We start from the raw sequence: 68,709 nt of genomic DNA on the forward strand, positions 1-68,709 counted from the left end.
GCTTCAAAGTGTCGTGTCCATCAGCAGCTGTCACTCAAGACAAGTGTGATTCTCCTCTCTGTAGGGTCATCTATTTAGCGTGGCAAAGAAAAGGCAGCGAGTGCTTTTGTTGTAGCTTTGTCTCTGCAGCATGATGGAGTTCTGATTCACGATGTGCTTTGTTCTGCACTGCTTCTTTTTTTTTTTCAAGCGGTGCCTGTTCAAAGAAATATCCTCCCAGTTGTAGGAAATGAAACCTTTTCAGACTTGTTTCGACAATGTCCTTGAAGAGTTTTTTTTGCCCACCAGGGGCTCGTTGTTGGACATGACTTGCCCTGTCCGTCAGAGTCGGTGCAGCATTATTATGGTCGTGATGCTGGGCATGGTTGCTTCCTGAAAAATGCTGCTATAGAAATCCTCACATAAGCTTCATACCAATGTAGTTCATGATATATTGCCCTCACTTCATTAACATATTTGCAATGCACAGAGTTGATTTACATGACATTGTCTGTGTATTCAAAGATGAAATGACAGCATTTTAAATCAGATGTTCTGCACTCTGACATATATAGGGATTAAACGCATGACCACACTGCCCCTCTGTGTTTTCATGGTGAACTGTAGGCTCAAATTTCCCACTGTCTTTTCTCATTTAGTTCTCCTATAATTGTCTTGCCCTGAGGTTCACGCTCGTCTGTCATCTTGATAAATTGTGATCTTCATGGTGTTGGCAAACAGATGATCCCACACATTGTCTAATTTGCATCGACACAGTTGTCGCGACACACATTGTCTTGTTTTTGAAATGGAGAGTTTCCATGACTGAGGCTGATTGTAGAATTTGTTCCACAAAAGATTATATTCTATTGAATAGTGTTTAAATTATTACATTATATAAGCTATTTAAAAATGAATAGTTGCATATCTTGCTACAAAACGATTTTCATCAGAAACTATATTCCCTGAAAAGCACATTGATGCCAAGATAATTGTTTAATAAAATACATGCCTGATTTCTAGAAGTTGTGATGCTGTCAAATATACAGTAGCGAGAGTTCCACAACTTTTCTAAACAATTCTTATTCCAACTAGAAAAGCACTCAGGGGCAGACCTCCTCCAAGGCAGCCCCCCCCCCCCCCTTTGAAAAATCTACTCTTAGCATTGATATGTTGGCAACATATAAAAAAAAAAGCTGTGACAAAGTTGTAGGCACAGTGCCAACAAAATACACCCGGCGCGCCTGGGTCACACAGCAAGTGTTGTAACCAATGATGGCGTCTACGGATCGTGGCCAAAATTTAATCACTAATTCCTGGTCCCATTGTGGTCAATTCCTGAAAATGTCATCCAAATCCGTCTGTGACTTTTCGAGTCACAGACAGACGAACTCCGGCGAAAACATAACCTCCTTGGAGGAGGTAATAAAACTGGTGGCTTTCTGTATCTTTATCAACCATAACCAAAATGTGGTTGACAGTGTTTGTGTTTAGTATATTATAATAAACACAAACACTGTCCTCTGTGCTGCTGTTTCATAGTTTCTGATTAATTGTTTCTGCTTTACTGGCCAGCTGACAGCAGAGGGAGCCAGAAATGTAAGAAATAATGGAGACAAAGACGACAATGGCACAGCAAAGGTATGTGGTCATACATTCACGAGCCTCTAACACATCATTGTATAAGTAGCAGAAGAACACCATCCATCAGCTAGAATTGATTCAGAACTGAATGCTGCACAAGGTCTTGCATCAGCATGAGACTGAGCTCCTAAAGCCTATTGTGACACTTGTTAACTGTTAGTCTATGATGCACAATATGGATTTGCAACAGATTGGATGCTTGTGACCTCTGAGCCATGAAAGTACCACAAAAACTATAATATATAACTAATATTATGCCTATTGAAATAACCTTCCAGAGGATCTAAGAGAAAGTGAATGTTCTGACATTTTAAACATTAAATTAAAAGCCTACCTTGTAGTTTGTCTTTATGGAGAATTTTTAAATGTTATTCCTTACTCAAATCTAACTAGGTGCTTGCTAACATGTATAAGTAGCATACTAACCATTAAGCATGTATTAACACCTTATTCTACATAACCTTATTCTACCTCTATTGAATTAAGATTTTTCCTACATAAGGTGTTAATATGTGCTTAATATTTACTCATAAAGGGCTAGTATGCTACTTGTATGCATGTTAGTAAGCATATTGAATATGTGTTCCCTAATTAAAAGTGTCAACAAATCTTTTTGATTCATTACACATTTAGCATCAAGTTATCCTTGTACAAATGTGTGTAGTAGGTACTACATCATTACATTGTGATATTTCTTTCTTTTATCTGTTTTTTTTTATTTTGGGTATGTATTAATCTCTTAATCTAAACATGTATCTTAATCTTGTCCTGTCAATCACATGTGCAGCACTTTGAATTGTATCTGATTTGTCTGAAAAGGGCTATATAAAGGAACAATCTGCCTCATCTACCGCAGCTCTTCTTCTGCGCCTCTATACTTAATACCCCAACTGAGACCACCCCGTCCCGCATACACCCACCCACCCCTCCGCGTGATTTCCCCTCACAGAAATCGTTGCTCTAGTGGAACATTTAATGCACAGGGGCTCAAATTTCGGCTTCTCCAGTGCACAGCACAGTGTTCCAGCTTGCAGCAGTCTGCACACAAACCACTTCCTTTGTCAAAGTGAAGAAGGAGAAGAGGCAAACGGAGTGAGAAAGAAATGAATAGAGGAGAACAAAGCAGCTGATGAAAGTTGACAGATGCAGGAAGTGTGGCAAGTGAGCGTCCGAGTGATTGAGGTTGTAGGCAATCAGTTTTGTGTGCATTTTGTAGAAGTGCTCATGGCCAATTTCTCACGAGTGTGTGCCTCTTCGTGTAGGTAATGCATAACTTGACCATGAGTAGACAATTCCACAGTTCAGTCAACTCACAAATGTATTGGGTCCAGTCTCTCCTTCTCTTTAAGTCATTTTCCACTGGTTTTAAATTCATTCAAGTCTCTTCTCTAGCTACGTTTCCCTTCCCAGAGCCTCTCATTTGTTCTATTTTTTCATGCGCCGGTCATTGGGGCAGAAAGTCTGATGGAAAAAAAAGGCCCCTTCCTTCCGACAATTCACCAATATTTAATTTTGTCAGCATTAAGGAGAGATGCTTCTGAACTTAATGCTGATGTTGTAATTTTAGAACACTGCATAAACCACATTCCTGCTTTTTTAATTGCTTTATAGAACTGGGAATACGGGAGTATACAATATCAGTGATACAGGATTTAAGGACCCACACTGAATAAGCAGACATGCATACATTTTTTCTTTATTTATCTGTGTGTCATTTCCTTTCTCAAACACATTCACCACACTCCGAGTCTGGAAAACAACACACTCGCATTAAGTCACTGACGGCAGTACAAGGACCCGACATGTGGTAGCAGTTAAAGCAGACCTTTGCAAATCTATAGACCTCAAATAATAGGAAAAAATGCAATGCACATAACTTGCCGTCAAATAAAGTCATGCCAGGAGAGAGAAAGGGATAACTTTTGGTGCAAATGCTTTGTCCAGGTCTGATCCCACTGTTCCGTCATTATACAGGGGGCAGCTACTATATAATTGTGCTTATAAAAGTAAATAATCAAGAGAAATGAGCTGGTTGATGGGGTCAGTCTGGTGTCCATGTGGGGTCCAACTGAACCACCTGATTGGACAGACTGGAGGTTGTTTGACGACTCTAAATTACCAAAGGTGTGATTATGAGTGGTACTGTGCCTCTGTGTTGGTCCTGTGATAGACTGGTGACATATCCAGGGTGTACCTGCTTTGTTTTCATCACATTCCTGTTCAAATACACTCAGTCTTGTCTTCTATTTGTTAAAAACATGAAGAATATGGAACATTTAGAACACGTTTTTTTTTTTTTTAATGAGTTGCGGTTGTCCTCCGTTTCCATGATATTTTGACGAAAAACAAAAATGGCATTGATGTGGTTGTGTGGTCTCCGTATCTAAAAATCAACAGAAGTAGACACGCTAGGTCCTAGTCCAGGACTAAGTCCAATGCTCTTTCTTCAGTTAGTGCAGCTCCTGTCATTGCTTACACAGCTTGCTAGGCAGCCTACAGTTTTCATTCCCAGGCTTTGCACTAACTGGCTATGGCTTATCATAAAAGCAGTGGAATGCTATTGAACCGTCTGCAGACGTTTGCAAACCTTCCAGCAGCCATATACACTCAAAGGGTTGGGTCAGTTATTGGAAAATCCAATGTCCTGAGAAATGTATGACATGTATGAGATCTACTTTTGGGTGGTTGAAGAATTTAAAATCTCTGATCTTTAAAACTGAGGGATTTGTTACCACTTTTTAAAATCTATTGTTGCCTTGTTTATATCCAACAAACGGCCTGAATCCTAAATTCTTTGAGACTGATTGTGCTCTTAAAGCTATAAAGTCTGATTAGTAGCAGCTGCCTGAAATCCAGTGACATATCTGCCACGAGGAATAAGTGACACTGTGTTGCTCAATCTGGGCATTTGCATTGATGCAATATGTATGATGTACAATACTCAAGGACTTCACAGATACTGTATTTTACAAGCTCTTGCTGCAGGTGGTATCAATACATTCATGTAACACACAGGAGCTTTTTATTTTACAGAAATTGAGTACACTATTCTACAGGTATGTTTCAGTGTAAAATTTCTTTAGACTCGGTCTCCTTGACTGGGGAATATAAACAAATGTCTGTTATGTTTAAGCCATTGTCTAATTAGTTAACACAATGCTGATTAAGGTCTACACAACTCTCTTTATTTGTCAGAATAGCAGTGTTTAGATCTCATGTTGCCCAGTGACATTCCTACACTCCACACAGGAAGTGATTTGTTTTATGTCCAGACCGATGGAGGAAAGAGCAACATTGTGCAAGTGAGATGGCTGCAAACAAAGAACAAAGACGTGCCCACAAAACGTTTCAGGAGTAAATTCTACTGCTCCGAAAACAGGGTTATTCAGCAATTTGCCAGGATAAACGCTTGTTGCACTCGCGCTCCCCTGTGATGCTGGTGAGTACACACAAATGCTCCCTCAGTCAGGTCTGAAAGTATTATTTAACAGAGGCTGTTTTCAGATGAGGGCCCCACTGTTGGTGTAGTGTTTAGCACACTTTCCTTTGCAGCAAGAAGATCTGGGTTTGTGACCTGGTTGGAACAAGGGCTTTTTTATGGAGTTTGCATGTTCTCCCCATGTGGGCATGGGTTTTCTCTGGTTTCCGCCCACAGTCCAAAAACATGCTGATTTGGGGATTAGCCAAATTGGGCAAAAGAGTAGATTGTTTTTTCTTCTCTGTGGCCCTGTAAATGACTGGCAACCTATTCGCCCTGTGTTAAATGGGATTGCCACCACTGCCCCTCAGGATCCTCATGTGGAGGATAAAGTGGTAGACAATGGATGATTCAGATGAAAGATGCAGCAGGTGACTAATGTTGCATCATTTCTGTTCATGAAAACCACACAGAGGCAGAATAACACAATCACCAAAAGTCATAAACTGCAGCTTGTAGATAAAAAAAGGGTGTCATTTTCTTTACATTAGGAAAGAACATTCTTTACTGAGGCAACCTCCTTATGCCGCTGTGCTTCCAAAGCAGCCCAAATCAACAAACCAGTCAAAAGCTGTGACTCAATTCGTGGTGGCCATGGTCTCTTAATAAATTCTGGCAGGCTGTTGACTGAAGTTAAATGCCACCTATCTAATAATATGTGATATCATTAAATATATATTTAATTGTTGATGTAGTTGTAGAACTACTAGTGTTTTTAGTTGGTGTTCCCAGTCAGTTCTAGTTTTGTTATTTATTTGTTTTTATCAACCCTTAAGTTATGTTTTTATATATGTAATCAGAGGCAATGGAGATGCATCAACTAAATGTTACTAACCTGGAATATGATTTACAAGCATAATGTATCTACGCAAAGATTTCTGATTTGCAACAATATTGTATTCAACCAATGCCAGTTATTATTCATTATTCACAGAACATGATTTTTTGATATTAAGTGGTCGAATAAACAAGGGTTTGACCAGGTAAAATAAATCTGCTCAAAATATATTTTTATTGAATTTTCACACAAATATAAAATTGTAAAATGTTGACGGGAGCTTATAAAGTGGAATTATCATAAACATCCATAAAAGCGAGAGAAAATAACAGTACAAGACAAAAGCACACAGTGAGAGAACTTATCTAGCCCTAACCCCACCCCAAAACATATCCTTACCTAGCCAGACACATTCACAAACAAATAAACAGAAAAAGTAAACAAATTGTGCTTAATTCCTGGAGTAATACAGCTAGCAGCTGGAAGTCGGGTTCTAGTCTGATAAAGTATAATAAAGTAAAACAAGATGGAGAAGTAAATATACACACATCATGAACCCACAGGTGGGCCAAAAGCAAGCATTGGACACATTTTTACACTTGGTGTTGTTGATAAAAATAAATAAATAAATAAAAAAACAGAAAAGCAAAATGTGAGGTATCCAACCCCTAGCAAGTTTTTGAAACTTTTCTTTGGAGTTACAGATTGAAAAATTTATTTTTTCAAGGTTTTTCAAGGTTTAAACACGACATTTTGAATGAGGATCCAGACATAGGAATTGAGACACACCTAGACACACCACATTTCACATTTTGAGGCAGAAACAAAGAATGGCATCCTTTCTGGTATGCGAAGGCTACCAAAGTTCCATGATTCTTTCTCAGTTTGTTACAATCTGCTATGTCGCCTGAAGATGTCACAAAATCTTACAATGTGGACCTCTAAATAAGCATTTGTGATGATTCTAATGTGATATTTACAGTATTACAGTACTCTACTTTTTTTATACCCCTCGCGACCCTCCAGTGGAGGATAAAGCGGTAGATAATGGATGGATGGAAACTGATTATGTGAGCTCATGGCTAAAACATTCTTAAATGTGACTTAAACGTATAACGGATTAAACAGTCTTCCTATATAGTGCTTTACTATGTAGCAGCTAATGCCTCATGCACACTCACATCTGGGTGGAAACAGCTGGTCTTTAGAAACATGTTTTTGAAGCTGTGAGAAGGAATATAGCCACACTAATTATGGCCTGCATTTCTTTCTGGCTTGAATTCCAAAAACAGTCATTGTCGAAATTGTATGGTCTATGTAGGATTTGATGCGTTTCTCTGATCAGCCAGACGTAGAGGATCCAAGTGATAAAGATTAGCAGTATACAGTATATAAAATGACCAGAAACAGAAAAGCAGGAGCACTTTATTAACCCGGGGAAATGTTTGCAACAAGAGTCTTCAGGTACAGCATGGACTGGTGCTCACAAACTGAAAGGGGTTCCAGCTGGTGACAGCCACAGGGGGTATTATTTACCTGTACTTGGCAGAGGAGAGATATTCAGCATCCAGGGACCCTGGTCGGTCTTGGACCCTGCTTCTGGTCTCATGCTGTCCTCTTACAGTAAATCACAGCACAGTGGGGGTTACTGAAAAGGTATGAAAAAGTCTGCCTTGGTATTTCCAGCTAAACATCTCATTCCTGGACACCAGCTGTTTGGCAGAGCAAAAATGGGGCACTGGCCAGCTATATATCCCAGTGACATTTGGTAAAGGTAGCTGTACATTTCCCCTTGTCTCATTTTTCAGACTTTGTTTTTCTTAGTTTTTGATGCTCATTATACTTTTTATGGCATGATTACTGTGTCGTGTATGTGTATATGCATTTCTGTGGTTGTGTGATCAAATTATGGTTCAAACCCGTTTAAATATGTAGGCTATATCTTTGATGCCTTTATAGGTCTTTTTATGATTAAAACTTGGTTGCAGGGTTATTACTTAGGACAAGAGTTTGGCTTCTGAGGTTATGTCAACAGTAGTCCTCAGAACTACAGGAAAATATTTTGTGTGCGCTTGAGTGTTTTACATTTAGTCATATAACTCAAGTCTGAAAAAATGTCACTAAAGGTAATAACATTTATGAAATGCTACCTTTTCATTGCTTAAAAATACGTATAGGACTGTTTGTTTTTTTACTCAATGCATCGAAAATCCCACAAATGATTGTGGAGTGATTACTGATTATTTATTAACTGCACCTTTTTATGCTTGAATATTTCCATTATTTGTCCAAATGTGTTATAAAGTGCAAGAAGTCATTTGAATTTTGACAAGCTGAAATGGTTGAGGTGAGACAATTGTCATGCGTTTAATCTCCACGGCACCTTATGTGTCAATGATAAAAAGAGAATATAGGTTTAGCAGAAATGTTTATTTGCCTTTTTGAATCTGTTTTGTAACACTCATTAGCTCATTAAAACTCCAGTCCTATGTAGTCTGGACTTTGTGCACATACAAAGTTTTAAGAGTTAACACCTTGTAAATGGAGTTTGTTGCATAGATCATGTGGTCACCAGAGACACCAAAAACATTCCTGATTTATTTCACAATCTGTTATTGTGTATTCCAATTAAATGTGTATTCGATTTGTAAGAATCTGTGGTCACAAGGTCCCTCCACAAATCTTTGGGTCATTACTGTCCTGTCACATAGTCATATTTACGTTTACAAAACATGCTTCAGTGTCCGAGGGCCTCTCTGACTATGGGGGCTTAATCCAACCTCAGGTCATGTCCCCTGATGGTGAGAGCCCTCTGTTCCTAGAAGTCACTTGTCCATCCAAAATGGCATTTACCACAAATGTCTACCTACTGATGTATTCAACCATAAGTTATAAATACTAACAGACAAAAAAAGTATCTTTATATAGCTTTTACTTTTCAAAATCTTAGGCAACTGCTGTTCCCGGACAGGCCCTTTCTCAAATATTGCCAGTTGCTTTTAAACACCGTGTACTGCACAAACTTAAATCGATTATCAACCATTTAGAGCAGGCATCGTCTGCTTGCCAAATACAATAGTTCTTTAGAAGGGAAAACATAATTACAGAAACTGAATCTGTCTTATGAACAAATGAACAACCAAGGCTTTTGCAAAAATAAACAGTTTAAACCTCTCTCTGGAACGGTAGCTGTCGGGGTGTAAAACAACAGAGAATACATCACATTGTACGCAGACCATCCCTTTGGAAACATTGAACCGCAAGTTGTGTTGCATCAACACTGATGTGACGGCACAAAGCTCACACGTCTATGTGAGAAACTCGACTTGGTGCTTGAGTGGTCAACCTGCAACAAATAATTCCATATAAGCTTTGTGAAACCTAATAATTACAAGCAGAAAATTGGAGACAGTTTGGTTTTCCGTTGAGATCCAAGAGGGGGGAAAAAAGCAGAGTACAATATTTTTCCATCTCCCAATGAATGTAAATGCAAACGCAATAAAACAGGAGCGTGTTTCCTCCCATGATGAAGACATGATGGAGGCAGAAGTTTATTTTACCTCAGGACGGTATGACCTAAATCTCTGCATGACAACTTGAGCTGATTATATACATCTGACTGTCTCAGTGTCAGCACTATATCGTTATTAGGGGATACAATTACTGAGGGGAAAATCGTTACTGACGTGTAGCACATGACTACATTCATGGAAGAAGTTGCGTCAGGGCAGCAAGACGTGTTTAAGCTGGGTGTCGAGAGACATGGCTTTGCCCTCAATCTGTAAGTGTGAGCTTTGCAGCGTTCCATTGTCGTCCATCTTGTGGCGTGTGGCTTTAGTTTCCACATTAGTCTATTTCCCACTATTGCTACTGGCACAACTCAACCTGCACAATGCTCCGCCAGAGATCTGGAAAAGTTAGAATGACTCACTCAAGCTCAGACAGAAACATTTACTTTTCTCTGTATGAGGCTCTTTAATATTTACTTTTTTACTACGTATTGGGATATTCCACAGGCACCCAGCTGCTAATGAGATTGTAATGGTTACCAAATAATATATAATAATTTTTGTCGCTGGGAAATTCACACTGTAGGACAATGCAAAAAAAAAAAACTGTGATCGGGATGTAAGATGAATGTTGGTGAAGAACCGTTTATTTGAATCACTGGTACATTCTGTGATTGTACCAGTGACTGTGAACTCTTTGTCTTTGTTGCCCCTCCATCGTGGCCAAATCACTCTCCGCCAAATGAATATTCACCCCATCAGTTTCCGACTTTTTGTGTCGAGCAAGCAGAACAGTATTCACTTTACAACAAAGTACATCAAATTTAATTGAGGTTTCTTCATTTTTTGACATGTTTTTTTTGTCCAGTGGCTGCCTTCAGTAATTGAGGTAATGGGATTGAAGCTTTGACTAAATTTGAGTGCTGTTATTGTAAATCAAAAGAGACGCAAGGGGCCATTTAACAATAATTAATATAGTACATTTCAAAATTTTGCAGTAGTGCTTTGAACCTCAAACATTTAAAGCTGGGGTTCAATAATGGATAGATTTCTCAACATGTTCTCAACAATTGGTAAAATACACTCAGCCTTTACAAAGTCTGTACATGGCATGAGATAATATTTCCAAAAATAAATTGTTGTGTTGAGACCCAAGCTAAAAATTCTATTGTTTCAGATCCAAAAGCAGGAAGTTAAAGAAGTCCAACAATAGACTTCTTTAAGGCAACTTCCTGCTTTCTGATCTCAGGACTGGCATCAGCCCTCCATGACCCTACGGTTAGAAAATAAAATGACTGATGGAAATACTGACCGCATTTCAATCGAACAAAAACAAAATAAACCCAGCACATTACTCTCTATTTCTGATATGCAGTTTCTAAAGATGCTGCCGTGACTTGCACATAATGATACATGGGATGTGTTATGCATTTTCACATGAGCCATGTGTGGGTGGACAGTGTTTGTAGCTTTAAGCCATAGATTTTAGGTTATGTCTATCTATGATGCACTGCTTATTCCAAATACCGTCTTTAGAAAGCAGTCTCCGAGCAAATAAAGAACAACCCAAGCAAACTCGATTTTAACACATGCAGAGAGAGACCAAGACGGAGACTCTCCTATGTGTATTCACTCTTTACAGTGTAGTCTTAGTTATCTGTGATGTATACACATCACTTTCCTACCATGGAGGAATGTGTGTGTAGTCATGACATACAGCAAGAAAGTCTTCATGATACACTGTAACCCCAGAGGAAAAAAAAAGTCTCTTCTGTGGAGTAACAAGAGTTTCGCATTGCGGCCTAAAAACCACTGAATTCCTCCAACGCTACATTCTGTCACTTCAGTTCTCCAGAACCAAATCCACTCGCATTGCTTCTTTGCATTGCCTCAGCACTGTTGACCATCTCCTTTCATACCAGAAGGATGATTTAATACATTTGGTGAGATGACACACGTGGCTCTTAAAACTTTAAACCATAATTAATATCATCATCGACACTGTTTTGACACAGTATACTTAAGTGTAACATTTGTATTAGAGGAAATTAACAGCGTGGTTTGACTGAAATGTGAAATGCAAATGTAAGATTCTTGAGTATGTCCGCTTTGCACATTTCAAGATTTTAAAGGGAACAATCATTCTTCTTTATTTTTCCTCCTCCTTTTTTGTTTTTATTTCACCATAATTATCAGAAAAAAACTTGCTACCAGTTAGCTACCTTAGCTAAATTTAGTAAAGGTTGGTGAATATGCATGCACATCCTTTTCTATGTTGGACCGTTTTCTGTGTAGATAACAGTCGTTCTCTTTTTTTGGTTCATTACAGCTCATAATGCTTGACAGGGGGCTCTGCAATAGTTTCCTGCAGGTGACCTCCCATCACTTTCTGCAGGTTAATGCTTTATGCAGGAATACTTGCTGGATCTGTGCAGTGATCACTCCCTGCTGTCCTCACAGCAAATGCTACTCAGCCAAAAATGAGCTGCTGGAATAGTAACAAAAAGTCTTTGGTGGGCTTTAAATGTGTTCTTTAGCTATAAAAATCATTCCGTTTCATCCTGCCCCTGACTTACTTGGCTGTGATCTGTGGAAAGTTACATCTCCATGGGCAAAAAAGCGTCAGCGTACAGTTCAGTGTTTGAAAAGCCATTTCCAAGAATTGAACTATATCAGACATTAACAGCGAACTGGAGACGATGCAATACAATGGACATGAAGACTCCATATTAAACACTCACAACCAGATGTGAGGCTCTGTATCTTCCCACTTGGTTCACTGTTTTAAGAGAAGCACTCCCTTGCAAATACTGTATTGCTTTAGATCTCATGTACTTTAAACCTCTGAGAGAGAAAATTATGAGGAGCAGAATACTGAGAAATGTTGTTTTTCTTGATTCACAACAGAAATGAAGGCCCTCTGTGCCTGTCTTCTTTAGATGTTCCACATAAAAGCGATTATGGGCAGGTCTGGGGTTAGGGAAGAGTACTGTAATTGTCTCTAATGGGATGTTCATTGACATCCATGTTTGAATTTGTGTCTAAGAGAAAGTGTGATTATATTTATCCATCTTTGGATTAAACGGAGTGAAACTGCATGTTTTACGTACCACTATGTTTGCTATAAAAGTTTTGATTTGGTCAAATCCACTGATAGGCTGTCAAATCATCTTTATGATACAAATGAAAAGCTTGTAATGTGATGCTGGTAGTTTTTTGTTGTTGTTTTTTTTTTTACCTCATTCACATTACCTAGAAGAATTGTATGTCCTCGAACCCCATGCAATCTAATGGAGAGAAGTGTCAGAAAATAGTCAGATTTAAATGTAATTTAAAAACCTGCATCATACAGTATGAATCATACTTTGGCTGTTGAATTAATGCGTAAACGAAGAAGCAGTTGAATAAAAGCCCCAGAGACTAGGCAGGCTCGGCGGTCTCCGACTTGACAACATTATGATGATGGTGGTTGATGGTAGGTCTGAACATGAGGCATGCACCCCAGTCTGGACTCTGATGGGGGGTTTGCTATTTGCTTCTCTACATTTGATCCCTGAAGACTTGTCCTGTAGCCAATGCTGCTGTTGTAGCCTAAGAGACGACGGCCTTATATCGCACACAAACAGATAATCTTGGGGTGATTGAGGTAATTGCTTGCAGTTGTGGTTGGGTGTTTAATGATGAAGGCCCTGAAAAGGTGATGTATGTGCAGCTCCTGTTCAGTATTGATTTCAGGCTGTACTTCACAGTGGGCCTCTGTTGGCTTATATGGTCTGGTGGAGGGGAAAAGATTAGAATTTCAAAACCTAATTCTTCACACACCGTTTAATCTCCCTCTGGGACTTTGCCCCGTTTTCAACAGTGAGCAAAATATCTACACGCGCATTTTCGTTAGCAGCAAAGCACTGGTATCAACACATCAACAAGATGAGACTAACTCTTTAACTGCTCTGGCACACTGCCTTCATTCAGAGCACCAGACCTTAATCTTAATGGTAGGTTCCTCTCTGATCTATCATCTTACAAGCTGACAGCGGGAGATTCTTAGGCTGTGAGTATGTGCCCACAATACTGGATGAAACAATTATTCTTCAGAAACTTCATGTTTATGGAGAACTTGCATGCTATGAGGAATGCCAAACCCTTATGTCTTGATTTCCCCTGCAATTTGAGAGGGTTTCATTCAGATGGAGTTTGATGGGCAAGAAATGTTGGTTTTTAATTAAATATTTTTTTAGTTCTATTATCGTGCTCGAGGAAATCACTGTTTGCTCATGATGTAACCTTGTGGACCATATTAGATCCGCTTTTTGCTTTCGAGTGATATCATGTCAGCAGGATGCACAACGTAATGCCGGTGTTATGTTAATGTTTTTTGTCGTTAAAAGTAATACTTCAAAAAATTTAAATCATACGGTTTGTGGAGTCTTGGTAATAAGCCTTTTATACAGGACCTTGCTTTATGGAGGCTGCCGCCTTGTGCCACCATGAGCCAACAGCAGCCCAAATGCGACCACAAACTCAATGCATAAATCAATGAAGAATGAAATGGCAGAGAGATTTGGAGAGTGGCGACAGTTGTGACAGAGTGTTTACATCCTTTCTGGCATGCAAAGGTCACCAAAATTCCCTGCAGCATTTGGAAGAAAGTGGGATGAGCAAAAGAGTTTGTTGCAAACATTTGTAGTGTATCCACCATGGAATTCCATGCCATCCTTCACTAAATACAGTAACTCGTTTCAAGAACTTACCCACTGATATTTGCATCAGCAGTGCTATATGTGGATATTTTCAGACGCTGGCAGAAGGCTTTGGGTGGAATTTCCTGAAACGGTGAGGGTGAGCAGTTTACTGATGAGAAGTGATGAGGAGAAATCCACATTTTTAAGCAGCCTGAATAAAGGCAAGTCTTGAGTCTTGGTTTTTATTACAGTGCTGGGTACATGTAGTTAATTGAGCACAAACACTGGCTGGCTTTGTGAGCTCTGTGATTATTCTGCAAAGAAAATAAGAGACTGAATGGCTGCAAATAAGAGGAAGTGTCCACTTGAGCCAAGGATGTATGCTTGACAGTTTGACTGATTTTTCAGATAGACAGCTGCTCACAGGATGTAGATCAGATCTGAATATGTGACCAACTCGTTGTGGATGACCTCTGTGATTAGTTCCACAGGCTCTTCAGTCTCACATGAGCTGTTAAACCCTCTGTATGTGTGCTACGTGAGGATGGATAAACAGGATACCTATTTTTTTAAGACTACATTCCTCCACCTTACAGCTCATCCCTTCCTTTCTGTCTATGAGTCTCACCTCTTGACCTAGATGGTATATTTTTCAGTGAATCTGCAGTTTTCTGTTGCAGTTATTATACTTTAATGCCTTTTGTAGCTAATTTGTGAATGTCAGCCACTTCACCCAGCTACCCACACAGTAGCAATCACCAGTAAATCAGCACACCGTATTAAATGAGCAACTCCTCCAAAATTGAGACCAAATTACATTTCATTTCAGAACAATCTGGATTGTTTTGTTTTTATAATTGGTGTTTATTTGTGATCAGTAAATACTGCAAAATGAACATTGGCCAAGTTTATTATTTTTTTAATGATATCTCTATCTCTATAAAAAAAAATATTAGTTATGGCTTGTCGCTTCTCTGCATTTTCCTATTCTGTACACACAGGTGTTGATGTATTTCAACGTAGTCCACGTTTACTGCCAGTATAAAAATCATTCATCAAACCTCACCGAAGTAAAGTGAAGACTTTGTTTCAGTGCGGTACTGTGGTTAAGTGGTACACTGGAGATGTACCAGGTGACCACAAATGGATTTTAGGAAAGTACACAAACTCTGTCTTATTACGTGAGTGCGATCATTATACATCATATAGTTGGGACTGGATGGTTCAACTCCATTGGTATGAGGTAACATACAAATCCCACATTTGCCTTCCACTGTTAATACTCTGGTTAGTTTGTGGCTGTGCCATGATGATAGCATTTGTGGTACATAGCTATAGTCTGAGAGAAAATGTTTTAGGTCTGTTATTAGAAAATTATTGTTAGTGCTACTGTGATTCTTTCTCGATGTGTACATTTATCGTGAAACACTTTCAGATACAGTATCTTTCTGGAAACATGGTGATTGTAGTAATTTTATGTTTTGGAGACATATGCAAAATCAATTTAATAACTTTAATATTTATATTTGAGACTCTGGAGGCCCTATGAGTAGGCAATGTGAGAAAAAAGATGACTCGCTCATGTTTTTGAGGTCCGCCTCAGTCTAAGTACAGGAGATAAAACACGCGATGTTGACTTCTGCACTCATTGCTACGTCACAATGAGACATTCCTGGAACTGTTGTCTCGCGGAGCTCCGCTTTGTCCCTAAAAAAACGAGAGTGCAGGCGAGGGCAATAGTATCCGGAATAGTGGAAGTCTGCAAAGTGTTCTATTCTTGTATGCACAGTGCAGCACAGAGTCCTAAACAAACCCAGCCACAGAGAATGTACGTGTCCAGTGGATACATTTTATATATGATGGCAATGTGCCGACTAGAGTCGACAAATGATGGCTTTTCCAAATGCTAACTGCTGTTAGCTGCCGGAGCCTCAGTGACGCTGACGTAGTTTCCTCTGTCTAATTTGCATTTAAAGAGACAGGCACTTAAAACCGAGCGTTCTGAAAAGGGCTGTTTTGGCAGGGTGATTGAACTGCTGTGGTGCTTCATCCTTAAGGTATTTTGACAAAGCATGTCACAGCTATGTTCATTAGGACACCAGGGGACTAGGTTAACTTTGAGAAATAGGGTATAATATGTCTTTTTTGTTTATTTCAGTATTCACTTCTCAATGAAGAGATTCTATCCTGTCACCTGGGCTGTAATTAATGAAATATCAAAGGTTTGAGGTCCAACCAAAGTTTGCACATGAATGAAAATTTGTGTTAACTCGATTTCTTCCACTTGAACAAACATGAGCCATTTGAGAGTAGTGAACCAGTCAAATTGAGCTGACTGAGTGTGAGAGAGACATGAGTATTCTGGGCTGCTGTGTAAGAGTGGACCTCCTTCTTCTTCTTCTACAGTCCCCTCCTACTTCTCCAGGATATAGGCAGCACTTAAACTTAGTCCTACAGTCAATCAGAGTGGGATCTTTAACTGCGCCCGCCACTGGGTCTCTCCGCTTCAGCCCACCACATACACACTCCCAGCATTTCACACTCACACACTTTCTCACACACACGCATGCATATTTGCACCGGCAAACATATGGAGTACTTCTGCATCCTCCTGTTCTGGATCTGTAGCCAGCAGTTGGGTGAGTGAAAGGTGTTAATGCATGCTTGTTACTATGTATGTATGTATGTGTGTAAATCTTTACACTTTAACGTTGTGCTGATCTATGAATCGTTGTCTTTCTTTCTTTTTTTTGAATATCTCAGCAGTACGGTAATTGCACCCCTAATTGTTAGTTTGCCCAGATACAGACAGGAAACTTTGACTCTTGCTTTGGTTTTGCAGAAATAGCAAGATGGCAAAACCTTTTTAAAAAGTGACTCAGAATGACTTTTAAAGAATTCATTTAAGTACATGTTTACTTGAAGATGCATCAATAACTGAAGTTAATTGATGTGTGTGAGTGACATCTTTCAACCTGACATCTTGACACATTGTTATGACAAGCTGCAGGGAGACAAAGTTCTGTGGTTGTACTTGAAGGATGTGTTGTCATCCCTCAGCTCGACTGTGGTGCTCTGTCTCGCGCTGGGAGCAGACTCGTTCTCTTAAATGAAAGTTAACTCTTTTTAACTCTTTTCTCCCACAAGTTTCCAGTGACTGTGGAGTTATTGATGCTGAGCCAGAACTGTGTTCAATTACCAGTGAAATCACTGTAACAGTAACACATCAATGAAGGATGAAGGGGAGGATTGAGCTGTGAAACTGTTGAGTGTAGCCATATTATTTAAAGACCTGTCCTCATTATATCCTTACCAACATTTCTGTAAAATGTGCATGTGCGTGGTGTCACCAACGCTTTATTAGGATCATGATATTGTACCATTGCTTCCCCCTAAGAAGAAGAAGGCTCCAGAAATGAAGTAGTTCATTAATTTTCAATTTTGTTTACTAAATGGAACAAAACTATAGCGCGGGTGAGAGGAAATCTCTATTCTAAATATTTAGTTGGTTTTGGAATTTGTTGCAACTAAGGTTTGGACAGATGCCACAGTGAGGGAGACACTGACCTTGTAGCTGGAGTCTGTGGGGAGAAGACTTGATTCTGGCTGTGGTGGGAGATGTTTTGGCAGGCACTTAAGAGGGAGGTTGCATTTTTGACTGCTGTTTGTGTTGTTTGAGTGAAATCCTAGAACATTTGGATCAATGATACCATCCAGATAACTGTGAACAGAAGCATTTCATGTAGCCTGTTATATGGGACAGAAACACCTGGAGTCACTTGACTAAGACCCACATTTTTTTCCTCGATAAAGCAATGTCCCTTTTTCTACATTCACCTGATTTGTCCTCGTATAACAAGTGCTTTTGTGAACATTGACTTCACTTATTCAGATTGAGCATGTTATAAGTTGCCAATAAGAGTTCACACTACAATGTACGTTTGGAGCAGACCTATATCTGTCTGTGATAATTGCCAACGCCAAAACATAGAAGAAAATGTGTATTATTGGTATCTTTCTTCTGAGATCTTCTGACAATAAATGTCATGGGCAAGTCTATTTTTTTTCAAAGAGTTAACATTAAAAGTAACTCTATTCACTTTTCATTGTTCGTACCCCATATGGAGAACTGAGGTCTTCAGAGGAGGTACTATTATGTCCCAATGTCCTGGCTTAAGTACAAAGGTGTCTGAGCTTTTTGCAGTTGCTGCCCCTGATGCTATAGAACAGCTTAGCTCTACACATTACTGTAGGTCATTTCATGTTTGAAAAAGACACAGTTGAAGACTCATTTTGTTTCCTTTGGCTTTTGAGGCTTGTTTAGGTCATAGGTTGTGACAATTAGTTTGTCTATTGTATTGCATTGACTAATATTTTTGTTATATTTTTACTTATCTTATCTCTGTTCTGTAAAGCACTTTGGTACAACATTGGTTGGTTTTAAATGTGCTATATAAATAAAGGTGACCTTTGACCTTTTTAAAGTGCATTGACACGGTTACATCAGGCAGTCTGTGTTCCATCATCCACAAATGTGGATTTCATAGATGTCTTTGTTGACCAAATAGATCACAAAGGATAAACTTAAATGGTCTGGTCTGCTGTATGAGGAATTACCCATTTATGTAACCAGCCTGTCCTGCTCTTTCATCATTATCAGTTGCTTTGAGCCACTGCACCTACTAAAGCTTGGCCATTTGTGTAGTTCGCTAGCGAGCTTAGTCAACCCTATGTGCATTGAATATGGTGTTTATTGACACTCTGAAGAGGCTCCAATCACTGGATTCTTTGTTGCTCAGAACAGAAGGACATATTTCCAGCGGCGTGTTTGGAGTACTCTTCAAAAAAGCAATAAGCCTGCAGATGCTGTGGATGCTGCTGTAACAATTCAGGCTCCAAAAGATGTTGCTCCTGAAATTGTATGTTCGCTATCACTGATGTAATAACACCATGGTGCAAATCATATATGAGCCACAGTATAACTAGTATAGCTAGCTGCCTTGCCTTATTATTGCCAACTGTACCCATGGCTTTCAGGTTTTGAATATTTACCTATCCTCATTTAAAATGAGTGTGAGTGAGAAAGGACTTGTTGCTACCATAATTGAGTTTAGAGTAGCCAGTGGCAGCACTGCAGCTACACCACAGCATGACAACATGGGTAAACAAAGAGCCCTCATCATTGTTGTGGGGGACTTCTCACCACTGCAGTGTTAACCAAAGAGGAGGCTGCTGGAAGTGACATCTTGAAGGATGAAGATGATGAAGGGGGAATTTGAGGCTGTATATGTTTGAACCGATGGAGAATAGAATCAGCCCTGAAATGGACTTGATGCATGGATGAATGGTACATTGTGTTGGGGTGGCACAGTACTTACTTGAAGACACATCTTGTGATTCAATGTAGTCCTCCATTACAAGATGAGTCATCATCATCATATGTAACGGTATACCACTCTCAGAACCATGTGTCATGGGCTCTTAAATATATCTTGCTTTTACAGTGTTTGGTCACTGAGAGCCAGACAAAGTTCAGAACATGCTGAACGACACATTTTCCAGTCATTATTTTTATCTTGTGCAGTTGCTAACATGCAGCGACATTTGTATTCAATTTAAAATGTAGTGCCTCTGGGCAAATGTCCATTAAGTCTAATGATCACTCTGCTACTGACGCTCTGTTTTGTTTAACTGCTCAGTGCACAGGTTAGTTGGTAGCATTTGTTTGGCACCGAAAAACAACACAATGAGTCAGAAGACCAAGTTTAGGGTAATAACTTGAATATTGCTTGTATCTCTGTTGTTTGCTTTGTTAGATATCTTGATACTTGTGGTAAGGTTAGTTATTTTAGTAATTGATTGTTAGAAATGAAGTATCTGGTTTGTTTTTCAGTGTCAATTGATCTATAAATGATCCACTTTTTTTCACTTCCCATCCGATCTGACTTTTGAATTTGGATATCTGCCGATACCGATACTATTCCGATACGGATGCTCGGTTTGCTTTGATATTATTATTATCATCATTGTTTATTTTGATTATAAGGCTTTAATAAACTCCTTTATACAGTCAAATATATGTACGACTTTTACAATGTTTACAGCAACTTTTTTTATGTTTAAAACTAACTTTATACAAATGTGAATTATTTTGAGATGGATCATTTAAAATGATCCATCTCAAAATAATTCACATTGGTGATAAACATCCTGCCATAGTGCCATAGAAACTTGGTGTGACTTCCTGGAAAGGCTGTTGATGATTGATAACCAGTGCCCATTCGGCAGTTACATATTAGGAACATCTGGTTTTAGATACCCTGTAGCTCTTTGAGTATTGACTCTGGCGTGGGGTAATAGTAATAAAAGGTGCCAGAATATTTGAACTTGCATTATCCACTGTGAAGTATCTTTCCACACAAAAACCACATGGTAAACTCAGAATGGATCAGTGGCAGTACATTGTGTTGCATCTGAAATGTATATCTTGCGGGGTCTCTGTTCTCATAGTTGTTAAAAAACGCAACCACTGGGTATTTAACGTCAGCCAGAAGCTGTCATAATGGAGTGTCTGCACATGCGTTTACCGGAATCTATCATAAACATAGATTAAAGCCTAATAAAGAAGATAAATCTCAGTGTGTTTTAAATATTATAATCGATGTCAAACAATACCATCTTACAAAAGAACCCCCATCCTGATGGTCCCAACCAGCAGTTTGCACAGTAATCCCACATGGCTGCTCTATGTCAGTGTGCTTGTGGTGGAGCTCCTGCAGCTTGGGGTTGAGCCAAAGGCAGCCACGGACTAATGTGGGTCGCACCGGCAGCCGCTGACTTGAGGTTTATTTGTCTGGGCAAGTAAGTAAGTACACAGGAAACTCAGCAAGAATCTGACTTTGCGTTAGTAGCTGCTGATATTAAAAGGAATATAAATTGCTCTGCCATATTAGTAGTTTGACGTGGAAAATGAATCACCTCCATTCTCATGGTTTTACACTGGTTTTTTGGTGTTTTTGTGATCACATCTAGGAAAAAAAAACATTTTCAGTGTTCACAAGTCATTCTAGCATTAAAAGTCTGCTGTTGCAGAACATTTACATGCTCCATTTGATTGAGAGAATGAAACCAGAATAACGCATGTCATTACCCTCCATTTGTAAAATTATTTATACTGCACACAACTGTCAAAAGTTACCTATTGATTTATATGTTATTTACAGTACATACACCATCTGTTCTGAATTGTGAATTTTAGTCACCCCTTGTGACCAGAATGTTACTCGATAAATAGAATCATTTAAAGATGTTTGGTGGCAGGATGAAAGACCACATGAGCAATGTGGAGCATGTGTCAATAATTACATGAAAAGTCTGTGTGGCAGAGAAGTCTATTTATTTTGATGGTGATTTTCATGAAACGGAACAAATGATCTATAGTTGTGCCAACAAAGGTGTGACAAACACTTAACAATAAGGCTGAATATGTTACTCAGTCTGTGACTCTCACTTAATTCACATAAAGTAGTTTTAGCCCAGGAAACAGCAGGAGCAGATATTTACTTTGCCGTTTGTGTTGACCGATTATGAACCTCCTAAATAGTCACTATTACAGGAGAGCAGCCAGTTTTACATCTCTGCTGAATCATAATTTTTCTAACGCATACTAGAATGTTACCTTTTCCTTTCAACAACTTCAACCAAACAGTCAGAGCTGTAGTTACAGTGCGTGTGTGTGTTGACATAGCATGTGAAACTTATTGTGATAGAGAACGTTTCTGTTGACCTGTTGATAATGTAAATCACAATTCACTCACCAAAAACTGAAATATACTGACCTGAATACAACTAAATATACACCTGTTAACCTAACATCTGCCCTTCAGCTGTAATGTACCTAACAATACTGTCCAATACACAGTGTATTAATTTGTATAAAGTATAGTCTTAAACGCCTACAAGACAAACTACTGTGCCTTATTCAATATTAAGTATACTTCACTTTCATTCATACTTTCTTTTTCTTTGTGCTTTTATTATCTGAAATGTGATTCTAATCTAAAGTATGTATTGGGATTTAAATGATCGTTAAACTCAAATCCAGAGATTGACTTGATCACTGACCATTCAGTAGCCACAGTATCAGTGAAGTGGAGCCCATCAACAGACATACCACACTCACAATTGGTCTGGAAATTGGTGGAAACGGAAATCAGCAGGAGATTAAGTAGAAGATGGATGAACGGAGAGGGTTGAAATTGAGAAGAGCATGGTAGACGATTAAATTTTTCCTCTTCTCCTCAGCCCAAAGGAAAATCCCATCACCTCTGTATCCTCACACAGTCCTCCTGTTTTGTGGAAATTTTAAAGCCAAATAATGGGAAACATAGTGACATCAAGGCCGCAAGGCTTCAAGGAAGCAAGGCTACGAGTGTCGGAGGTGAAATCAAACCTTTCTACCATGGTTTAGATAGAAAGCAAAATGAGTGTTCTTGAGCTGACGAGTGTCAAACAGAATCGTGAGTTTGAAGCTACAAATTGAAGGTGTGGTGTTGAATATTGTCATGTTGGTTGTCGGTCAGAAGAGAAGTAGAAGTTCTGGAGTAAATTGGATGAAGTGGTAGGGAGCGTTCCCATGGGAGAGAGAGTGGTGATTAGAGCAGACATCAATGGGCATGTTGGTGAAAGGAACAGAGGTGATGAGGAGTTGTTGGTTGGTATGGAATTAAGGAGAGGAAGGTGGAAGGACAGATGGTTGTGGATTGGTGTTTGGTGTATCCTCTGGACAGAGAAAAGAAGATGGAGAAACTTTGGAAAAAGTACAGGAAAGTCTCCAATGGAAGGGGATGGGGGGAAAAAAGGGAGATGAAAGCAGTCAGGAGGGTTATTGGTAGTCTAGTCATGTGGAAAAGTGAGAGGTGGCAAAGGAAAATGCTTCTCTTGAGTATGAGAGGCTGGATGCTAATAAAGGAGAGAAGGACTTGTATTAATTGGCTGTCTATAGAGACTGAGCTGGAAAGGCTGTGGAGCAGGTTAGAGTGATTAAGAACAGATATGGTAATATGCTAACAAGTGAGCAGAGTTGAAGAGCTGATGAATGAGGAAAATGAGAGAGAGCAGGACAGATGGAGGGGAGATCATGCCCCAGGAGGAGCAGATGATTAGTAAGAGAAAATGTCCGAGGAATGGAGAAGTAGTCCAGTGGTATTGATTTTCAAGAACAAGTGTGATGTGCAGAGCTGTAGTAATTACAGTGGTAGTAAGTTGATCAGTCACTCCATGAAGACATGGGAAAGAGTTACTGAAGCTTGGTTAAGGAAAGAAGTGAAAGAGGTGAAGGTCAGTGAGCAGCAGTAGGGGTTCGGTATGGGTCTTTTTGGATCTAGAGAAAGCTTGTGATCGGGTGCCAAGAGAGAGGAACTGTGGTATTGTATTCTACTGAAGATGTTGGGAGTGGCAAAGAAGTTTGTGAGGGTGGTGCAGGACATGTATGAGGACAGTGTGACAGTGTTGAGGTGTGCAGTTGGAGTGACGGATGGTTTCAAGGTGATGATGGGATTACATCATGGATCAGCTCTGAGCCCCATGCTTGTTTGCAATGGTGATGGACAGGTTGACAGGTGAGGTCAGACAGGAGTCTCTGTGCACTATGTTGTTTGCAGATGATAATGTGGGAGTAGGGGACAGGTGGAAGAGAGCCTGGGTTGGAATGAAGGTTAGCAATGATAGTGTGGTACAGAGAATAAGCAAGGAGGTAAAAGTGAATGAGGTGAAGAAGAGGGTGCAGGCGGGGTCGAGACAAGTGCCGGGGTGATGTGTGGCGAAAGGATAGCGGGGAAAGGGAAGGTCTACAACATGGTAGTTGGAAGGTTTGGAGATATAGTAAAAAGAAGACCATAGAGAAGGTTCATGGATGTTTTTAAGGAGAACATGAGGACAGTTGGTGGAACAGAAAAAGACACAAGGCCAAGACCGAGGCCAAGTGGCCTGCTGTGTCAAGCCCTAAAGGGATAAGCCAAATGAAGAAGACTAATGTTGTTTTTGTGATTTCTTCATATAGACATAACTTCCTTTAGGTCCTTCTTCACTGAACTGTAAGGAACATATGTGTTTGGTTTACATATTTGTAAATGTTGTGATGAGTCATGCAAAACTATTCACTTAATGTTGCTCAAGCAAATCTTCTCAGCATTTGCTAATGTCTGTTGGTCAAATCTGATAGACGATGCAGCTACTCCACTTACACTATACATTTCTTTTTTTTGGGGGGGGGGGTGTCTTTGTTGTGCAGATTGACACAAGACAGTTGGTGCCATGCCATTTTAAAGAATGAGAAAGGATGATGTAGAGCTCTTTGATGCATTTAAGACTGACACTTATATCTAATCACTGTCAATGTAAAGTGTGTGTTTGTTTCAGTACAAATTACATACCAACGTGCATATTTTTTATGGATTGAACCAATGCTACAGAAGTACTGAAATCAGGTAAAATTGGTTGTGCCAGTGATTGCTTTTCTTTCTTCTTTCCAGGATCCAGTGACTGCTTCAATATTGACACGAAGAAACACAGGATCATCAAAGGCCCCAAGCAAGCCCAGTTTGGATACACTGTTCAGCAACATGTGGGTGCAGGAGGAGAAAAGTGGTAAGAGATTTATTACGACTGCAATGCAATGATTGGAGCTGGATATTGTGTTATCATGTTTTTTTTGCCTTATCAGTACTCATTGATTTTTTTAGTAGTAAGTTTCTCCATTCATCCATTTGACTGTTTATTCCATCTTTTCACACTACAGGTAAAATAAATCTACATAGTCTAGTGTGTCAGTGTACTTTGATATAAACTAGTACAGAATGAAGAGATTAAATAAATAGTTAAATCACTGTGCAATGTTTGAATAGCAATTGTTCTCACACGTCTCGATCTGTCCTCACAGTGCACCAGAGGGTGTAATTACACAGTTTGTGCCAACATTTGTTTAGTTTAGATTTGATTAGATTACATGACTGCAGGAAATCTATAAATGAACAAATGATTAATCCATGAACAGCCATTTCCTGTAATAACGAATATGATATTTTGTTTTTTGACCCCCCCCCCCAGCTTTATTGTTGTTGTTGTTGTTGTTGTTGTTGTTGTTGATGATGATATTTAACAAACTACTCTCAATAAAAACTGGGGAAAGTATTGACGAAGTGTAGCTTGGAAAACAATAGTTATGTTCTTTAAAAGTCGAGCCATTTTTATTAATTAGGTTGGCGTCACCACCATAAATAAGTTGGACATTTTTTTATGTGATGGCAAATGATTACTAAACTTTAATTTGATTAAAATTTCAATGAGCCCTTGTGCCAATATGTGACAGACGGCATCTAATATATTTCTTAGTTTTTGAGCAACTGGAAAAACAGCTGGATTAACATTTTTGTGGCTTTAAACACCACGATTGATCTCGGTGAGTTTGTGAGTAAGGTGAAGAGCTGAGGAACTGTCTGTCGTGGCAGCAAAACAATAGAACGTTTCCATTCAACTCAGGAATAAAAGTGATCTATTGTACCCATGGTGTACAGAGTTTTCACCAATTAATGTGTGCTTGCAAAATGAATTGCAGCCCTGCGCAGTCATGGATACCTCCCATTCATCATATTACCTCATAGCAGAAGCTGGCTCCTGACACACACTGTTATTTGACCAAAAACAGAGTCTGGCACCCAGACAATGTCTGGTTGCAGACACAGTACTAGGACCATGCAATCATCAAGCTGTGCTTCTGTGTGACGTGTGTGTGTTTAAACCATTACCTCTGTTTGGTTCTATAATCTGTAATCTCCTAATCTATATTTTCTGGCTCTATCAAAAACGATGACATTGGCTGTTTCCTCAGATGTTTAAAAAAATAAAGTCTCTGCACAGTACATATGACATGGGGCCACATTTGGACACATTGGCGTGTAGACTAGCAGAGAAAATAATCTGACCTTTGACCTTACCTTTGAGAGACAACTCGCTTTCTCAGCTATCCACTCTTGCCTGTGTGTTCTTCTAATAATCAACTTTTCTTTTTTATGTTTTCCTATTCACACATACAGGCTCGGGTGCATTCAACCTTTTTCTTAAAAATGCATTGCATGAAGAAGAATGCAGCCCACTTTCATTAGCACAACTGCATTGCAGCTGTGATATTCTTGTACAGTCCTCCAGAAAACAAACTTGGGTTGTTTGGCCAAAAGGTTGAGCTGAACGTTCAAAGCAGGACAATGCAGTGTTCTCCAGAAAAAAGTCAAATACATTAAAGTAAATGTCACTGGCTGTATGTAATATCATCTTTCTTTAGGCATAATATAAAAGCATTAGAATAAAACTCTGACTTGGGAAAATGCCACCTCTTGCATCTCCCAACACCTGTTATTTGGTTGAATAGATTTAATCTCGAACACTCTGCACTGCTATGTACTACATACAGCTAACAGCAACAATCTGGTTTACACCAAGTGCTGTTTGAACATAACAGAACCCATATATGCATGAAATAACGTTGTGTTCTTAGTGTCCCATGCAGATAATTTTTTATTGTTTTGTTGGCAAGTTACCCATCTTCCATCACCCTCGAGCAAGACATGAGTCTCTATTTGGCAGTGAAATAACTATACACTGCTGTCCAATAAAAGCACACATGTGTTTGTAGCTTCAAAGGCAAAAAACCTGATTGTCCTCCATTGTGTGCATGTCTGTGTATATAGATGAGGTATTTCCTTTATGTCTTTGGCCCAGTTTGAGCTTTTAAAAGTGATACGTTGTAGGAAAATGATGACACTGTAGACTGTTTATATTTGTGTGAAAGGTTATTTAAAGTTTCAAGCCTCTGCTGAACCACACAGATGTTTTCTGATTGAACCTTTTCTCAAGTCTGTGCAGGCATGAACAAATTAGTTTTACCCATTTTCAAATTGATCAGTTAAAATATGCCAGAGTTGGTGTGGAGAGGGTTAAAACCTTAGTTTTAGGGTTAGATTAAAGATGATAATGATATCAGCTGTCAACTGACTTGCACTTTGTTCACCTTTAGTATTTTCAGGACATTTTTTGTAGTATGCACATTGAAAATTTACCATATGGGAGATGACAGCATGAAAGATAAAGTGGTAAACTAGTAGAGGCTGCCAGGTGTCTCATGTCCAAGTCTGGCTTTTTCACCTGAACCCACACAACAGCGACACACTGGTCGTGTTACACTGTAAAATCCAGCCAGTCATGTCTACCATGACTGAAAAAAGTCTGATGAGACTGACATGTGTGGAATACAGGTCACTAGCGGCGTTGCCATCACTGAGGTCAATGTCTGAGCATGAGGTGAAAATGTTTGCAGCAGAAGAATAGTTCAGCACTCTGCCAACTGGAGCTGTAAGGAGTAGAACTGTGGCATTTTTAAAAAATGTTTCCATTTTGTATAAGAGTGTCTTTACAAGAGGGATACACATTTGGTGTAGTGGTTAGCATACTTGCCTTTGCAACATGAAGAACCACATTTGCAACCTTGTCAGAATAAGGCCCTTTCTGCATGAAGTTTGCATGTTCTCCCTGTGTGTGTTTTTTTTTTCCTCTGGGTTCTCCGGTTTCCCAAAACTTGCAAATTGGACACTCGGAATTGACTGTAGGTGTACTGTGGCTTTCACCCAGTCAATTGCGATTGGCACCAGTTCACTCCGTGACCCTCATGAGGAGGATAAAGTGGTAGAAGATGAGTGTCTTTAGAAACAGTAAAAACATCATAGGGTAGAAGATAGAGGTGGGAATCTCTTGGCACCTCACGATTCGATTCGATTACGATTCAGAGGTCAACGATTAGATTCTAAACCGATTATCGATGCATCTCGGTGCAACAATTTTTTACATTAATACTTTGCTACTCATTTAAAAGTAAGATAAAGCAACATAAATATAAAAGTGGTGCCCCCTCATCTGCCTCATCTGGAGCAGAAACGGCCCTTTTATTTCTGCGCACTGCCCCTGCGCTGTTCTCTTCTCCCTCTCCTGCACCGTTCGTCGATCCTCTGCGTCTCCAAGCGCTCATTACATGTCTAAAGCAGACTGGATCATTTCTCTACGTGTTTTATCCCCACATAAAAATAATGATCTTTATGACGAGGATGGAGTACAGTCGCGATGAAGTGCAGGTGATCTGAGTGAAACGTGATGACAGACTCTGAGGAGCAGAGAGCACTTTTCATCGTTTTCACTCCGTGGTCTTAATCTTTGTGAAAGAAGACGCTTTAACGCTGCAATTACGGGAATAACAGATGCATCAGATGATCTGATGTCTTTAGTTAACTGCTCAGAGTTCATAATCTGTGCCGCACGCAGCCAAGTTTCGCTTTTGCGCAGAGACTTTCCAGCGTTTAACAGCTGTTCCACCGTGTTGTAGCTGTGTTTCGACCACCGAATAATCGGTGCATCCCTAAATATAATATCTTGGACGATGTAACCGTAATAATGACACACTTGATAGTGTGACTTGGGTTTCAATCGGCACCTGGACAAGCGTGCGCTGCGCGGATTACCTGGGGGAACGTGTGCTCTTGTTCCCCGGTATAGAAAAAGCTGTGGTGTATAAAATAATCAATAAACAAGCAACGCAAAGCCTGGAGGGGGGGGCAAGTAAAGCCTGGCGACCCGCTAGGCTTATAATACACTGGGGGAAACCCTGGCTCTGCAGCGAGCAAAGCGAACAGAATGTTGCAGCAGTCGAAGTAATTAAATTTTTTTAAATTCCGATTATTAACTTATCCACATCGATTCGGAATCGTTCTAGAGAGAATCGCGATGCATCGAATAATCGATTATTTTTCCCACCCCTAGTAGAAGATCAATAATGTAAAGCACAATCTTCTAATTGAGAGAAGAAAACATTTTTGTTCATCTGGTCTTCTTCATACATCGGTTGAAAATGTCTATAAAGTTATGTTTCAATATTGCAACATGACTATATGCTGTCTAGCCTAACTTAATGTGATCAGTCATGCTGAATCTTTCACTTGTATTACATTTGTGTTATGCAAAACACATGACTCTGAACTGGAGTTTTTCTTGAAGGCATTTCAACTCTCATCCAAGTGGCTTCTTCAGTTGAGTGCAGTTGCTACCGACTCAGTGTATTTTGGATAAAGTTGACCAGTATGAATGTGAATCTACAGACATTTTGGTTATGATGACTCAAATGTCTGCTGAACTTACTCACACAGCGAACTTTAGTGGGCACGTAAACACACAGCTGCATGCACAGATTGCACACACTCAAGAAAGACTGTCTGTATATTTGTGTGAGTCTGTGGGAGTGTGTGTTTAATGTAAAATCTGACAGATCTCAGCTGGACTAAGGAATGCTTCAGTGTCTGAGGCAAATTTGGAAAACGCTATCATTTTGATAGCGTTTACTTACTACAATGAGTAGGAATGATCTTATTTACAATTTTGAAAAAAGAAAAGGTTTTGTCTCATCTAAAGTCAGCTCTAAAACTCCAAATCATTGATGCTCCTGTTCAGGATAATGTTAAAAAAGCAATGTCAAATACATTCTATTTATTAATATTTAAACACTGATGTGAGCACTAGTATGTGATCGGAAAAGCTTTTTCTGCACACAAAGCAGTGATGGGGATGAGGACAATATTTCCCACATGAATCCGTTCTTTGATGTTTCAAGTGAATGAAAAAAGAAATCCATCTTTGAAGTGATAGACCGCAGCTCTACAGCAGGACATGTGCTCGCCAAGTGTCAGCACTTCTTCAGGGAGGCATTTTTGCTGATTGTTTGGGTTTTTGTGTTTATCTGATGGCCTGGGACATTCATTGGAATCTGTGGGAAATTCACTCGTATACAGAGAGGATTATATATAAGACAGGAGATACAAGCACAACAGGGAAAAAAACTATAAGCACAACAGGGAAAAACTGGAGTCATGGAGTTGACCTTGGCACACACTTGGATTAGCCAATTAGAAAAATGCTGAATTCTGATACACATAAAGGCCAATGGTTTAGTTGAATTCAGTCACAGGTATTCTCAAATAAATGAAATAAATAAACACATTCTTATAAATTAAACAGCAGTTCTGCACAAAAGAAATAGACGGAAAAGGTGTAGGCTGAAGCTGAAGCTTATTTTGCCTATTATGTACTAATGTTAGCTACTTTAGTTCAAATACTGATGCAACTGTGCCACAGATCCACAACCTTGACTGGTTAACAATTGTTCATGTTTGTTCTAAATGCTAAAAAGAAAAACACATTTAGTTTCCTCTGAGCTGACAGTGACTCTCTCTGGTTGTGAAAAAAATCTGTATTGTATTTGGCAGGAGATCAATTCTTATTTGATACAGAAATGTTAAAGTCCACAGGCCTTTCCTGAGCTCCCCATTATGTCTGCTTTGCTCTGGCAGAGTATTTAGAGCACCATACGGTTATGTAGAGACATTGCAACGGTCATTAGGGTTTGAGCATGACTGTGCAAGAACCTTCTTGAAACTGAAAGGATTATTATTATTATCCTTATTTTTCCACCAAATTAATCAAATTTTTGAGGCCTTTCCCATGCCCCTCAATCCAGGTGAAAATTTGAGTATTTAAAAGGTTTGGTGAAAAAGCGTGGACAATTGGAAGTGGGAGGGGCTAAAAACAGACACAAAAAAGTGCTTGTAGGTCATCTCCTGTCGGGTTTGATGTACATGGAAGAAACTTGGTACACAAAAGTTGATGACAACTGTCCTGTGAATCCTACAGGAAGGCAGCCATTTTGGATTCAACACGTAAACTGAGGCGTTTTTGGCGAATTTGCACCAATGCTACAAACTCTATTTAGTTGTTCCTTGTTTCCTGAATATAATGTCACCTCAAATGACCCTTTAAGCATTTCAGTTGTGATCATTACTAATGTTGTCTATGAGAATCTGTGCCAAACTGAACCAGATATGTGGTTTGAACACCACAATTAAGAAAAATGTGATTAATATTTTGACAGTACTCTGGTTTCAAGATGTTGAAACATCTTCATCTGGTTTGCTGACAGTTTCTATCCATAACTGTTGAGGAAATGTCGTCAACAACTTGTCATTTCCTCACGTCTCTGCATAACCGTATGGTGTTCTAAACACTCTGCCAGAGCAAAGCAGACACTCTGGGGAGCTCAGGAAAGGCCACATTACTTCCACTTGGCAAATAGTTTGTCTCTTTAAACTTGATGTGATACACGGACCGACACACATTCGTCCCACTTTCTCTTTCCACTGTTTATTTTTCTACAGTTGAACCAGGTCTGCTCACTGGAGACCTGACCTTTGCTCTTTACCTCAGTTATGAGTTGCACACCACAAAGAACTACAGAGAGTCTGGGAAGTCTTTCACCACTGGTCCTAAACAGTGTTCCCTTGATTTAGCCCATTTGCAGAGCTGCAAATGAGCTAAATCCCAGTCTCCAGAAATGTATGCTCAACTGGACTCATAATTCCATTTCATAAGCAACATATTTTCTCACGGATTACATTTGTTTTTGATATATTTTACCAATAGCTAGCTCACGACTATTCAATGCAGCAGTCTCATGAGGGGTGGTAGCGTGTGACTGAGACCTCCGCTAAGCAACAGACCACAGTCAAAGACCAGTATATCAACTAATGTTGGAAGATTTGTTGTGTTGTCGTGGTGCTATGATGACAGTATGTTTCTATGGAGAAAGTGTTGAAATGCTATGAGGATTTACCATTATCATTTTGTAGCCCTGATCAGGTGCTATTTTTGTGCTACACAGCATCAGGCCATGGCGGTAAAGACATGTAAATAAAGGCTAGTATATACATATAAATACCTAACATATTCTAAGATGCTAGCAATGTGCTCTCTGTCAAACTGTGGTTGAAACGGTGACATCTGTAGACACGTAAATAAGCAGTTAAATGTTTGTTACCTAGGATATGTCATCAAGGATGAAGTTTTGTTGTAATGGAACCATGGTTACCATTCCTGCCATCTTATTTTGGCATTCTCACACTAAATTGGCACTCAAGGGTGACGGTTGTTTTGCAGACAGGCTATTATTGTACTATTGTGTTTGGTCATAAATCAAAGTACATGGAAAAAATTTAATTTGGACCTGAAGTTCAGGGAACAGCAAAGTTATAATCTTACGGCAACCTGTAGGCAGTAATTTTAAAGGAGTGGCTTGTACATTTTAAGTTTAATTTTATTTGATAAGTGATGACTATACCAAGAGGAACAGTCTGGAGATAAAGTAGTATTTATCCTGTGGGGACCATAAATGTCTGGACAAATGTTATCCCGTCTCAGAAGTCTGGAAGAAAGTGCAAAGTGCGGACCATTCAACACGTCACGACTGAAACACAATCCTCAATTATTGAAAGATATATTCAGGCTGAGAAAGTTCAAAATGTTTTGTATAGTGGGAAGTATATAGGAAGTAGTATATAGGAAGCATATATCTTTCTGTCTGCACAATGTCCTCAAATAATTAACTGATGGAAAATAATTATGCGACAACTGATTCCCTTGATATCGAGGACCACATTAGTAAAAGGACAAATATCCTGCTAATGCAGACAAACACAATGTGATGAGCAAGCGTGGCATTGGAGTACCACACTCATGTTTGGGACAAGGATGTGGTTTCACAGCGTATATACGTCTTCCAAATATGGAAAACATTACCACATTAATGACAGCCTGGACTGTCCTCAAACCCCAGAATCCTGTACTCCTGGTAACTATGGTAGGGTTTTTCTTTCAGTGTCATTAGCATTCCTGCAGTGATGATGCACCAAGGTTCTGACTTGACCCGAATCCACTCTGGAGCTCTTATTGTTTGAACAGCTTCTGGTGAAATTGTGGACGTACTGTGGAAGGCATCCAAATCACATGCAACAATGGTTCCTTTTACATCCAAGTAGCTGTATCCTGACCTGAACCCATTTTACAGTGTGTGCTCTCGCCAAAGGATAGCAGTGACTGAAGTAATAATCATGATATTAATAGCTGTGGAACTATGTACTCTGTTGGAGCCACTGTGGTGAAAATGACTTCCAGAGTCTGTGAGACTTTCAATACTGGCTTCAAGAGCAATAACACTGAAGCTTAATTCCATATGAGTCATTCTTTGATGTGACATGACGGACTGTTTGAACATCATTTCCTCTTGTACTCCGTTGCTGCTGTAACATGTCAAGTCATAACTGGTATGATTCTGTGCATATCCCCAGAATTAGACATACATAACGTGCGCAGCTGCACCACAAGAAATTCACAAATAAAGATGATAGACCACATGATGACAAGAAATACTCAAGACCAAGTTAATTCCTGACCTCATTGCTGTAAGTGGTTAAAGCAAGTTATTTAAAGTTTGGGCATTTAAAAGTGAATGTGATTTAATTGTGATGAACAATGTTTGTTTAAGTCTTGAAACTAGAGGAACCATGAGTCTGACCTAACAATCCTTGAATGACAGGTCTGCTTCTCTTTATTTGTTAGACTTTGACCTGAAAGTCTATGCGGGAGGTTAACCAATCTGCTTTTGCAATAAAGTGGTGTCGAGTGTCTTTCCTTTGGGGCATCTCTGAACTGGGGGTGGCTCATTTGCTCCCTGCCTTCTGTGGTTTTCACTTGGAGAACACAGTTGTTTAAATACCTTGTTAAACCATTGTCTCTACACTGAACATTTTGTGATTAGTTTGGGGTAGTATGTGAATTACAATTGAATGCTTGAAACTTGGGTGAAGTCCACCAAATGACCAAATAACACAACTTTAAAGTTTTTTGTTTTTTTTAACTACTTACAATTAAGAATCATGCAGGTTTAATATAGTATGAATTAGTTGTACTGCATGTGAATACACAAAATACAAGGACTGAACCTACGGAGATTAGCCAGAAAGAATACAGCTGCTTCAACTCCACTTTGTATTTCATGTTCAGTAAAGTTTACTTATAAAGAACATTTAACAACACTCTGATTTGTCTAAAGTCCTGTAAAGAATAGAAACATGTCTATATATCTGTAATATATTTGAATTATAGACATGAATGCCTTCAAGGGAGCAATCGGTCCCGAAGCGACTTTGACTTTGTATTCTCCATCTTCTGAAGTCATTTTAAATCTTTCAGTGACATTTATAAGACCACGCTGACCCTTTAATGGACACCCACTGTTAAGTCAAGTGCAGGACTGGCTCTTATGTCATGTGAAAAGAATGTTCACAATGCAACAGTGTTATTTGAGGAACTCTAAATCCTATGTTGGGCTGTGATTCCTTTTTATTTTAATAATTATCATCATTATTATTATGTTAATAATCAGAAACCCTCATTAATTTAAACATTTTTAATTAGATATCCTTTCTAACACAATTTTGTTGTCCAATGCACCTGTCAGAATGGTAGCATTATCTTTGAGAGGTTGTTAGCGCTGATTTAAGTTATCACGGTGATAAGACAAGACGAGATAAGCATGAATAACCATACAGGAGACTGGTTCCTCGCCAGCTACTGGCTTTGACCATGTGGAATGATTTTGCAATGGTACTTGATAGACATGACTGAACATACTTCTCAATGATAAATAAGGGTTTAACATCTTCTTGGTCAAAGCTGTCAGTCCTCTGAAGTGACGCTTGATTGTCACCACATTGTTTTTGTTTGTGGAACTCTCTCGAAGCATGGACTCAAACTTTCAAACTTGTGGATGTTTGATTTTAGTCCTCTAAAATCAGTATTAATGTGTTTAAAGATGATAATTTAACAATGAATGAATTTTCACACGGTTGTTGTAGTGGTTAGCACTCTTGCCTTTGCAGCAAGAAGACCCGGGTTCCTGGGTTCGAGCCCCGTTTGGAACATCTTCGGAACAAGGGCCTTTCTGCAAGGAGTTTGCATGTCCTCCCCATGCGTGCGTGGGTTTCCTCCGGGTTCTCCGGCTTTCTCCCACAATCCAAAAACATGCGATATGGGGATTAGGTGAATTGGTCACTCTAAATTGACCATAAGTGTGAGTGTGTGAGTGAATGGTTGTCTGTCTCTATATGTGGCCCTGTGAAGGACTGGCGAACTGTCCAAGGTGTACCTCGCCTAACGCCCAATGTCTGCTGAGATAGGCACAGCACCCCCCGCAACCCTCTGGTGGAGGATAAAGCGGTAGATAATGGATGGATGGATGGATGGATGAATTTTCACAATGAATTTTAAGTGATTCAAATTTTTGCATTTTGGTTGTTTTCAGGTTATTGGTGGGCGCTCCATATGAAATGAATGGCCCTTACCAGACAGGGGATGTTTACAAATGTTCACTGAGCAAACGAACCAATGGCAATGGTTGCTCCAAGCTCAACTTAGGTATAGTATCACAAATATCTCTCAATTTCAAGTGTGTGTGTGTGTTATATAGGTGTTTAGTTGTCTGCATGCTCTCTGTACATATGTCAGGAAACACCATGGTGGCATGTGGTAAACTAAAGTGTGGGGACCATACCAATCATTCCACTTTTTACAATTTTTTTTTAAATGGTTTATGTATATTTCCACATGTGTGTAACACCACACATCCCACACCGCATGCTTCTTCATATGGCTTGCACATGTGCTGTGCTGGTTATGTAGGCACATGAAGTTCTGTCAAGTAAACGTTTAGATCTGAGGATGTAGACGCTGGTTTGGCTGCCCAGACAGCAATAACAAACTCGAGTCCCAGATGGGGGAACTTCTGTTTGGTCTCTGGGGGAATGGTGCATGTATTTTTGCATATACAAGTCTGATATCCAAAATCACCTAAGTGAGATTAATTTTCCTTCAAGGAAGGATATCTCTGACTAATGTATCAGAGCGCAAGGACAAGATGAGGCTGGGAATGACGCTCACTTCCAATCCCACAGACAACAGCTTTGTGGTGAGAGCAAGTTTAAAATGTCATCTTTTTTGAGGTATACCACAGTAATGGCCTGTTGCTGTATATAAGAAAAATTAAGAAATGTGTATTAAAATGGAGAAAAAAGTCCCACAAGATTGACTGTTGATTGCATGTGGTCAAACCCTCCATCCTTCCTTATGGAAGTTCTCTGAGAGCATGAACCTGTTTTTTTACATATATATATGTTCTTGGTAATGTTGCTTATGGAGATGTTTTCTGTTATCTTTCAGGCCTGTGGGCCACTGTGGTCCTATGAGTGTGGCAGCTCTTACTACAGCACGGGCATATGCTCCAGAGTAAATGCAAGCTTCAAGTTCTCCAGAACGATTGCTCCTGCTTTTCAGAGTAAGATTGAAAATTTACTTTTTTTAATTTGAAAGATTATTCACGGTCTGTTCATAATTACAGCATGGAATTTTATTATGTCTCATATTTGAATGTTTTTCCAGGATGTGAGACCTATATGGACATAGTAATTGTTCTGGATGGCTCAAATTCCATCTATCCCTGGACTGAAGTGCAGGCTTTTCTCATCAACATCCTTCAGAAGTTCTATGTTGGACCAGGTCAAATTCAGGTGTGTAAGGAGGGAAGAAATATAAAAATATAAGATGGTCATTTTTGTTGGATACTTATTGACAGTTGTTAAGAACAGGAAACAAATAATACACTTGGGATGTCCAGTAGTTCATATGGAATAGCAGAATTACTGAGGCTCCTGTCTTCTGAAATGGCCAGAGATTCACTTATGGCTTGCAGCTCTGTGCTGCATGTGGCATATCACTGGATAAACATGTGTCTTTGGACTGTGAGAGGAAGGCAGAATATCCTGAGAAACCCCCCCCACACACACACTCACACAGGGAATATGCAAACGCTACACAAAAAGGCCTCAGTTGAAGCATGGTTTGAAGGCACCAGCGCTAACCGCTGCACACTGAGTCACTCTGTCCTCAATACACTTAAAAAAGCAAATAAAAAGGAAATAAATATAATGTTGTGGGCAGAATATATATGAAAAAGCAGTGTTGAGTAAAAAGGGGTAGTTGTTAGTTAGAGCACCCGATAGCACTTTCAGAGTTCTCTCTAGTTTACAAGATGAATGAGCTCATTTTAGCGGTCATATATCTCTGTGAATGTGTTTTTGACAGGTTGGAGTCGTTCAGTATGGCGAGAAGGTGGTTCATGAATTCAAACTCAGTGACTACAAATCCGTAGAAGAAGTGGTGAAAAGAGCGCGCAGCATCAACCAGCGGGGCGGTGAAGAGACCAACACAGCTCTCGGCATCAATGTAGCTCGGTAGATTATTTCCATTTGTATATAATGAGCAGCGACTTTAATGCCACTCCGTCATGTGATCTCTTACACTCAACACAAACCTGTGCTTACAGCTCACAAGCTTTCAAACAAGGAGGTCGGCGTGGTGCCAAGAAGGTGATGATCGTGATAACCGACGGAGAGTCGCATGACAGCGCGGACCTCCAGCAAGCCATTGAGGACAGTGAGAAAGACGGCATCACCCGATATGCTGTTGCTGTGAGTCTGCTAGACCTATTACTGTTCTGGATTAGATGGTGTGCATTCACTTGGTTTTCTCATGTCTAATAAATTTCCTGTGCAGAATTAGAACGCCATAAACATGATTGCCTTAAGAGCTAAGTTAACAACAGAGCCAAGAACACTCAAGAGCTCTCAGAGAGATCCAAGTAAAAGCTTAAGGTGCAAATGATATCTCATGGGTTTTTGGTTTGTGCTGGCACGGTGAATCATTCATTTCCATCCAGTGGCTAAACTGGCTTTGGACATCTGAGCAAATACTCATAAGTTGTTTGATTCAAAACCAAGTGGCACTAGTGTGGAAAGTCAAAACTCTAAAATGTTAACCGTAGCTACTAAAATGTGCCACATTAAATTGACTTGGTTGACACTCAAATGCTCCATGATTGAAATGTCAGTTTATTTGTGCCATCATAGGTCCTCGGCTACTACAACCGTAGAGGAATTAATCCAGAGGCCTTCCTCAATGAAATCAAGTACATCGCCAGCGACCCAGATGATAAGCATTTCTTTAATGTGACTGACGAGGCAGCGCTGAAGGATATTGTGGACGCTCTTGGAGAACGCATCTTCAGTTTAGAAGGTTTTGCAAGAAATTAATTACACATTAACTGCTTAAAAATTCCCTTTTTTTCCATGGAAAGTTAACTTTAGCATCATCCTGATTGAGTTGATTATCAAAATGAGTTGCTTGACAGCAAAATACCAGCCTCTCAAATATGAGTGTGTTTGATACAGAATAAATTTAAAGTTTGGACTGCTGGATGCTCTAAAATAAATATTTTAAAAATATCACTTGATATTGGAATGGACATTTCAGTAAATGTTTGATATTGTAGAGACTAAATTGTTTATATCAAAAGACATTTGGTCTGTTTCATCAAATCCCCTAATTATTCTCACTGAGATTTCAGTGACATCTTCAGTGGTTAACTGTAGATGACTGGACTTGTTTGAGCTAAGTTGAGCTAAGGTTGACTCGAAACCTTCACAAACATATTTCAATGCCATTTTCTTAGAATATAAGTGTGGTTGGAAGATGAAGTTTCTCAACCGCTGCTGCTGCTATAGTGGTTCAAATCTGTAAGATTGATTTGTTTACACAGGGACCAGTAAGAATGGGACAGCGTTTGGCCTCCAGATGTCTCAGGCTGGATTTTCCGCACACAACGTTGAGGTGAGTCTGACTATTGCCTCCGCATCACCCCATACAACAACACACATTGTCTCAATTTCTGGTGCATCATAACTGCTCCCCACAACTTGCCATTCATCACTCTCCCTTCCCCCCTGAGGGTTCTGCTGTGTGGCCCCAGAGGTTTAGGTAATACTGATTTAGGAGCCTCTGACAGGGGAGAGAGGCCACTTTCCACTTCAGCCATGCAGTGATGGGAAATGAGACACTACTTGTTCTCCAGGGAAACGTATTTAGAGAGTAGCTGAGACACAATTTAGACAGCCTTACTTCAGAAACATCCTTTTTCCTCTTTGCTTGCTTGCCATTTGGGATTGTATCTCGGAGAATATACTGTAGTTGCAGGTGTGCTGGCTTTTAGGGCAACACAGCTGTAGAAGGAAGATAAGACATGGTTATTTTGTATGTGTTCTTCATACCAGTTAATTGATTGCATTCCTCTCATTCTGGCGCTTTACTGTCATTTGATGCTGCTGCTTTCGATTTTCCCAAATTCTCCTTCACAGAGGGATTTATTGAGGGAGAACCCTACCTCCTTTATATGAATATGAAGTACAACATTAAGCTGGGTGGCAGGATTGGTTGAAAATTCAGTCCTCAAGGTCAGATTCCAGAGATGCTCGACAACACCAACCTGCGTGTTGAAAGTAGGATAAAATTATTGGAAAGAATGTTTGAGGTATAAAGGAAAACAGTCCTAAAACACAGATGGTTGAATTTGATGTGTGCCAAATCTGATGGCTGCTTCTGTCATATACTATCCAGATGCTTCATGCATCTGTGTCCACTGTTTGCTTTGTTAAAACAGTCAGGATTTTCAAGGCAAATAATTTGCAAATCTGATTTTTGCATTTAACTTAAAGAAGCATAAGTGTTAGTTGTTTTTGGACTCGATACGTGTCTACAGCATGTCCTCTATACAATTTTGAGTGTTCATGAATTTACCACAAGTCTGGCCTCCGCCAATAAAATTGTGAAGAAAAAGTGTTCACATACTAACCAAAGAAAGGCACATGCCCATATATGCAGTAGCTCCAGCAGAAATAGGTCACTGGTTTATAAAATTGAACTGTTTTGGGGTTTCATTCATTTGCCATGGAGACCATTTTGACAAAAACATATAACCACATCGGCATAACACTGCTGTGACGTAGTGCAAGCTTGGTGAGCACACAATTCCATCTTTGAGGAAGGAAATCACTAGATGTTTTGCTCAAACACTGGAAAATGTGTTGTTGGCATATCGTGCATGGCAAGACAAAAAACTTGCTCATTAAGCAGTGAAACCCTGTAATTATAGCGTCAGTATGGCAGACCACTGAAGATAGAAAGTTCTTCCTGTTCCTTCATGTGTCTGAAATGAAATTCGCTTACGGGTATGTGTGCTTATTTCATTTCTGGTTTATAAATAACACGCTGATTTAAAAAAAAAAAAAAAAAAAAAAAAGTGAACTGATAAGAGGGTTCAAAGCAGAAATTATTGTTTTTTTGTACATTGTTTATTTTGAGTGAACTTTCAAATTGATAAAAGTCACTGTATTTGGTATTTTTTAAACGTTCAGTACAGAAGATATGTTAAATACAATACAGCAATCATCCGACTTCAGGTTATTCTCTGTCATTGACACAAAATTGAGGGTTGGATCCCTTTGAGTTCCACTTGGAAGTTTATAGCAAGTTGTCTTTCAACCCAAAGGTTAACGGTTTGAATCCCAGCTCTGCTAGTTTACATACTGATGTGTCCCTGGGCAAGACATTTAACCCAGAGATGGTTGTGCTGGTAGCATGTGAATGGGTACAAACTACGTGCTGTATGAATATGTGAGTGAATGGATTTGAGTGGGTGAAGCGCAAAACTGTAGGGTAAAGCAGTTGAGTGGTCATCATAACTAGAAAAGTGCATGATAATACAGAACATTTGACTTTGCCATGAACTGTGCTATGCTGGTTTTATTGGACCTCACACATTTTATACAGATGACTATGCAGTCCTTAATTCTTGACTGAAACCTATTTTTTACCTCTTATTTGGCCAACAGAAGTTTCTCTGCAATGTTATGATTGGCAACCTCTTATCATCTCACACTCCTCTCTCCTGTGGAGTGCCACAGGGCTCTATTATTGGCCCTATTGTTGTTTTCATTTTACATGCTACCTTTAGGGACTTTAATAAGGAAGCACATTATTTGATTTTTGATAGCAGTGAAAAGAGCGTTACTCTCATCTGTTCAGCGGGTACTGGATGTAGCCAGGTCAAGATACAAATAGTCTTTGCTTCCAAGCTCTGGAACAGGTTACCCTGTGAATTGATTTACTGGCCTTGGAGTTCTTGAATGTAAACTTAAAACATATATTTTTAGAAAGGCTTAACTGCACTTAACTGATTCTTATCTTGTTGTTTTATTGTATTTAATCTATTCTGTTTTATGATGTGTTAAGTATTGAATAAACAAGCCTGGAAGCTGTTCACTCTTATACTGTAAATCTTGATGCCTTATAATCCCCATTACAGATGGCCCAAGAGATAGTCAGCAGAGCATGGCCACACAAACACAAGTGACAGAAAAAAATATACGCAGCATCTGGTATTCAACCAAGCTTCCAAAAACAACAGCTTGCTGTGGCCAAAAGAGCCCAGTAAATTAAAAGATGATTGCACAGGAGAGTTATTGCTTCCAAGTTGGTATCATTCAGATTAAAATGTACGAACACTGCTTCTCACCTACAGGATGGGATTTTGGTGGGTGCTGTTGGGGCTTATGATTGGAATGGAGCAGTGCTGAAAGAAACTCGACAGGGGAAGGTGGTCCCTCCTAAATCCTCCTACACAGAGGAATTCCCTGAAGAACTCAAAAACCATGGTGCCTACTTGGGTAAGTAACAAACAAAAACTTAAGATAGAATAATCCACCTGTTACTTTTGGGGTTCATCCTCCTTTTTTGGTAGAGGGATGTATGGTTTCCCTGAAAGATGACCTGTGGTTTCGCACCAACTGCACAGGCTGCAAACCATCTGTATCTCTTTTCAGTGTACCCATTGCTCCAGTGATTCACATCATATCCAATGTCATCTCACTCCACAAACCTCTGCTTTTACCATCAGCGGTTTGTGTGAGAGCTTATCCACCAGGCTGCCAATGGAAGCTATTCTAGACTCAATAGTAATATGAGGTGAAAGTTAAAGCTGGGAAAAAGAGGTATGAAGTATGAAAACGAGACATGAAGGTGGAAAAGTAGATGGAGAGTAAGCGGAATTTTTAGTATAGGAAAAGGCAAAGAAGATGAAATAGAAGATGAAATATGAGAAACCAGGACAGTCGCTTCTAACTAACTGACTGCAGCTCATTGAGTTTTAGCTTCTCATATTACCACATTTTACAGTTTCCCCTTGAGATCACTCCTACGGAGTTCAAACGTAATAGATCAGATATATCACTCTAAACTCACTCAAATAACTGCACTAAAGCCGAGTGTCTGGGATTTTTATTACAACTTGACTATCAATTAATACATTTACTACTTACATCACAGCAAACATGATCATCATTTATTCTTTGGCAGAGGTGGGAATGATAAATTGCTGACTCTAAATCAGGGGGTTGTTGTCTTGCAGAATTAACATGTTTTATGTTACCAGGTTACACTGTGACCTCTGTGGTGTCGGCCAAGAACGGTCGTCTACTCGTAGCAGGAGCTCCACGCTTTAACCACACTGGCAAAGTCATCGTCTTCACTCTAAAGAACTCTGGAAACCTCACCATCCTGCTCTCCCTCAAAGGCCATCAGGTACAGATGTGTGCAGCACTTACAAGACCTGAGAAAAGCTTGAGCAACTACATGCTTTTAGAAGAACTTAATTAAACAGTTATGAATCACTGCTTGCACTGGAACTGATGAAAAGCATCTTAGTGATTAAAGTCTTAACTAGTGCTAGGCATTGTCATTGACATTGAAAGTGTCATCCTGCATCAAAGATGGATCTGTGTGTGTATTGGCTTTCGATTTACTTAACTCTTTTACATTAAAATAATAAATAAAAGCAACTAAATGGATTTGACAGTAGTAAAACAGCTGTTTTGAGTTAAGGGTTGGACTTAACAGACAGACGGGACACGGGAGCTGAGAGAAAACAGGTTTCTTATAGATTTAATATAAAAAACAAGGAATGAGTGAATCAACACAGTGAATGGCTTCAGGAGTCTAGAGTTCATGTGAGAATTTCCAAACAGTTCAGTCTCTGTGAGGACAAGTACATTTTAGAGAATGTGCTGACAAAGAGGAGGGCGGGTGTCCCAACGCTTGTGTGTGGCAGTAGAGGCTGAGTGTAGCAGTGCAGGTAGGTGATTCTAAGCACAGGCAAAATCAGGATAATATTTAGGAAGACTGGCGAGATAACAAATCTTGAGAACATAAAGGCAGAGAGAGTGGCAAACACTAAAGCAAAGGTAAATAATGACCTGGCATAGTGAAAGTATCAGCCCTTGTACCTTGTACCAGCTTGTACTACTAAAAAAAAAAACTATTTAGAAGATGCTGCATTAACACAGCACTGGTCATAAGAGCAGAAAATTGATACTGTGTGGCAGATAATTTTGATCTATTCCCAGATTTTTTTTCACATCAACTCTAACCTTCCGTAACCTGTGAGGACATGTGCATTTATTTTTCTTTATATCTGCTAACTCTTCTGAAGTGATGCGACTGCAGTTGACATGGTACCTTGTCAGCAACAGCTCATCCAGAGCAGCAGATGTTTCTAAAGAAAACTTTTGATCTTACCGTCGAGAGCGGAGCTTTGTATAGACAGATGTTTCTAATGTCGAAAAACCAGTAGATGATTTTCCATCCCCTACTCCAACTAATCCAGTTTTCTTCTGCAAAATAATTTACCATCGTAGCATCTGCAAAAGCACCAGGACTTTGGCCTCTTGCTGTGATTCAAGACCGTGAGCCATTTGCATCTGGTTTGAAATGTTAAGTCACAGAAGGTCATGTGCAAATTATCAAAACTAAACAGGATGCTGAGTTTACTAATGCAGTTGTATAACGAATGATGCACATTGTCTTTGTGTGGCATGACTATACAGTATATCTAATTTATATGTTTCAGATTGGCTCCTATTATGGCAGTGAAATTGCACCTGTGGATATCGATGGAGATGGTATAACCGACAACCTTTTAGTGGCAGCACCAATGTTCTTCAGTTCAGGCATGGAGAAAGGAAAGGTCTACATCTACAGAGTGACAGAGCTGGTATGTATAAACACAGATGCTGGCCACATATATACATCTAATCAACTTAGGACCAGCCTACCCCACTACACAGAACTGGGTCAACACCTGTTCAAACTCCAGACTTTCCCAATAATTTCTAACACACACCTCACCAGAAGTGTCTGGTAACACACACTGTGCCAGTCTCTGCTGCATTCCAGCTCCACATTTAAGACACAGACACACTGCAGGCAGACGTTTGACACATGACCTTGTACAGATCAAATGAGGAAACTTTGTCATGCCATGGTACCGACTTTATTTGATGTGTGGAGTGAACTCAACAGGAAACTATTCCACTCTTTTAAAATAAAAACATTTGAAGACGAGAGCTTTCTTTAATAGAAGGAGATGTCCCAGTATTCCAGGTCTGTCTGGTTCATTGGAATAATGAATGTGTCCAATTGTTTTTAATCTACTGAACAGGCATGGAACATGTACATATTTACATATCTGGCATCATTTAAAACTCATCACAGGTGTGAGGCCAAACTTAACAGCCAATAACGCATACCAAGAAAATCAGTGTCTGAAACCACATCAATTAATGGCCATGATGTGGTTGAGTTGCATGTCACTCTAGATCCCACACAGTGATAGAATTCTGGAAAAATAAGTTAAAGACTTTAAAGTTGCACAGATATATATTTTTAACCAGCATTGCCACGTGTCTTACGAAATGGCAATTCATCATCTCAGCATATTTTAATATCGGACTAATCAATTGTTATAAGAATTTGTGTAAAATGTTATTATTATAATTGGAAGGTGTTGCTTCATTCATGATATCATGGTCTATTGAAGAAGACCTGATACTAGTGTTTGAGATCAATTACTCTTCCAGAAAATGTTTACTGACATTATTAATCAAGAGACAAGTATAGCCCCAACTGCTCATAAACTTCCTTTTTAAAAGGAGGTCTTTTTGCAATCGCCAATTCAGTATATTCTTGTTTCCTGGTTGGATTTAGGAGAAAACTATGTAAAAAAAAATGTATATATATACAGTCTTGTTTTAGCTCATTATTTTGTTTTCCATCCCATGGGATTGTTTTTACATCACTGTGACCTCTCTTATAGTTACATTTTGTTCTGCTGCAGTCAGCTATTTTTATATCTGCCTCTGCTGTAAGGACTCTCACTTAAACATAAGTGATTAAAATGACAGGTTTAAAGCTGCTGTAAGTCTAGCAGCTGGTCAAAAATGAAATGTACTTTTTGTCAAACACAATGGGGATGTTATGACCCTTCATGACCTCCTCGCGAACCATATGTTTCCAGTTTTAACGGTGCTGAATGTATTATTCCCCATTTCTCTATCAATCTCCCACTTTGCCATACATACACACATAAAGTAGCTGAGAAGTAAAAGCTACCTCCCTAAATCAGCTCCCTTCCCATTTATTCAACTGAAAAAACAAGTGATCTCATGTTTTGCCTGCTGATCCTAAAATATATTATGAACTCGGATTCCAAGTGGACCAACAATATGCATGACTGCTGATGGCCTCATAGACTTGGCCTCATTTTTGTCAGAATGCTTTGTTTTTCATTCCCAGTTGGTAGTTGCTTTCAAAGGTTCCACCTTACTTAACACCCTCTAAGAATAGAACAGATATGCCAATGCTATATGGCATTCCTTAGTCCTTCTGTGACCTCAAGGTAAAATTCCTCAGTCTTTGTTGCCAGATGTATAAAATATTTGAGCTCAAAGGGTGGAATTAAATGAGGTAAATGCAGGCATTAAACTGGTTCTAACTGTATCCTGTTTTTTACAGCAAGTGTTTAATCTTTCCAATATAAATTGAAACAGAATGAGTTGATCAATGGTGATTTTGAGATAAGTGAAACAACAAACCCAGTAGGATGAGAGCTGTTTGATGTTTGACTGTGAATTTTCCATGCATTCCTATTGTCTGCAATTACTGATACATTTGTTCTAGAATGTGATGAGTTGTGTGCATGGGACAGTGTTGATGCACTGAACTTGGCTCAGATATTGGTGAATGCTCTCACGGCATATGGACATAATGATATCTGGCAGCAGAATCAAACTTTGGAAAAAGATCAAAGGCTTTCTTTATCTTCTGTTGTGGCTCAAATGTGTTTGTTGCCAAAAAGGTTAATGTCTATTTATGACCATTAGAAAGACATTATTTATTTATAAATGCGTATGTCCAATATATAACTGATCCTTTAAAGGTGAACTGCTTTCATGTATGATGTTGGATTTTGAAGTTCATTTTGTTCAGATAAGAATGATGTCACTTGTATCTAATACACCTCGAAGCTTTCATGAATAAGATGACCCCGGTGTTTTTGTGATTCCCATCATCCCTCAGAATCGTTTCATCCCTGAGGGAGCATTGGAAATCCATAACGGTGGCCAGAATGCTCGATTTGGTTCATCGCTTGCGCCTGTCCCCGATCTAAATGGTGACGGCTTCAACGACCTGGTTGTGGGAGCGCCGCTGGAGGACGACCACAAAGGAGCCATTTATGTTTTCTTCTGCCAGCACAACAGAATAATTCGCAAATACAAACAGGTGTGAGGTGTGAAAACAAGCGTGGATATTTTTGCCTTTGCAACAGCTTTTACCAACAGCTCATTTTCAGTCATGTTGACTGTGAAGAAGACTGATGGTTCACTGAAGAAACAGGTAGTCACAAGTATAGACACAACAACTAAATAAAGCAAACAAGTGGTACACCAAAAGACTAAAGAGCACAATCTAGGATTTACAGATGGCTGGGTGAAAGTATAGTATATACGTACAGTAAAGGCTCATGAGAAGGCAGGTGGATGCGGTCATGTGACTGAAAATGACAGGAACACAATGAAGCGTAGTCGCTGCAGTGAAACATTTAATCCAATGTCTGCTTCAGAGAAGGGTTGGTCATTTCGAAGAAAATATATGATTTGCAAAACCAAACAATGGAATCCCTGGAAAAGGATATTTTTCTATGGTTTGTGTTCAAAATGAAACAAACAGTGTTGTACTTTGTTGGTAGTAGACAAGCCTTAAGTACCACTGAGAGAATAACGGTACATTAAAAAGTATGAAAATGCTAAAACCCCGCTAATAGTTTCCTAGTTTGGCTTTGACTTTGCAAAAACCTACATGCTTTAACTCTAACAATGACTTTAGTCATTCCATTATAATTTGTGGTTTTGTGATGGTTCTTTTTTTTCTATTGCCTGTTCAACAGAGGATTGCAGCAGTAGATTTGTCTCCTGGCCTGCAGTATTTTGGACGTAGCATCCATGGTACAATGGACATGAACGATGACAGATTGGTGGACCTGGCAGTCGGTTCCCTTGGTGCAGCTGTTCTCCTCTGGTTAGTATTTTCAAAAAAATTAGTGTTAAGATACATGAGTGTCCTGAGAGTCTCACAGGTAATGGTGTAGCTTCTGTAACACTTCCATGCCCTCACAGGTCACAAAGTGTTGTCCGGATATACGCCACTGTCAGGTTTGAGCCCAGTAAGGTCAACATCTTTGTGAAGGACTGTCAGAGAGGTGGCAAAGACGTGACCTGCATGTCAGCCATTGTATGTTTCAACATCACTGCCAGGACAGCCATCCTTCCCACACAGGAAATTGGTAAGCCAGCAAAATAATACACACACTGTGGAAGCATATGTTTCCTATAGTTTTTCCTTGTCTTTGCTTGGTGAAAAGCCCCTAATCCTCACAGACTTGTATTTATTTTTCAGTATATGCAGAGTCTTAAAGGAATAAATATGTGTTTCTTAAATGTAAAGCATAGTTGATTGGAGAAAAAGCCTCGAGACACTGTCAAACCTTTAACAGACCTTTTATCAATTGATATTCTTTAGCAGAGAAATGTATATTTTGGATTTTTATATTTATGATATAAAGTATTTTGGCTTTTGTTGATTGGACATTTGTACATGACAGGTTGAATGATGATTCTGAATATAAAACAACCCTCTGAATATAAATCCTTCATGCTGTGGATAGAACAGACTGTTCAGCATGTGTTTCCCTGTGAAAACTATTATAGAGGCTTTCATTCAGAGTGGGCGCCAACAAAATGCGTCTTTACTAGCGGGTCTGATCTCAGTGCTGTTTCTCTGCCGAAGTTAATGCTGCTTCCTCTGGCTACTATGTCTGAACCCCACCGCTGAAGTGGAATATTTATTTTATTTATTTACAGCTTTATCTTTTCTTTTTGTCCACTCCTCCGTTGTTTGATGCTACTGACTCTCACAGAGAGTTTAGACCTACAGTTCAGACCCACAGGTGGCCGTCCTGCAAATGAATGGGAGCTTTCTCTGCTCATAATTTGGTGAAAGAGATATCATGTCAGTGTCCAGTTTCAGGGGGGGAGAAAGCAAAGGTGTGGGGGGAGTGTGTTCTGAGTTAACCTCTTGACCCCTTGACATCTTTAGCAAACCTACCAGATGTGCCAAAACATTGTAGACGACAGAAAGAGAGTCATCTTTTTCTTCCCTAGTTGTGTACAGTGGAACACATTTATTTAATTTTCTTGCCCTTGTGTGGTGAGTAATGTGCAACAGATGTTGTGGTGTTTGTGAATTTGCAGTTGTCTGTTGCATAAAATTTATTTTTTCTTTCTTTTTGTGTGTCATTCACATAAATCTCTTGGACATAAAATATCTGTTTACAACATGTGCGTATTGTGTCTTTGAAGGAGGACTAAAAAATTACTTTTCAGAAGTCCTTTGTAGGTTTTGAGGAAATGTGATGACAGGTGTTACTGTGTAGCACCGTCATGTCATCAGTTTCCAAATAGCCATAACTCTTCTCCCTCATAATAAGAACAAAACCTTTGTATATTAGTTGATAAATGTAACATGTACTTTCAGCTGCCCAATTATCTGCTTGACACAAAACACATTCACAGGTTTAACCTCAATGGATTTTATTTCTTATTCCATTACAACAGAATGCAATAATTTAAAAGATGTTTAAATAGTGTGGCTATGAGTCATGAAGCCACAATATTTCCTGCATATGCTGATGTTTAATTAATGGTTTCTTGGTTTCAATTGTGATGTATTAACTGTTCCTATAACCCACTAGGAATCAAATATAATGTCTCCATTGCGGAAAGACGCTTCAATCCTCGGGCCATACTGGACAACCCAAACAAAATGCAGCCTCAAAACCTGACCCTGCTTCCATTAGTGGAGACCTGCGAGCACATCTACTTTCATGTCATGGTGAGGGAGACCATTGGCTTGACTGTTAATATATGCTCTCTTGCTGAATTGGGGAAATAACTCAATGATTATTGTATCTTAAATAGTGTGGAACCTTTATGTGAAGGTTAAAATAATGTTTGACTTAATAAAATATTAAAATATAATTAATAATAAATGTGTCTCCTGGCATTGGTCAAAGCCATTCAAAATGAGAATATGATCATTATTTCTGATCTTTGAGTATTATGTCTTATTTTAGGAGACCACAGATTATGCGAGGCCCATAGTGTTTGCTGTTCAAGTGGGACTGCAGGATCCCGATCAAGGCCCAGTTCTAGACGACAGCTGGCCAACTGTGGTGAGGACTGAGGTGAGAGAGAATCTGACAGAATATCCTCTCATGATTCAGAAATAAAATGTAAATGACCGGATTAGTTTAATTGACATACAGAAGCTTCTCTCTTTGGTTAGCTGCCCTTCTGGAACGGTTGCGATGAGGACGACCGCTGCATACCGGACCTTGCCCTGCAGAGTATGACCGACCTGATGACGAGAAAGTAGGTGCACACACATTCATCACCACAACCAAACGCGGGTATACTGGATTTAGTATGGCTGAAAAACACATTTTCCACAGTCTCTCCACAAATATGGCAATTTACAATGAAGTTAGAAATTGCATTATGCAACAGAATATGTCATATTAGAAACACACTGTGCTGTTTATTCAAATAAGCATCATGAAACTGACGATATAACAATTTACAGAACTCACAGCTCGTCAATGTTTTATTTCACTTTGCTTTCTCCTTCCTTCCTCCCTGCCTCGCAGTCAGTTCTGTGCTCAGCCCGTACAGACACGTGGTGCTTTCTGCCACCGTTTAAGTGAACAAGAGTCAGAGGGAAGTCTGCGGGTGATCGAGGGCAACAGGAGGAGGATGGTGGTTGATGTTCGATTGGAGAACAAAGGAGAAAACGCCTATAGCGCTCGACTTAATATCACTTACTCACCCAACCTACGATTCTCCAGCCTGATAGTCAAGGTACCATTGAGTCTCATCACCGTAAAACTATATAATGTGTGAAAATACTCTGAAGAGTCTTGTTTTACTATAACAATGGATTCAGACAGCATATGAGATGAATTGTTTAATGTACAGTACTGTAATAAAAAAAGTTAACTGTTCTTATTTCTGATCCAGGACAACTCTGACATCAAGATTGAGTGTTATATCGAGGACAGACTGCGGCATCAGAAGATCTGTAATGTCAGTGCTCCGTTTATGAGGGCCAAATCTCAGGTGAGATAACCAACTCTGAATTATTCATCTATTAGATAATTAACAAAGGGCATTTTTCTTCAGTCATTGTGTGAATGTTTTTAAGGTTTTTCACAGATTTTCCTGGATTTCAGCATTTAGTGTGGGAAAGTGATGTAAAAGTCTTTCCAACCACAAAAACACATGTTCATTGATACATCAGATTAGGAATCTGATGAGATGCTTTCACTTAAAGTAAAGTAAATCTCACAGATCTATATTATGTGCAGCATGTCAGCACAAACACAACTGTGGATTATATTAGATCACAGAGGCCCAAAGCACCACAATAGACCACAGTGAACCACAAAGTCAATGAGAAGAGTCCATTTTAGTTCTGCTTTGTGAGATCCCTTCTTTCTGTCGTCTGACATCAACGTTGGGAGTGCCACTACATAAATACTGTATATCCTCTCATATTTAACATATGCCAGGGTTGCAAATGTGAGGAGGAAGCAACTGAAAAAACACAATGTGGACGAAAGATTTAGCAGCTGGATTCTCCTGCCTCCCCGTTCATTGGTATTCACAGGTATCAGTCAGTTTATCTAAATACAGCTGCACATTAACTCCAGACTTCTGCTACAGTCAAAAATGTATACATTCAAATAAAAATCCTTGATCCATACGTTTTATCTATGATTAAACATTATTCATAGTCCTTAATCAGACCAGTCAGTCATGAATGATGCACTCACACATGAGAGATTTTATATCCAAATATTATTCATACATTTTGTGGCAATGCTGTATTTTGTGGGTCCATTTTCCACCTAATTTCCTGGCAGCTATTCCCAAAAGTTAGATGAAGGTTTATTTATTTGTTTTTCTTTCTTAGAATGTCTGGTTAGCGTTGGCATCGTTTTGTGGGGGCATTTTTCACTTTCCAAATAAATCTTAGCACTTTTTCCATTTCTCTTGTCATTACGACCAAATTGTGAAGGACATTCTTGGAAAGATGAAGATTGGTAAAATTACAAAAATGATGAATTGTAAGGGATTGTGAAGCATTTAATGTGATCCACGTCAGGCTTTTGAGAGCCCTGAGTAGATTATCTTATTTTCCTCAGCTTGACACAGTTCCGTGCTTCCTTGATCCAGCATCCCAATTTAAGGGATTAAGACAAGCTACGAATTTGATGATGATTCAGACTGCAACCAGAAAAGAGACAGAAACAGAGTGCTTTTGCAGTGGGCAAAAAAGAAAATGAGATAATTTTAAAAAGGACAGATTGCAATGCACAGTAAACACTGAAAACTGTGTTTTTTATATACTATATGTCAGAGATTCCATGCTTTACTTACAGGCTTTTCTCCCCAAATATTTGAATTATATCTTACAGTCTTTGTCATAAATGATCACATGTGCCTAAAAGTTCCAAAGCCACTTACGTCATTTCACTGATAAGAGCGACTGTGGGCTGATATTTTATATGTTCTTGTGGCCGGCAACTTCTTGTGTTGGGAAAGATAAAAAGAAAGAGTTCACACTGCCACTGGCAGGAAAACACATTTTTGTAACTTAAAACCCATAGTATAGAGTTTGGGGAATGTCTGGGACATATGCCATAACATATTGTATCTGAGTCCAGTTATCATCACTCACACAGTTGCCTAAATGTGGTTTGGTATATGGTTATTATGCTATTTAAAAGATACAGATAGAGTACACAGGCTATAGAACAGAAGAAATTATGTTCTAAGTAATTAAAAATACTTTTTTACCGCTTTAACCCGGTTCACCAGGTGAGAGGCAATGACCTTTTTTTTTTTTTTTTTTCTCTCATCTGTTACTGATTCTCACAGTCAATTCTGCTGTCTCCAAGCTTTTCCACAGGCTTGTAATGTCAACAATATTTATGAGACTCTGCCCTTTCCAGTGTACTTCACAGCAATGGCCTCAAATTGTACTTTTTAAGAGGGTGATGTTTGAAGCAACTTCGATAGGGATGACACTGATCGTACATCAAACCGCGCAGTTAAGACCGAGCAGATGATACGTCATCGGTCTTTTGCGCTGATGTGTGACCAGTATCTGTCTGTCTTTAGAAGCAAAACTCTGCTGACAAATATCGTAGGAATGAAGTAATGAAGATGATTGAAGGAGTTCAAGACCTCGTGATTATCACAAACAATAGCCATCTCCTTGGCAACAAAAATACCACCATTTTTCTCTGCATCATTCTGGTCACTCTTTAAAACTCACTGGGTGATTCATACCCATTCATTCAGCCTGAACAGCATCCAGAGCCACAAGGCTGATCTGCTCTGGTTGAGAGCCTTTTAAAAATGTGGCACAGAGCTGAACAAGACTGATCATTCATCGGTGCCAGTGGCAAACCAGTCCAAACCACTGTTTAGCTGAAGGAAAGTTGAAAGTTTTTTTAAATATCCAGTTCGCACTCTAGTTTTGAAATTTTCCAGTTGCGTTTGATGCCCTGCAAACGTAACCGCTGCTGCAATAACGTGAGGTTTTTCTTGACGATGTAAGCAGTGATATGGAACACTATTGCATTTAATTGTTTGGTAACTAAGAGTGAATGATGTGGGCAAGACTACGTGAGCCCAGAGGGGGAAAAGGAGCTGTTGGTCATGTTCAGCTATTCTACCACATGAAAATCCTCCTGCCACAGACAATAACACCCTCCAAGCTCATACCACTTATACACACATGTGTAGTCATCCATCCTCATGTGTCTGCTTATGTTTTGATTTAACTTTCTTCCACATGAACATCACATTCACCCATTTCTAAAAGCAGGTTCAAAAAAAGAACATTGGTAACGAGGAAGAAACAAACTCATGAAAATAGGTTGTTGTAGTTGTGTAAGAAACATGTGCTGTGCTGTATCTGTGGAGGATTAGTCAGTCTATATGCAGAAGGTAAGCTACAGTAAACTATGTGATGCATCCCTCTCTGGTGAGACGGAATCTGTAAGGATTTCGTTACAGCGCAGAGGAGTGTAAACAGCGTTCTGGTCTCTGCTGCCAATCTCCTCTTCTCTCTCCAGACTTAAGCGCCTGCCTCTGTTTGTATTTAGAATGCCTCTGTTGTTTGTCACTATTGGTTTTGTCTGTCTTCTTTGTTTCCTTTTCTAACTTTTGAGTCGTATTCTGTCTTGAATCCAATTCTCAGTGTAAGAGTAAGTGTGTGTGTGCGTTCATGCAAGCGTGCATGCTTACATTCTTTATTTATGATATAGTCCCTAACGTAGGGGAACTTCCTTGGCTCTCTTTAAGTAACACCAACTGTGCAGTTGGCGCTCTGGGGTCAAAACCTGGAGCTTATAGCAGGTAATTGCAGGCTTTACTACTTGATCTAAAACACAGGCCCTTTACTGCTGAAGAGAATATACAGTATAGCGTATACAGCAGCATATGGAGTTAAAAAAAAAAAGAAGCTTTGGCTTATACTTTTAGTATTCGACTTTAAAAAATATAACGATGATGTTAAAAAAACTGATGAAAAATATGAAATATTTGAGTATTTTTGGGCCATGCAGTAAATTAGTAATTTTTTTCCCTCTAAGTTGTATTTTCTGCTTCGTGTAGGTAATGTTTCGCCTGGAGTTTGAGTTCAGTCGTACTGTCTTCCTGGAGCATGTCCGAGTCATCCTGGAGGCCAACAGGTGTGAACATAAATTTTAAACCTTTTCCTCGTGTTGTTGTGAAATGTTTGAACACATTTTGTCTTCCTATGGAGAGAGATGTGTCCTTAACTGACATCCAGAACATCACAAGCAGCCATTACTTTCATTAAATAGAAGCCAAAAAGCTGAAACCACAAGTGACCTGCAGTGATAAATATTTGAAGTGGTGTGTCCCGCAGAATCACCGTTGCTCACATTGTTTAAATATTTTGTCTCCTTTCAACAGCGATGGCGAGGAAATGAGCACAGTTGATAATTTCAATGATATATATTACTCACTGAAGTATGAGGCAGATCTTCTCTTCACCAGGTTTGTCAATTATCTGTGAATGTGGAAGTAAAAAAGCAAATTTTTTTTAAGTAAAATTTGGAAAACATACATGTACATATAACGTCTTTATTTTTATTCTTTAATATCCAAGGGATTCAAATCCGACTCGGTACGACATCAAGTCTGAGCTTTCTCTGGAGGAGCCTGGAGTCATCGGTCCTCCTGTCAACTTCACTTTCCAAGTGAGAGCCAGGAGCAACATCACCATGTTTTTTTCATCGAATTTCAATAAATTTAAACACTTATGGGAAATATTTGACGCCATTTTGCTCTTTGTTGCCTCACAGATCCAAAACCTTGGCTACTTTCCGGTAAAAGATCTGCAGCTGAACATTGAGATCCCAGAGATGACGAAAAATGGGAACCAGCTTCTGCAGATATCGGACTTCCATATCGACCAGGCGAGTGTGGAGCCTCAGTGATTGATTCTGTAATTTGAAGTGCAAAAGGGATTAAGATTAATGGCCCATTATCCATCTTGAAAGTAGACAATGTTGCTTCTCCAGCTCTTTATTGTTCAGTAATAATAGCCTAAGAGTCTGACCTAACTGCCCATTTTCAAAAATCAACATTCAACTTTTTTGAAAATCAGCTATAAGCCCTGTTCCTCCTACTTACTGCCATTGTACTTGTTGATGAGTGTGCTCACGCAGATATATCAAACCAATGCATCACATCAGGCACTCGACGCTCAATTTTTTTTTTGTCATTATTGAAACATTGCATCCCTGTAGATATAAGAAGGACAATCCCACACTCTTAGAAATAAAAGTGCTTAGTAGAACCATATATAGCTTGTCCTCATAGGAGAACCCTTTTTGGCTCCAGGTAGAACTTTTTTTATAAAGGTTCTACCTGGAACCCTTTTGGAGGGTTCCACCAGGAACCCTTTTAAAAACCTTTATTCAGGATTTAAAGGGTTCTCTGGATCAAAATGGTTCTTACTGGAACCATTAGTGTTACCAAGAACCCTTTCTTTCGGGAAAGGATTTTTCAGAAGGGAAAGGGTTCCAGGTAGGACCTCAGCCCTTGTTCCCTTTTGGAACCCTTATTTCTTAGAGTGCAGCCAACAGTGAACAAGAGGTTGGATGCACCCTGAGAAGGCATAGTCACAAGGCTGACAAACAGAGACCAAACATGTGTGAGCCTCGAACTAAAGGTTGGAATCTATGTAGAAGATATGGTTATAAAGAATGTGTTGGGCCAGTCCTAGTTTTATTACACAATGAGTGAAACGGAAAAGGTTTTATCTCATTTTGACATTGTTTGACTGCTTCACTTTTGTACTACCTGAGCAGGCTAGACATATAGATGTAGACACCCCCCATCGACCCAGCCCTAGCATGGGAGCCACTGACGTAGCCTCTGGTTAACGTTTTCAAACAGTATATGTTTGTATAATGTTGGCTAGAGTTATTAAAATGTAACCCCACCTCATTCCAGCAGGGCTGCTAATATTAGCTTCACACACAACAGATGTGTTACAGTGTGTTTCCTGTAAACCCACAGTGAAGTAGAAATAATAGTAATAGCAGGAAGTTCAGTGAGTTGCAGCATGTTTATTATGCAGTATTTTTTATTATAAATAATTTGAGAGTAGACAACACACCTAGTTGTTTTGTTACTGTCATGATTGTTTTGGAAATGGTAACGCAGAACTCCAGACTGTTTTTATGACTTCAGTTTTACTGCAGCACCGCTCACATGACTTCAACATGTGGAAATACACGGGTCTAAATCTTGACAGCTGTGAAATGCCTTTTTATGGTTGCTAAGATGTAATTGGTTAAGAGTTTAGCTAACTACTTCACAGTCAGGAGTAACATTTGATCTTCTCATGAGACATTCAAGAACTAGCTAGAAACTAAGGAATATGTTTACTGCTTTATTTTCATGTCAGTCAGTCGTTAAACACCAGATCACAAAATAACACATTGGAACTTACTGAGTTGTGGATTAACAACTGTGTGTTGTGATATTCAGCGAGGGAGTGGTTGACAAAGTGACACAAACTTCAGTTTCCAGGCAAATATCACAAAGAAGAGAAAAAATCCTTCATAGGCATAGGAAGGCTTAGGTTATGTTAGGTGAGCCTCTTGTTGGCTAAATTATTTCCTTGTGTCTTCACTGTCGGCCATTATTTTTCAGTGAGAGCGAAAATCTCAACCTGGGACTTGTCCTTGGCTGCTCCCACGTCAGTCTCAATAAGGCTCAGTCCCTTTTATAACCACACTTAAAAAAGCCAGCTGAACTATCCCTTTATGCTATTCCTTTAATTGCACTATAATATTCATAATTATATCCGCGAGAAATGCGTGCGGATATTATGGAATCGGTCTCGCGCGTCCGCAGATTTTAGCCGTTAACGCGATAACTGGAAAGGCGTTTGAAATTAAATTTTCTTATTTTTTTTATGGGTCACATACCCCCTGTAGATGATCCCTATGTATTTTGAGCTGTCTACCATTATTATTAATTAGTTAATTAATTAATTAATGATATAAAAACCATATTTTTGCCTGTATCTTCCAAAGTATTGCAGGTATTGGCTTCAAATTTTGCATGGGCATCACATACCACCTGAGAATTATCCCTATCTTTGTAGCTTTATTATTAATTAGCAAATTAATTAATTTATTATGCTAAAAACACATTTTCGGCTTTATCTTCCAGACTGATGGAGATATTGCCTTCAAATTTTGTACAATGATTCATGTAACAACTATCTACAAGTACAATCATTATTACTTTGGCTATGATTGGTAATAGTTACATAATAAGTTAACTGGTTAACTTATTAGTGAACACAGAAAAAATAGTTAAGGCAGTTTTGTCTTTATTATTGAGCTCATTTGGACACATTGAGGATATCATGGGTTTATTTAGCACTTATTCATAATATTTAATACATTGTAATATACATTTATTAATTATCATATAAAAAATAGTTAAGCCTCCATTTCTTTATTAATGCATTGAATGGAAAATTTGAACATATTGTATGCTTTTTCATGAAATTTAATAAACATAGTGTATGCTTTTTCATGAAATTTGGACACTTTGAAGATATGGCAGGTGTGGTTAGCATTTTAATATTCATAATATTTAACAAGGTATAATAGGTTAACTAGTTTTATTAAAAACTAGAGAGAAATGTATGAGTTCAGGTATTCTGTGTTCAATATCGAGTTTATATGGATACTTTGAACATGTATAAAGTGTAGTCAGCATTATATCATAATATTTAACAGTTATTTTGTTGAATTTATTAATAATTAATTAAAACAGTTAGTGGCAGGTGCGAGTGCGTATACTTTGGGTATATTGGAAAGTTGAGGATTGGACAAGTTCGCGGATATACCCCTTGCTGTCGGCCCCCGACAGCGTAGGCTAGTTTATAGGGATGCACCGATTGCCATTTTTTGGGGCCGATTTCCGATTTTTCAAGAAGTTTGACCTGCCGATGCCGATTTTTAGCCGATTTCAATTTTTTAAACCACTTTACAGCATACAGAAAGATATATATTTTTGCTTATTTTCTTTCATTTTAACATAGAAATACAATCAGGTCACATCCAATATTCAACTAAAAATACAAAAACGAATCACTACCTGTATGTGTAGTTTATTTAAGTTTAAACATATTTCACAGCGATGCGAGTGCATTTGACCGGCTTCTTAAAATCGGAATATTTCTGACTGACCGGCCGGTCGGCGATTGCGGCCGATTACGTGAAAATCGGCTGGTTCCGGTCACTGGCGGTGCATCCCTAATAATTTATTAAATGTAATATTATAAATTCCACTATGCAGACCTTAAACTGCAGCATAATAATATACTACTTTTATATCACACCTTAGAGAGATGGTACACACTGTTTACCACCACAGCACGTGGCACAGAGCAGGGCTTCGCCTGAGGACCTTTCACGCTTCTCCCGATTGGTAACGTACAAACAAACCAAACTCAATTTCAAATAAGAGTTTTATTTCCAGGTGGTTTACTTGAGGCTTTCGTCCCGTTTCGACACACAGAACAGATCAAACACTTTGACACTGCCGATCCAGTGCTCAGTCAGTGTGGCATCCCATAGAGAGATCGCAGTCAGAATCGCAGGAGCTCTGCGTATAGACACTTTACACGCAGTGAGTATGGAAATCAAAACATACACATACGTATTGTGATTTTTGTGATGTTCCTGACTTTTATAGCAACATATGCAAGCATGCATTGACTTGATTCACCTTCCTGTTAATCCGCTTTGATGCTGGAGTGATGATGAAAGCTTTATAGTCTTTCAGCTGTGTAATGTGTTTGTGAAGACTGCTTGTTTTGATTTCGTCGCCAGCTGAAGTTTAAAATCCTGGAACTGGTCACCAGCGCATCTGTGGAGCTCCCCTCTTCCAGCCCCATGTTTCTACACGAAGAGAGGCCTGTCAGACATGTGAGTCATCAGCGACTGATGTTGTAAACTGTCTCCGTCCCAGGTTTGACCTGAACTCAGAGCTGAGCTCATAAACGCATCATAATTTAATCAGATGCATCCTCTCTCTGATTTCTTTTAATCCCATCCATGTGAATGCAGTGATGCATGTTGAAAATGTATATGAATGGAAGCAATAAAGTAGTTGAGCATATGTAATGGAATAATATGTGAAAAACGAAACAAAAGGCTCGTCTGAGAAAACATGCGTGTGTTCTGCAGTAGAGTCAGTCTGTAGAGGTTGCTTTAAGAGCACACATGTGCTGGGTGGTGCTCAGGGACCGAAAGGACCAGCGGCACAACACGTTCAAGCATCGACTTGTACATTAATCTTTGCTGCCATCTACTGGCTAATGCAAATAAAATACTCAGCTGCTTTGCTTTCATGGTAAGAGTCAGTTTATACAGGTTCATTTACACCAAGTTGTGAAAGATTCAAATAAAATATGACATGTTCTGCCTCTGAGGGTGTTATACATATAATTATGATTATTAAATGTATTTTATTCACGTTTTTCCAAGATGAATGATGACACTGAACTCAGTTTGTACCCGAAAGACAAATTCAAATGTAATGTCATCTCCTCTTGTCTGACAGATTATACTGGAGATAAGGAAGGAGGGAGATTACAGAATCTCTATCTGGATTATCATTGGTAGTACGCTGGGAGGACTCCTACTCTTGGCTCTGCTCAGTCTTGCTCTATGGAAGGTAAGTCGTTTTGTAAAAATGTTAATGAAGGCATTTTGGACTGATTTGACGAGCTTCCATTGCTGCATTACAACGTGATACTAAGTGATAATTAATAATTGAAAATTGCAGACAGTCCTAGTTTCTGATTAGATGGATAGTGTGCTAAGCTTTAAATCTTAGAGAGAGAAGACAAGTTTGTGACTGTGTTTTATATGTAACGGTCTTTATTTATTTATCTGCTAACATTTATTTGTTTCCACACTTGCACTTGCCAATATGACCAACAGAGGGCACCAGAGGCTTGTTGTGTGAATGGGTGAAGTCACTCATGATTTGTGTGTTTAGAATCTTTAAAATTAAAGCATCTGTATACTATAACATATGGAGGCTGCAGTTTCACTACCGTTATGCAATAATTTTACACAGTTTTACAAAGTTTTACACAGTCAGCCCCAAAAGCAGTGGTAATAATAAGACGACATCCTCCCCCATCTGTGTTCAGCAATAGTGGCTAAACGCATTTAGGCTCCATCACCATCGTCATGCCCTGAAACTCTAGCATCACTTCTGGTTTGCTCTCATTCCCCGTTCAGCTCGGCTTCTTCCAGAGGCAGAAGCGGCGAGAAGAGGACGAGCCGGAGGCCAACGGGAAAGTGAATGAAGAGCGGTAACGCAGGCTGACGGCTCCGAGCAAACGCCTTTTTTTCCACAGGGGACCCCAACACTCAGGGACCAACCCATAATCCCCTGCTCCCCAACACCACAGTGGCACTGTGTAGACAGCTCCGCATGACGGCTGCAGCAAGGCTTTTTTTTCAGTGCACTGGATCTGTCCCACGTCCATGACCCCTGACCCCCGAGAGTCAGCACTGTCACATTCACTTAGCAATCCTGCACTGTCACGACATCAGGGCCTTTTCTGTTCACATATCCAACACTGTCTGCTGCGTCATCCCTTCAGCGACATTGAAGCTCTCAGTTTCTTGCCTTCGGGCTGGAGTTCTGGTGCTTTTTGAAAAAAAATGGAGTGACAGAACTTCTGGACAATTGATATATGCATTTTCCAAGAGGTTGCCCTTGAGGCTGATGTAAGCCAGTCACTCTTTTGTCTTGTCCTCCTGTGTATTTATTTAACTCCTACAGTCAATTTGTAAAGATAATAAAAAAAAAACTCAAGGGTGAGTCACCCACAAGTGTAAAGTGACTATATTGTATATTGAATTCATCTTAATTTATGAAGACACAAAACTGAAGTAAAGTCACCACGTCCAAGGAAGATTTGTGATGTTTAACTTTGAGCGACTTTTGTATTTGACATATGTATCTTCTCTCGAGGTCACTCCTTTTCTTTTAATATTTGAATGCAGGATGGTCTTCAAACATTTGATGCACTTTTACTTTGTACAAAATTAACTTGAATTTTGTAAATAGACAAGTACCTTTTTATACCCTTTCAGTATTATAATAGTTTTCAGTATTTTCCCACAGGTTTATGGCATTGTACTTTGTAATGTAAGCTACATGGCAAGATTAAAATAAAAAAGTCAGCTTTGTGATACTGAATCTGAACACAAGACAGTTTGAGGCCTTTTTACATGCACTGCATCAGAGCAAGGGGACGTGCATAAAATACTGCTTTTCTGGAATGAAGGAATTAATTTTTAATTTAAAATTGTAATATAATCTTGGCCTTATTATGTAAAGTGCCTTGAGCTAATGTATGTTGTAATTTGGCACTGTGCTAATAAATTTAACTGAATTTAATTAAAGGTTACTGTTACTTAGATGCCATAACGAGTCAACATTTCTGTGCCAGTGTGACAAATGAATGTGTTTGTTCTGTTTTGATGAGGTGTGAAAAGACGTAAGAGGCTGACAAATAAATCATTTCAACAGATGTGTCCATGTGAATGTCTCATGATAATTTGTCAACATTTAGTGACATGAAAGTTTTAGTATTGATTTTACTGCCTCTGTGTGTGTTTCCACACTTGCACTTGCCACTATGACCAACAGAGGCTGCCAGAGACTTGTTTCATGAATGGGGTGAAATCTGCCATCTCTGATTGCCTTGTTTTGATGCTTTCTTTTAGCTTTTGCACAGGCAGAGCTGGAGGCAAGGAAGAGTATTTGCGGGCATGTTAGAATAATGTTAATATCTCATTTGCATGGCAGTTTTTTTTAACAAGGCCATTAGTCTATGAATTTATTAAGAGGAGATTGTAAATTCAAAATGCCATTATGAAGAGTGATTTCTAGCGAACTGCTTAAAACTGAGCCATCAACCACAGAACCATAGACAATATTTGAATACCTCTTAAGGAATCATTTTTAATGAATTTTTGAAATTCAGGAAATGATCCATTTGCCCTGATGCACTTTGACAGTGAGCTAAACTTTAGTCTCAAAAACAAAAAGTATCTCGGAATGACTTGAAATTTACCATCATATTAGTCCGTTGAAAATATTTGCAAACCTCCTAAGCTAGCGAGGCTACGATTAGCATTAGCGTAGGGCTGACAATACAAACACTGTGCAACCTCATTAGGCACAACGCAATTTCCTATTAGCTAGCTATTTTGTGACTGTCAGCCACAATGACAGTCACAGTGTTTGTATTATGTTAGCCTTTACGTTCCTTATCATGCATTACCATAACTGAAAAATCTTCTTCAGCTCCCACTATAGGAATACATGCTTCTTACGGGCACTGCACCAGTATTCTAAAAAAGAAAGAATAAAACAGCATGGAGCACGGTGATTCGTGGTTCAGTGTATTAAAAACAACCAAACAAAAGGTATATCCAATTTAAACCATGGTTTCTTATTTCCATCATTGCAAAAACCCAATCTGCCTGCAGACAGATGGTGGCAGTTCAGGTCCCAGCTGTACAAAGCTATTTAAAATCTGCATTCTTAGTTACTGTGGGGTTTTCACTGATGATCAGGGGCCGTATTTATCAAGCGTCTTAGAGTGCCGTTTAACACTTAAGTCCTGAGAATTTGTGAAATTTAGTCCTACTCTCAAACTTAAGAATAACAGCTATTCATCAACTTTCCTAAGTCTAAGAATCACTCCTACTCTCCCAGATATTTAAGAGACCTCCAGAGGTGTCTCAAGTGGTTAGGAGTTGCTAGCAGGGGATGGCACTGAGGTGAGAAGGATGTCCTGGCTTTGTTAGATGACGAGCTGATCAAACGTCAGGGGCACCGATTTATGTTTTTGCTGATGGGTTCTCATCATCGTGCTTGCATGATTGTTGCTATTTTGACACGCGCACATTCGTCTCATAGTAAAACACATTAGATCAATTAACAGCAGCGGCCGCAATGAACGCACACACGGACACGATGTCTTTCACAAAAACAGTCTACACACTGGTGATGCACAGGAGGATTGTAATGTTAATTATGCAACACTAACGCAAAAGACTCAGATGAAGAAAGAAGAAAAAGGAAAAACAAAATCTACAACCCAACACCACAGCCTGGACTGAACAGCGTAGCTACCGTAACCGCCTATAAGTTTAAGGTAATAACAGCCCACCAACCGAACTGCAACTTCACTCAATAATTAATCAAAAGCTGATATTAATGATATTGTCAGTGATCACAACTGGCTTTAATGACACAAATGTCGGTTAAATCTAAAGTGTTGAAAACACACACACCAGGAAAGAAATAATCATAACCACCAAAACTACAGCAAAAAGGCTCAAATAAACGCAAATCATGGACCAAATCCACAATTCAAAACCACCCCAACACATCCTTTAAAACAAAGTACCACAGTAGGCTATAACACATATTTAATTTGTCGTTTTGTCACTCACCATTATTTTTAATTGGTGAGGAATGTGTTTCCTCTGGTAGTGGTGTGTCTTATAAACTGGTCCGCGATTATTTCCAGGTTGTTATTCATTGACAATGTCTTGTGACAGTTCAGCCTTGGTCCATTGTGGACCGCAGATAGGTTTTCCGACATTACAATGCAACCCGTCGATAGGTAGTGGTCATTAATAAATCAATGACGAGCGTAGGCTGGCACATGTGAGTGCTCGACAATCTCCGTGGGTGCTCGGCAATATCCGGGAGCACCTGCGGAATCGGCGATATTTCATTATTCTTAGACAAGGGATACCCTTTCGTGATTGGTCATTTCTATGGACACGGAAGTGACGTCACCTAAAATTCAGTTTACGGCACATAGTACTGTCGTAATTCAGCTCTGAGAGTGACACTTAAGATTTAGTCCTACACTTCGCTGAAAGTGTGAGTAAGACGCTTGATAAATACGGGCCATGTACAATAAGCTAAAGTCAAATGAGAAATATTGATGTAGATTGTCATGGTTTTTATCTGAGGTTTGGGTCAATCAACAATGAACCAAAGTGCTGTATTTTGCTCTGCAATCTGTCACTGACAGTGCTACAGTGAGAACCTATTAATCCCCTATGGCAAAAAAGGGCATTGGACTAATGTAGGTGTGAAAGTAATTAGATTCAGTCAGAAAAAAGAAAGCACCTGCACAAACACAATTACAGATAAAAAAAAAAAAACAGAAAGAAAGAAAACACCTTATACATGCTGTAGGACACATTTATTAAAAAGAACTGATTAATTTCTGTGCTCTGTTATATTAATTTAATTACTTATGAAAGCTGCATGTGGAACTGTGCAACTGAATCATGTCATTGAAAGTGTGACTAAACACTTAATGCATGAACAAATATGGATAAATACTAAAAATAAAAAAATAAAAAGGGAGTACATGTATTACCATGTGTGTAGACACTTCAACATCAACATTGGCAGCGATGCACACCTGCATGTGTGACATGCAGGACATATACAGTATGTACACCTTCTCCAATGTTAGTTATGGTTATAATGCTTATGGAACACGTGATTCAAATTCATCTGTTGCCATAGCAATGATGATGTTCTTATAAGTCGTGCGTGTGTGTTCGTTGCTGCATCATATGGAGTTGAACTCTCAAATTTCATTATAGGTAAAGTATGCTAATATATTGTAAAGAAATTTATTTTTTTCTTAGATATTTTCAAAATAACGTATCATCTTAGCTACTTAAAAAACAAACACCAATCAAGCCAGTGGTCCAGTGTGTACGAATAATTGAGATGAACTGACATCTAATGGTGAAACTGCAGATTTCAACAAATCAAGTGCATTAGGAAACTAAAGTGTTTACAGCACGTGTCAAACTCAAGGCCCAGGGGTCAGATGTGGCCCGCCACGTCATTTTATGTGGCCCGTGAGTGATTAATAGGTCTTAGAAATCTGTGTTAAAATAGGTATATGCTGCCTTAAGGCGTGTGTTGACCATAAACTACATTTCCCACAATGCATGACGATTGCGTTACCCGTAAAGTGACGGCATCACCATCGCGGACCAGGTTACATCTGTAATGCATCATATTTGTAGCTTGAAGAAGAAATAAATACAGAAAGTTATTTACCAATTATGTTATGGAGTAGTTACATTTATTTTACATTATATTTGGTTACATTTATTCTGTATGACAGTTACTTCTGGTCCTTTGAGGGTAACCATTATGCTGATGTGGCCCTCAGTGAAAATGAGTTTGACACCCCTGGTTTACAGTTAGGATGTAAGCACTATTTCACAAGCCTCTCCCCACGCTTACACTTGCTCTGTCATTTCATCTTTTTTCTTTTATGCATCAGGTTCATGGGGCCAAAGTCCTAATTTGCAGTGAGCTCCATCTTCAAAGTGTGGATGGTAAGTACATTCAGGCTGCTGAAAAATGTTGAAAAATGTTGGTTCAGGTTGGTGGCCTCTACGATGCAAGCAAGGCCTTTGCCTCAACGAATATGAAGGACCTAGTGGCTGTAGATATCAAACTCTTTTGTTTGAAAGGGTTTATACAAAATGTTATGTGTCATCAAAACTCTAAACGTCTGGTTTTCAATGGAATATGTACATAGGTGTATAGAGGCCCATTTCCAGCTAATTTGCTAATCGCATTAGAAGGCTATTGGATGATTAGAAAACCCTTGTGCAATGATGTTAGCACAGCTGAAAACAGTTTTGTTTGAAGGGCAAAATTATTATCAACTATATTTTCTATTCATTTTGCAACTCTTTTGATGAATAAAAGTGTGAGTTTTAATGGAAAACACAGAAAAATTGTATAGGGTGACCCTAAACTTTATATAGTATAAAACTTTCTACATTGTTTTACAGGTTTATTCCATATTTTTCATGACTATAAAACCTTTTTTCACGCTTATTATTAAAAATTAAATAAAGGGTGACTTCAAGCACTGTAAAACTCACTGAGATCCACACAGGCAGACGTTATACAACTGAACTCAAATAAGCTGCTACGCTGTAGAGTACATTATGGAGTTATCTCTGCCAACAATGTATTGTGATAGAGGGATCTGAGCTATCCTGGTCTCTTTTCTCTCTCTCTCTTTTTTCTCATCCTCATCCTTGTGTCGCTGGGTCTAAAGAGATATTGACATGAGCAGCATCCCTGCAGACCAAACACAACAAGGGCATCCCTGAACACAAGGAGAATGTGTGTGCGTGTTCCCTCCTCCTTTCTGTTTTGCCCCTCATCCGAGGATGCAGAGGATACTGTATGTTTTGGTGCGGATCAAAGTGACAGTGGAACCTGTGCAGATTGACCATTCCCCTGTGTCATCTGATACAACCTATTGAATGTGAATTCAGCGTTAGCAGCAGTTCAGGCTGCACATGATGGAAATGAGTTGTCAGTCTCTCCAGGCCCCATATGCTGCTGCTGCTGCTGCTGCTGCATTGGATACATTTATCTGAATGATTTGCACACACATGGCATCCTCCTGCCCTTTCATTTCAAGACTCAAATGTCAAACATAATGATGCACCTCCACACAGATAAATAGTGGTTATTGTTTGTCTCTCTTTCCCAGCAGCGTGAGTGTCTGCATTTATATTTGACATAAACTCTCCTGAGAACAACATTTTATGAATGGATGGATATTCTGGATAATGGGCAAATCTATAGTCTGAATGCAGAGTGGTCATCAAGACCAGAAAAGCATTTACCACTTTGGAGTAAAGTCTTAACACAGATGCCAGCTCACATCATCAGTGACAGTTGTGTAATGAATGAAATGAAAGACACAAAATGACTCAAAATGACTTGATTAAAAATAATTGAATAATGAACTCACTACCTCAGAGAGAAAGTACCATTTATTTACAAACAGGCATGGATAGAAAACACTGATTAAGTGTAATCTGAAAATTCATTAGAGATATTTTTTTTCTTCATAGTTTAGTCCTTTAGTCCAAAATCCCAGCCGTGGACATCCTGTCTCATGTCTCCAGTCTCTTTGTCCCCATCCTCGTTTTGCTCTTCAAGCACTGGTTTTTAAAAGACAACACAAATTCAACAGGTCACAGTTGCATGGATTATCTTGCACTGATAAACATGGTGCGTCTTTGTTGAATGTCCTTTAAAACATATTCAGCTTTACGCACAAATAATCACGATCACAGAACAACGAGAGCCAAAAAAATAATAATAAAAACAGATTTGCATTGTTTAATCAGACCGGGTTTGTGTGATGGATGACTTTGGAGGTGGATAAACCTTTCCGGTCTATGATCGACAGTGAGTACTCTCCGTTGTCAATGATCTGTGGAGGCACAACTCCCTGTGTCTCTCCCTGCGTAAAGGAGCGCGTGGCGCAGCTCCTGCTCACGGATGGAGCGGCGCTTCTCCAAAACAAACCGCTGAGCATCTTCCTGATCTCCGGCCTCATCAGACAGTAAAGCACCGGGTTCAAACAGCTGTTTGCGTGCGCCAGGCACACAGTCAACGGGAACACGTACGTGTGCACCATGTAATACGTCTTATCCCAGTTGACTGCGTTGAATTTGACCAGGACACCCCAGAAAGTGATGGCGTGGTTTGGCATCCAGCAGCAGAAGAAAGATAAAACTACTATAGCGACAGATTTGGTGACTCTGGACCTCCGTTTGCGGTTGCCGCTGCTCATGCTGCGCTGTTTCACGAAGCGCAGCAGCATCAGGTAGTTGACGCAGACTATGAGCAAAGGGATGATGAAGGCGACCAGTATTTTCTGGATGTGGTAGAGAGCGAGCCAGTCGTGGCCCTCCGGGAACCGGAGAAGGCAAAGTTTTTCTCCGGCCACCACGGTCACTGTGGAGAAGACAGCTGTGGGAGCCGTGGCCAAGGTCGCGGCCACCCACAGCACCGCGCACACCCACTTTACGCACCGTGACCTCCTGTAGGTTTTTTTCTTCAGAGCAGACGCGACTGACCAGTAGCGGGTCACACTCATGGCCGTGAGAAAAAACACGCTGGCGTACATGTTCATCACGGTGATGGAGAGGATGATTTTGCACATTGCGTCTCCAAACGGCCAGCTGAAGTCCAGCGCGGTGTCCACGGCCCAAAAGGGCAAAGTGAGCACGAACTGGAAGTCCGTGACTGCCAGGTTAATGATGAACACGTTGATCGTGGACCTCTTTCGACCTTGCCGTAATCTCATGAGGAAAAAGACGAGCAGATTGCCAACCAATCCCATCGCGCAAACCACGGAGTACACCACGGAGATGAGTATCCTCAGGATGGGGGTGCCATCCGCGCTCACGTCGATGTCTTCGAAACTAAATTTGTCATCCCCTGAACTTAGGTTCAGCGCGCCGCTGTAGTTTAATATTTCATCCATCTTCAAAATTTAGGGACCAGAGTAATCACATAAATACCCCCATTCAGAAGTGCCCAATCACACACATTCAGCAGGCATTCCATCTTCATCACACCTCTCTGAATGACAGCTGACCCGCAGTCTGCTTTTATACAGGTGTGCGCGCCCTCTGCTGCGCCACGATTGGTCCAAGAGCTGCGAACAGACACACAGACAGACAGACAGACAGTGCCTGTGATTGAAATGAGCACCAGCGCC

At 39.5% G+C, this 68,709-nt stretch overlaps 2 protein-coding genes across 2 annotated transcripts; one reads left to right on the forward strand and one right to left on the reverse strand.

The window, feature by feature from the left end:
* Nucleotides 1-16,636: 16,636 nt before the first annotated feature.
* On the forward strand, nt 16,637-60,455 carry itga11a (integrin, alpha 11a; the record flags this gene model as incomplete). Its single annotated transcript, XM_083901085.1, has 30 exons — nt 16,637-16,709; nt 24,603-24,717; nt 35,351-35,463; nt 35,922-36,013; nt 36,265-36,379; nt 36,484-36,611; nt 37,186-37,334; nt 37,427-37,571; nt 38,010-38,175; nt 38,699-38,769; nt 41,516-41,660; nt 42,425-42,573; nt 43,898-44,041; nt 46,405-46,608; nt 47,273-47,403; nt 47,502-47,668; nt 49,136-49,275; nt 49,517-49,627; nt 49,729-49,814; nt 50,090-50,300; nt 50,460-50,558; nt 54,129-54,205; nt 54,453-54,536; nt 54,649-54,739; nt 54,845-54,958; nt 58,419-58,502; nt 58,593-58,703; nt 58,907-59,002; nt 59,640-59,753; nt 60,329-60,455. 30 exons carry the CDS (start codon nt 16,637-16,639, stop codon nt 60,404-60,406), a joined length of 3,603 nt encoding a protein of 1,200 aa, XP_083757211.1. The 3' UTR covers nt 60,407-60,455.
* A 6,868-nt stretch (nt 60,456-67,323) lies between these two features.
* On the reverse strand, nt 67,324-68,472 carry LOC310936462 (relaxin-3 receptor 1-like; the record flags this gene model as incomplete). The annotated part of the gene is made up of 1 exon (XM_083900536.1): nt 67,324-68,472. The coding sequence occupies one exon, from the start codon at nt 68,470-68,472 to the stop codon at nt 67,324-67,326; it is 1,149 nt and encodes a 382-aa protein (XP_083756662.1).
* Between the last annotated feature and the right edge of the window lie 237 nt (nt 68,473-68,709).

This window comes from Microchirus variegatus (assembly GCF_963457635.1).
Source record: "Microchirus variegatus genome assembly, chromosome: 14".
Taxonomy (NCBI): Eukaryota; Metazoa; Chordata; class Actinopteri; order Pleuronectiformes; family Soleidae; genus Microchirus; species Microchirus variegatus.